The 72,089-nt window shown below is 38.3% G+C and overlaps 2 protein-coding genes and 1 pseudogene across 3 annotated transcripts; 1 reads left to right on the top strand and 2 right to left on the bottom strand.

Annotated features, from left to right (window-relative positions):
* Window positions 1–13,502: 13,502 nt before the first annotated feature.
* On the bottom strand, window positions 13,503–19,139 carry LOC143625749 (prefoldin subunit 3-like). Its single transcript, XM_077096003.1, has 6 exons — window positions 18,990–19,139; window positions 18,861–18,918; window positions 15,636–15,704; window positions 14,912–15,031; window positions 13,984–14,085; window positions 13,503–13,747 (listed from the first exon to the last, which is right to left on the bottom strand). Exons 1-6 carry the CDS (start codon window positions 19,130–19,132, stop codon window positions 13,670–13,672), a joined length of 570 nt encoding a protein of 189 aa, XP_076952118.1. The 5' UTR covers window positions 19,133–19,139; the 3' UTR covers window positions 13,503–13,669.
* Window positions 19,140–21,388: 2,249 nt separating this feature from the next.
* LOC143625746 (uncharacterized) lies at window positions 21,389–35,872 on the top strand (annotated as a pseudogene). Its single transcript, XR_013152325.1, has 14 exons — window positions 21,389–21,409; window positions 22,384–22,524; window positions 22,794–22,866; window positions 23,486–23,633; window positions 23,764–23,873; window positions 23,983–24,123; window positions 24,833–24,974; window positions 25,046–25,189; window positions 25,268–25,425; window positions 28,620–28,694; window positions 29,269–29,407; window positions 29,530–29,793; window positions 29,864–29,911; window positions 35,864–35,872. The product of XR_013152325.1 is annotated as an uncharacterized LOC143625746 (transcript).
* Window positions 35,873–36,172: 300 nt separating this feature from the next.
* LOC143625734 (GATA transcription factor 17-like) lies at window positions 36,173–37,330 on the bottom strand. The gene is made up of 2 exons (XM_077095991.1): window positions 37,182–37,330; window positions 36,173–36,643 (listed from the first exon to the last, which is right to left on the bottom strand). The coding sequence occupies exons 1-2, from the start codon at window positions 37,311–37,313 to the stop codon at window positions 36,326–36,328; spliced, it is 450 nt and encodes a 149-aa protein (XP_076952106.1). The 5' UTR covers window positions 37,314–37,330; the 3' UTR covers window positions 36,173–36,325.
* Between the last annotated feature and the right edge of the window lie 34,759 nt (window positions 37,331–72,089).

Below are 72,089 nucleotides of genomic sequence, written 5' to 3'. Positions count from 1 at the left end.
TTGCATGCAAGAACACCAATTTAGCATATTAACAACATTAAGGTCTTTCAAACTATTACATGTCATTTATTCAGGAAAGAAAAAAGAAATAATAATTTTATTGTTTAGCTTTAACCAAAGCACTTAATTTTCTAGAATCAGAACACAAGGGTCAGGGTCGTCTCCGAGAATTTAAATACCTCGATCGAGCCAAAATAAAAAGGCTCATATGCCTTAACGAAATTTTTTTATTCGTTAATGTACATGGTTAAAACTTTTATCGACCGATTTGTTATAATCAGAAACCATTCTGAGCTTATAAATTATCTCACAAACCATTGCAAATAACTTTTATTTTTAACACCAAAAAACATATATATGTAATATGTATAAAAAAGTTGGCCCCCGAAACTTATGTGCCCCGGCCGATGGTGCGGCTCGCATACCCTCCGAGCCTACCATGACAAGGGTGAATTATGAAGAATACGTATAACGATAGGTTCTACAACTACGATAGGTTCTACAACGCTCCGTACACTTGCTATGTAGTTTTACAAGGAAATACATAGGTAACAAATTTGACTAGGCTAGTTAGACTACACAATCACATTATTTATATAAACTAGTATTAACACCCCCGCGTTGCGGTGGGGGTGTTAAACTTGTATTTACAAAACCACTCAACTCTGAAGCATGAAGTTATCACCATCACCGCCACTGCCTTTGGTCGCCTCCCTTCACAAGCGGCGAGTAAGTTTCATTAACCATTATGAAAACCGAACAAAAAGTATAAGTAAAAAATGTTGAAGCGCACACGCTCGTTGTGTCATGTTAACGAACAAAAATTAGACTGAAGCGTAATATATTAAAAAAGATAACCAAGTCAACTTAACATCTACGTGTTGCGACGGGACCGTTAAACGGGAAAATTGAACATAAAAACGATAAACCACACACACGTTGCAGCGTGTTAATTCTTTAAATTTAGACCGAAATGTTAACAAAAAAATTGTAAAAGATGAAAGGTATATGAGACTAAAGTTGAAAGTGGAAAAATGTTGAGGTTTAAAACAAAAAAAAAATATTTTGTAACATATTTTTAAACTATGAAAAGTGTTGGCGGCAAAAGTATAAAAAGAAAAAAAGAAGAAAATTAGATCAAATGAAGTGCAATCTAAGGTGTTGTTTGTTTTTAAAGACAAAAATTGTCTGCAATCTGATTTCATCTGATTTAACAACTGAAGATGTGGTCTGAAGGTCTGCAATCTGAAAATATAATACTGTTTGTTTTATAAATTGGAAATCGTCTGCATAAGCTAAAAATTAGTTACCTATCATATATATTACAGTAGATAAAAGTCATTTAACGTTTGTAGATTGCTAAAATAATTGGTAGCGGTGTACGAACTATGGAAGTGGGTGGTGGTAGTGTGGTAGGCGGTGAACGGTGGGTGGTGGTGGGTGGTGGACGGTGATGGTGGCCGACAATGGGTGGTGGTGGTGATGAACGGTGGTGGTGGGTGGTGGACTATGGTGGTGGTGGATGGTTGTGGGGGGTGGTGGTGGTGGTGGCGGGATGGTGGTGGCGGCGGACGGTGGGTGGTGGTGGTGATGGACAGTGAATAGTGGTGGTAGTGGACGGTGGTTGTGGCCGACGGGGGAGGTGGTGGTGATGGACGGTGGTGGTGGTGGGTAGTTAACAGTGGTGGTTGCGGACGGTTGGGTGGACGGTGGTGGCGGCGGACGGTGGATGGTGGTGGTGGTGGCGGACGGTGGGTGGTGGTGGTGGTGGCGGACGGTGGACGGTGGTGGTGGGTGGTGGTGGTGGCAGACGGTGGGTGGTGGTGGCGCAGACGGTGGGTGGTGGTGGCGGCGGAAGGTGGTGGTAGGTGGTGGTGGCGGGTGGTGGTGGTGGCGGACGATGGGTGGTGGTGGTGTTGGACATTGGGTGTTGATACTTGGTATGATGTTAAGAAGTGTGAAGATGAAAAAAATTTATTTTTTAATACCATAAAAGCAGTTTTTAGATCTTTTTTTTTTAAAACAAATAGTCTTCAAGAGTTTATGTCTGCGCGCCCGCAGACATAGGCTCCTTGCAGACCTTATAAACAAAAACAAACACAACCTAAGAGGCTCAATCTACAACGTTCAATGCCAATTCTCCCCAATTTGTAATTATATAAATATAATAACTTTAATTTATGTATATTTAAATGCTATATATTATACTTAAAATTTGAATAAAAATAACTAAATAAAATAATAAATAGTCTGTGCTTTGGCTTGAAAACTTATAAACGAGCCCCGCTATAGCACGATCGAGCTCTTGTTATCTAAATTAGGGATGGGCAAAATCAGTACCGACTAACCGAATATTTCGGTACCGGTACCAAAAATTTGCGATTTTCGGGACCAGGACTGGTCAGTACCGGTACGGTCCCGATCTCATTCCTGATCTAAATGAGGCATGCTCAAGCTTGATTCTTTTATCTCTTACAAATACATGAATGAGGATAAAAGATATAAACTGAAAAAATAAAAATAAGACACGGTCGGGATGTTACAAGTTTATTAGGTTTGTATAAAAATGCAAATTACATTAAAGATAAGTTTTAAAACTGTTCACTAGACGCCATACACTTTGAATGGTGTAGAGATCCAAGTCAGTGTTTGAAACAAAAAATGCTTCGTTTGAATCAGTCAGCTACTATATGATAATGTTATTTTTTCTTTTCTTTAAAAAAAGTAGTCTAATACAACAAATCAAGTCAAACTTGTCAAACAAACATGATATCTATATTCCATCTCTATGGTTGACTTTGTATTTATTTTGTTAGTATTCGTATAAAACAACAAAATTCATAATGGTGTAGACCGTAGAATTACAAAACCTTCCACATAATTGCCATAAAAGTATAAATAATAATAAAAAAAGCAATTGTTTCTGATTAACCTGAGTCGTAAAATCCGAGAGAGGTTATGTTGGTTTAGTATTTGGTTAACGCGTGAAGATGATTATAATAATTTAATTTTAGCAACGTACTTTTGTTTTTAATTTTTCTAGTTTTCTCTGTCGTAAACTCGAAACATGATTAACCTGACCCAATACAACCCGAATAACCCAAACCAAAGTGGGTCCCTTGTTTTTGACAGGAAGAGTTTCAACCTTTGTTGTTTGTCTACTTAGTAAACTGGCAGTACTGAAAACCATATCTTTCGAACCAAACGCAATGCCCATCTTGCAAATAAAAAGACAACTCGCTAACTATTATTGGAGGATTATGCCCCCTCGATACTACCAATAGCTTCAGTTCCGAAACCACCAGCCACCCCGACCTAATTCATGATCAGACTACCAACTTTCAGGCAAAATGCCCTATGATGGAAACTATCACGCTAGGTCTTTGCTGGACGGGAAGAACTTCCCACCACGCGAAATAAAAACCGAGAGATTTATGGTTGGATTACGGTTCCAGGTTTAAAGTTTTCAAACTTGAAGAACACCCATAGATGTAGTTTGTTCAAATGCTTACAATCATTTCATTTATGAGAAATTATCTTTTCTAGTTTCTTTAATAATATTTAACAAGTTAACTATATACAAACTCCAAGTGGATAAAAAAGATGTTGGCTGGTCAACAGGGCCCTCATATAAAAGTTAAAACAGTTTTGACTTACAACCTCAAAGAAGTTAATTGAAGAAATAAAGATTTTGAGTTTTCTATGGTTGGAAGCACGGTGCTGTTCAAAAAAAAAATTTGGGTAAATCAGTGTAAGTTTGATATAAGGAATATGCAAGTAACTTTACAATTGTTTTTGTTTTGTTTTTTGGTAACTAGCTTTTGCTTGCTACTTGGGCTTTATACAACACCGTCTTTCAAAAGTAAAACAGTTTTGACTTGCTGAAGAAACACTAACCGAACCCCGGACAGATTACTAGTAACCTGGGGGTTGGAGAGACGTTTCCCACGAGGGGTTAGACCCTTGGAAGATGGTTCTTCTGATAACCTGCAAAACAGACACCGTGAGCTCGTCACTGAGAAGGGGGGGGGGTTCCTCCTTGTGACCACCCTCCGGCGTGAGAATCAGACTAGATTGTTCTTTAAATATAAATGTATATTAAGAGATTGCTAGAGCAGATATCAGGTATATTATGATGATATAAGATAAGATATGATGAGATCAGATGGTCATACCATTTGTGGTATTTATAGCCGAAGGTAGGTTTCCAAGGAGGTATGGCCGGCTGCAACAGTGTTCCTGTTCCACCAACAGTAGCCTACGCACGTGTCCTGCTGGTAGTTGGTGGGTAGGTAGCGGCTGATAGTGACCAGACCTGCTGTATACTATTCCTTTTCCACCAACTGCCGGCTACGCACGTGGTATGACAAGAGTTGGTGAGTAGGCAGCGGCTAATAGTGACATACAGTGTAGGAGCATGCTGCTCGCCATACTGTTGTCCATAAGCTGTCGTATCTTTAGTCAGATCTTTTTCCCATACCTCGTCAGGTACAGTACAGAAGATCTTCCTGTATCGTACGGACTGGCTTATTTGGGCGGGAGTATTCCCCCTCCCGCCCTTGTGCGGGATAGTTCCCGGCTTCGCTCATTCCTTCAGGTGACACTGAGTGATTGAGAGCTAAGTGCCTTGTGCGTGTAGCCTTGCTGTGCGGGTGGCCTTCCCTGATGGCTTGTATCCGAGGCTGCGGGGACAGGCGGAGTCCTTCACCATCGGGAGGCATTTCCTGCGGGACCAGCTTGCGTACTGCGCGTAAGGACGTCACGTCTCTGAGCATGGTTGGTCCTGCGGATCCAGTTGGTTTCTGCGCAGATGTCCCTCTTCAAGGTGAGTCTTGTGGGTCCAACTGGGCTCTGCTGGGACCTACCTCTTCAAGTCCCCCCAGTCCAATGTTCTTCTCATGCGTGTTTAATAAAGTGAGGTGAACTTTTGGACTTAAGCAAAGGGTTTTGAAAAAGGTTTTTTAAGGTTTTCCATGGGGATTCTTCCCGCGGAAGTCCTTGTCACTTGCAGAAATTCCCGAGTTTCCTGCTTGGTCTTTGGGTATGATGCGGGTAGGTCTGTAACCTCCTCGCAAGTCAGGAGCGTTGAGTCCCACTTGTGTGGATTCTCCATGAGGTTTTGGTAGTTTTGAACATAGTGATCAATTATGTTAAAACCACCAATTCCATCCTGGAGCTTCAAACAACGTAGTTCTCGACGTTCCCGCTATGCGGGGATGTTATTTCCGTTTCCGCAAGCATTGCCCAGAAGATCCTTCTTGGTTTCAATTCCCAGCGGAGCGCTAGGTATGTGAAGGGTTTTGCCTTAACACTGTACATGCGCTCGTCTTACGGTTACTTTACTTCCAAGGTATTCCTGGCGTCAATTCCCTGCGGGTGCTAGGTATGTGAAGGGTTTTGCCTTTACACTGTACCCGCACCCGTCTTATAGTTGGTTGCCGAGGTACTTGGCTTCAATTCCCTGCGGGTGCTAGGTATGTGAAGGGTTTTGCCTTAACACTGTACCCGCATCCGTCTTACGGTTACTTGTTCGCCAAGGTTTTCTTGGCTTCAATTCCCTGCGGGTGCTAGGTATGTGAAGGGTTTTGCCTTAACACCGTACCCGCATCCGTCTTACGGTTACTTGTTTGCCAAGGTTTTCTTGGCTTCAATTCCCTGCGGGTGCTAGGTATGTGAAGGGTTTTGCCTTAACACCGTACCCGCATCCGTCTTACGGTTACTTGTTTGCCAAGGTAAGGGGGTATTTTCCCGCTTACTTTTTAATATTTTTAAATTTTGAATTTTGAAATTCGAAAGGTTGGTGGAAAGATAGGAACAGTCCAAACCTCTGAAACGTCGTGCGACAGTTTCTTCTGACTGTGTCAGGACGTGCAGGAAGTTATGGTGACGTGACATTATATGGTCATTCCAGACGCTTTTTACGGCGCGTGGGCGCGATTTTTCGGGCGCGTGGCCGCGAAATTACTGGCACACGTCCTGTCAACAGCTGTTGCCAGCCTGCTTTTTGCCACGTGTCATAGTTTCATTGCACCTTCGATTTCTCTCTCCTCCGCATTAAATTCACCGCATTAATTGCGATTAGTATATAAAGGGGGAGAGGCCTCTTTGTAATCCACATTTTCACCTCTCTTCTTCTTCTTAGTGATTTCCGGCAAATACTCCCCTTTTCAGGCAAGCATTTTCCCGAAATCACTTTTTTCTTTCTGCAAAATGTCTTCCCATGATGCTGAAGCTGTAGCCGACGATAGGAGTACTGCTGGCGAGTGCCAGTGTGCTCTACCTGTCGATCAGTACCAGTATATCGTCAGGAAATTCATGCTTGAGTCTCTTGAGCCTGAGTTTCCTGAATCCCACCAGACTGTGTACGATGCCCCCAGTGGCAAGATCGGGGTATATGCTGCATTCTTTGTTTATGGGAACCTTAGGTTCCCATTGACAAAGTTTGTGTACCGTGTCCTGGAGAGGCACGGTGTGCACCTGACCGAGGTGCATCCGATGGCGATTGCCAAGGTCCGGCACTTCGAGTGGGTGTGCCGGATTCTGGGTATTGAGCCCTACGTGGACCGCCTGATGACCTTCTATACTTGGAGGTGCGTCCAGGGGTGGTACACCCTGACAACCCGTATTAAGGGTTTGAAGATCTGCGTGACCGAGCGCAGTCTCCGATCGTGGAAGCGGGAGTTCTTCTACATTTCTGCCCGCGCCATTCCCATTGCCATGAAGTTTAAGAAGGGGCAAGCGCTTCCGAGCCTTCACGCTTCCAGCTACCAGGAGGCGGAGTGGTTCGCGAAGATATCCCGGGTCCAATCTCCGGTTTACCGGTTTGCGGAGTCCGGGATGGTGATGCTGGGGATGAGCCGGGTATGGAAGGAGGCGTCTCGGTTTCCCATCCTTCTTGAATACGGTTTGAACTCTATTCCTTATGGTATGTCTTGTCTTTTTTGCTGATATTAGTTTGTCTTCTAACTGTTTCTTTTTTTTTTTCAGAAGGGAATGATTTGGAGTCGCTCCTGTACCCGCGGGAAGCTGACGGTCCCGTGCGGGTGGGCACTCGTGCTCTAGACGAGAATGAGTTGCCCATCCTGGAGCAAACGGCGAATCGGTTTGTGGAGGTCTATCCGCCGGGCCAAGAGATCCTGAGCCACCGGCGGCCAGGTAAGGCGATATTCTATCCTCAACCACTCAATGCTGTACCCGCTGCTGGAATTCCTTACATCCTGTCTTCTTCTGAGGAATCCGCAGATGGTCCTCCGCTTGTGCGGAAGAAGAAGGCTGCCGGCGGGAAAGGGAAGGAGAAGGTGGCCTCCACAGCTGAACCGGTGCTTCTATCTGACACCGAGTCAGATAGTGAAGAGGTGGCGGGGAACCCCGGTGGTGAGAAGACCACTGTTCCGGAGGCTACGACTGTTACCTCCGGAGAACCAACGACGACGACGGTGACCGGCATCAAGAGACCGGCCCCATCGGGCTTGTCCCCGCCCGTCCGTACGTTCAGGCTCAAGAAAACCCGTAAGTACAAACATCCTTATCTTTTTGTAGATTTCACTAAATTTATTTAAACACTTATCTTCTTGTGCAGGCGTGGATGTTGACGCATTCCAGGGTGAAGTACCGAGTAGTACCTCTCCGCCGATGACGGTAGGCTTGGTCAGCCTACCTGAGGCGTCGACCCAGGCGCCTGCGCCTGCTCCCGCTGGTTCAGTTGCTCACTCTGAGCCGACTGTTCCAGCCGAGTTGACGTCATCGCCGGCCGTGAGTGCGATTTTTACAGCATCCTTCACCGAGCCGGCGGTTACGATTGCTGCGGATTCTGCGGCAGCGACTGCGGCGGCTGCCACCATGCCCCCGCCACCGGCACCGATGGCCGGCCCATCAGGTACGCATGGGAGTACTCGCCAGTCTTTACCACCTTCCCATCTGCCTGACCTTTTGGATGGGTTTCCTTTGGGTTCAGGTGATGGGTTCGGCGGTTATCGGCCTGTTATAGACCCTACAGGTGCGTAGGGTTCCTTTGGCCCCCTTTTTACTATTATTTTTATCATCTTTTTCCTAACTGCTTTTTTGTTTTTTGCAGTGTCGGATTCCAATGAAGTGTATGTTCCGCGATGGAACATACGCCGAGGAACAACCCTTCGTACCCCTGTGGAGTGCGTGGACTGGGCTCGCCACGCTGCTCCTCATGGTGCGTTGGGGGAAGCCATGGCTAGCTACCAGGAGGGTAGGCTAACCAATGAGCTTCGGGTTCTCCAGGCCCGGATGCAGCCGCGCGTCGAGCTGCTTTGTCGTGAAAACGACAAGTTGAAAGCAGCTCGCGCCAAGGACGCATCTCAGGCGCGGGCTCTTCGGGAGGAGAACCAACGGTTGACCGCAGCTGCTGCGGAGAAGGAGAAGGCCTTCAAGGCCCTCGAGGTTGAAGTTCAAGCGCGACTCGAGGCCCGCTCCAAGGCTGCCCAAGCTGTTAACGAACAGCTTCGGCTGGCTAAGGAGACTGCGAGGAACGTGACTGAGAGGGCCACCAAGGCTGAAGCCGTTGCTGAGCCTTTACGCATGGAGAACGAGGAGCTCAAGGCCAAATTAGAGGCTCTCCAACGTGCTCATGATGCCTTGGCGATGGAAGATGCCAAGAAGCTCCAAGAGATCTTGGACCAGAGGGGCGTGCTTGACCATACCGAGCGGAAGCTTAAGGGCGTTGAAGAGGCTGCTGCAAAGGAAGTGCTTCTTGCCAATCTTAATAAGAGCGAAGCCGAACGCGCCTGCGCCTAAGCCCTGGTTGCCAAGGAATGGCTTCTTCGAGAAGCGTTGCCTCAGGTATTTTAGCTTTACGTCTTCACGCTTTCCTTTGTACATAGAAAAGGTGTTTGACACTTAATCTTTGTAGGTTGTGCATCGGGTCTTCTCAGAGACATCCTACGACGATGCTATGAGTGCAGCCCTCAATGCTTCTCACGAGGATGGGGAACGGGCCGGCTTCCTGCTTGGTCTAGGGTTCGTTGAGAAAGGCTTCCCGCCTTCCAACTTCCCTTTGTACAATGTTGATACTGAAGCCATATATGACCAAGCAGTAAATCAATACGCCGCCTTCCCGCATCCAGTGGTGGAGAAGGTGAACCAAGTAGCTGCTGCTGATGATGGGTTAGCTGTCCTTAAAGCCTTCCTCGAACCGCCCCGTTCTTCTGATGGAGCGGGTCCAAGTGGAGGCGGCCCTGAGGCTTGATCCCGAAGATCCCTTCCCATTGCTAGGGTAGTCTTGTATGGATGTATTTATTTTCTTTTCGTAGGCGGGTAGTTACCTGGCCATTCTTGTAATAATTCATTTGTGAAATATTAATCTTTTTGCGTATAAGATTGTTATTTCCTTCTTTGGGTTCCTTGCTTTATAAACTTATGACTTGCATATTTAGTTTAAATTAGCAATTTTCCAAGTGTTTAGAATAAGTTAACCTGTTGAACGTGGTTGATAATGGGTTAAAGTTTTGCTTCCTCTTTCGTGATTGTGCGGGTAGAACCGTCACTTGCACTTAGTAGGATGGCTAAACTTTAACCTTCATCTGACCTGCGTGTAGGTTTTCCTCATCCTTTTGAGGATAAGTTAACCTTTGAACGTGGTTGATAATAGGTGTGAAGTTTTGCTTCCTCTTTCGTGATTGTGCGGGTAGAACCGTCACTTGCACTTAGTAGGATGGCAAAACTTTACCCTTATCTGACCTGCGTGTAGGTTTTCCTCATCCTTTGAGGATAAGTTAACCTTTGAACGTGGTTGATAATAGGTGTGAAGTTTTGCTTCCTCTTTCGTGATTGTGCGGGTAGAACCGTCACTTGCACTTAGTAGGATGGCAAAACTTTACCCTTATCTGACCTGCGTGTAGGTTTTCCTCATCCTTTGAGGATAAGTTAACCTTTGAACGTGGTTGATAAGTGTGAAGTTTTGCTTCCTCTTTCGTGATTGTACGGGTAGAACCGTCACTTGCACTTAGTAGGATGGCAAAACTTTACCCTTATCTGACCTGCGTGTAGGTTTTCCTCATCCCTTTAAGAATTTTGTTTTGAGCCGTTCGACGCGCGGTTGTCAATAGGTTAGTGTTCAGTTTCCTTTAATGATTCATGCGGATAGACCGGCACTTTCATTTAATGGGATAATTGAACTCTTCCCCTTCAACTGACCTGCGTGAAGGTTTGCCACGTTATTGGGTTCGTGCGGGTAGGACCGCCTTCCCACGCAACGACTTCACGTAATGTGAATGTCGTCACCAGTGTTGCATAGTTTAACCGTTCGACGCGCGGTTGTTGATAGGTTATTATTCAGTTTCCTCGTTATGATTGGTGCGGATAGACCGGCACTTTCATTTTTGGGTGCTGAACTTTTTCCCCTTCAACTGACCTGCGTGAAGGTTTGTCACGTTATTGGGTTCGTGCGGGTAGGACCGCCTTCCCGCGCAATGACTTCACGTAATTATGCGGTGAAAACCGGCATATTAGTGTTCAGAAAATTATAAATGTAAAATCATCAGCTTCGATGTTCTTAGAGAATCATTTCCATTAGAAGTGGCTCTTGGCCTTTTCTTTACAAATTGGAATTGATTTACATGCAAACTGTGTAAATGAGCTCCCTTCCATGTTGTTGGGATGGGAGTGCCATCGAGCCGATACGCACCTGGTTCGGGATCTCGTTCTTTACGCAGCATGTAGTCTCGATATTGAAGCTGGAATTTTGATTCGTGTTTTCCCCAGCTGGGGTTCTACACGCACCCGCCTGCTCAGCCTTTATTGCGCCACGAGGTGCGCGAGCGTCCCATCTCTGACAAATGCTTCGACCATGTCTTTTACGTCTGTGCATTCTTCAGTGTTGTGGCCTTTTGTCTTGTGAAAGTCACAGTATTTGCTCCGATCAGCATCGTGACAATGTCGGATTATTGGAGGCTTTGGCCACGGGAGCTCTTCAGTGGCGAATATCTCAGTGACGCTTTTGCTGAGTGGCGTCCATCTGGAGTTCCGGTGCGGCTGTGCATTATCCCTTCCGCCCAATCGATGTTGCAAGCCGGATGAGGTGTCAAAGTTTACCCTTGACTGCCAAATGCCTTGCTTCCGCTTTTTATTTAGTCGGGCGGTGAGGACGTTGTCTTCTCTCGTCTTCTGAGTGTAGAGGTTTGTGCTCTGTGGGAGATATCTACCCAGTTGCTTCTCCGTTTCCGCATAGCGTTTTGCTGCTGTCATGATGGCATCCCATGTGGATGGCATGCCATCCTTACCCGTTAGGGTGCGGATGAGCTCTGGGTCATGCGCGCCCTGGATGAAGGCAGCGCGAACAAGATCTTCGCTGATATTGCCCAAACTTAGCTTCTTTGAGTTGAAGCGAGTGATGAAGTTTGGCAGAGATTCATCTTCTTCTCGTATGCATTTGAGGATTGTCCATTGCTCCTCGGTATACTTCCGTTGCTGGCTGAAGTGTTGGCTAAACTTCTGCTGGAAGTCTGCCCAGTCGTAGATGTGGTTGACCGGTAGACGATCAAACCAAGCTCTAGCAGCCCCAACAAGCTTCATTTGGAACATGTAACACCACGTGGGTTCCGTCCGATTGCTGACGGTTGCCCCCGCTATGAACCTGTTCAAATGATCGTCTGGATCAGATATACCGTCATATGTGCCTATGTTAGGCATCTGTTTGGCACTCCTTGGGGCGATTGCTTCCGCAATGTCCCGTGCAAATTTGGACGTTCCCGCATTTGCTACGTTTGGTCTGAACGTTTTGGAGAAGTCTCGTGGACTTCCACCTGTGCTTTTTGGTTTGAAGGCTTGTCCAAAATGCCTTTTCGGTTGGGATTCCATTTCCTTACGCTTCCCTTTTGCCTTATGGCGAGGGTTCGCGTCGGAGTCGGATTCCTCCGAGTCATCCTCCCAGTATTCGAGTTCGTCGGCCTGTTGTACGGAACGCAAGCGTTCGTCCAACTCAGCCTGGAATTCTTTTTGTCGTGCCTCCGCCCATGCCTTAACTTCATCGAGAGTTTGGCGGGGGAGTCTTCGTTTCTCAAGCTGGGTATCAGTGGATCCCAGTAGGCGATCATTTACTGCACTTGCCCCAGCTTGAGTAACTGGGGTAGTGTTCGTAAAATTTACTTCACTTGTCCCGGCTTGGGTAACCGGGGTAGTGTTTGTAAAAACTGTGTTACCGGTATTCACCCCAGTAGCTGGGGTTGTGGTTACCGGAATTTCTCTAACCATCTTTTGTAGAAAGTTTGAAAAAACTGGAGAAAAATAAAGTTCTAGCTTTATGCACGGATGGCGCCAATGAAGAAACACTAACCGAACCCCGGACAGATTACTAGTAACCTGGGGGTTGGAGAGACGTTTCCCACGAGGGGTTAGACCCTTGGAAGATGGTTCTTCTGATAACCTGCAAAACAGACACCGTGAGCTCGTCACTGAGAAGGGGGGGGGGTTCCTCCTTGTGACCACCCTCCGGCGTGAGAATCAGACTAGATTGCTCTTTAAATATAAATGTATATTAAGAGATTGCTAGAGCAGATATCAGGTATATTATGATGATATAAGATAAGATATGATGAGATCAGATGGTCATACCATTTGTGGTATTTATAGCCGAAGGTAGGTTTCCAAGGAGGTATGGCCGGCTGCAACAGTGTTCCTGTTCCACCAACAGTAGCCTACGCACGTGTCCTGCTGGTAGTTGGTGGGTAGGTAGCGGCTGATAGTGACCAGACCTGCTGTATACTATTCCTTTTCCACCAACTGCCGGCTACGCACATGGTATGACAAGAGTTGGTGAGTAGGCAGCGGCTAATAGTGACATACAGTGTAGGAGCATGCTGCTCGCCATACTGTTGTCCATAAGCTGTCGTATCTTTAGTCAGATCTTTTTCCCATACCTCGTCAGGTACAGTACAGAAGATCTTCCTGTATCGTACGGACTGGCTTATTTGGGCGGGAGTATTCCCCCTCCCGCCCTTGTGCGGGATAGTTCCCGGCTTCGCTCATTCCTTCAGGTGACACTGAGTGATTGAGAGCTAAGTGCATTGTGCGTGTAGCCTTGCTGTGCGGGTGGCCTTCCCTGATGGCTTGTATCCGAGGCTGCGGGGACAGGCGGAGTCCTTCACCATCGGGAGGCATTTCCTGCGGGACCAGCTTGCGTACTGCGCGTAAGGACGTCACGTCTCTGAGCATGGTTGGTCCTGCGGATCCAGTTGGTTTCTGCGCAGATGTCCCTCTTCAAGGTGAGTCTTGTGGGTCCAACTGGGCTCTGCTGGGACCTACCTCTTCACTTGCACAGTTGAACCCACTTTTGACCAGTCAGCTTAATGAATGAAAGGAAATAAAATATGTAAAATTGGTATTGTAAAACAGGAAATTTGACCATCTACAACAAAAGAATGGCTAAAAATACTTAAGTTTGAAAATAATAATAATAATAATAATAATAATAATAATAAAAACTTGAACCAGAAACAAGTTTAATTGAACAGATTATTAAAATAAAAGTACTCCCACTAAACATAAATGCAGCAAAAAAAAGATGATGAATTGGGTACTGTCACAATGTTGAACCTCACAAAACAATTCTTCAACGTAATCAAACATTAATGTTACACAATGCATGAAACCAAAATTGTTAAATATTCCTATGATGTGATGATGCAAGGAAAAAAAAGAAAGAAATTCATGGATCTTGGGGGGGAGAAGCTTGTTTAACTCTTTTTTGATGAACATCCCAGTTGTAGACCCGAGCAATCGTAACCTAATACAAAAGTAATTAAAGCAAACGCGCATTTGTGAGTCTCAACCGACATTGAAAAAGATAAATATTAAAGAAATGGTATGCATTTTTCTGTAAGTAACGTTTTCCAGTAATTTTACTCAACCTTTTTGTTACATATACAAACAATTGTTCTAGTAACCGATAAAAAGAAAATAAACATTTGTTTATCAAAACAAGAAATCTTTTATAAATGAAGTATATAATTTAAAGCCTACCTGGGTGATGTTTACTTGATCTCTTAAGAAGTGTAGATCAGTAACTAGTACTTGTAAACTGGCTTTTGCATTTTCCAAATTGTTTTGCAGCAGGGTAGTCGCCTGCATGTTTTCATGTTTAGAAGTTGCATATACATACATATTTAACGAAAGGACAAAAATTGGTGGTGGATCATGTGCATGAAAACGAAAAAACCGAAGTGTAACTGGAATAACCAACCTAACCAAACCGATATAACCGAACCCAATAAAAAACCGACAATCTGATTTTATGTTTTCTTGAAAAACCGAATAATCGGTTTGGTTTTGCTATCAACAAAAGCTGAAATAAAAACTGAACCAAACCGACTGGAACCGAACCGAACAAATCGATTTTAACTAATTTAGAAGAAATTAAGAAGTGGTGAAGCCCAAAAATTTGAGGTCCAAATGTGTAATAATCAATAAATCCTTTATTAAAAAAAAGTAGGCCCAAATTCATAATTTTTGGTCACCTTTTTTTGTCCACTTCAATGGTAAAACCGAACCGAATCATACTGTGAAAACCGAAACAGAACAGTTTCCAAAAACCCAAAAACCAAATTTACAATTTTGGTTCGGTTTGAGCCCCAAACCGACCCATGCACAGTCATGGGCGAAGCTTCTTTAGCCCCCCCCCCCTTTTGCGCAGCAGTGTAAATTGACCCTTTTCGCGAGAAAATTTGTATACGCAGTGTAAATTTACCCGTTTTTGGCCCAAATTTTGAGCGCCCCCCCTGTTTATGTTTTTAGTAAATACATTGAGTCCCCCCCCCCCCAACGAACTCGCCCAAGCTTAGCCACTGTGCATAGTCAGCATGGACCAGCCACTTGTGACACATTGCTCTTGCTCTATGTTGCTACCTCTAAAAGTTATCTTAGATGAAACATTTGACAATAAATCGCGCACCTCGTCACACGAGTACTCTAGCATTACATTTGCTCCCAACCATAAGCACACAGAATTTGCATTCTCGATGCGGGCCCGGGCATAGATGCCTTCAGATACTTCAAAATCTGTAAGCAGTGCCTGTATTAAAAAAGCAGGTGCCCATGTAGTCATAAAAAACAGAGGACTAATGTATGTATCGCCAAAACGAACTTTTATTTGCATGTCACAAGGTTCATAAATTTCTTAAGATATAATAATAATAATAATAATAATAATAATAATAATAATAATAATAATAATAATATGTTTTGACATGAAGAGACAAGTGCAACATGAATTGTTATGTGGGTTAGAAAGTCATACAGGTGAGTAATACATGAGTATGCACACGTATAAACAAAAAAAAAGTAAAAGAACTAAATCATCTCACGACTCGTAGATTTAAAGCGTAAGATGAATACATGGAAAAACACAAATTTTATCATGCTTTTGCTTGTATACGTAATTAGCGTATTCATGTCAGTTTAAACTATAAGAAAAGAAATGTCTTACTTGCATCTTCTCATTTGTTCTCTTACTTGCATACAAGTGTGGATCTTAATTTCCTACTTTGGTATATAAAGACCAAAATTTGAGGTGGAACCTACTTACAGGCGAGGCGAGGCGAGGCGTGGCATTATCTATGAAAGCTAAATTACTTGTATGATCATAAAAAAGGATGAATTAGAGAGCAGTAGGTAACCTCATCCTTATCCTTAGCTTGCAGAGTGGAGAGAACATCTAAACAGTTGTGGATATCCGGAATCTTGGCCTGGTAAGAAAACATACATGTAAATGCTTAGTATAAGTGTTTAGTTGATTAAATATTGTTAGGATTAAACGCACACACGAAACCGAACACAACACGAAAGCAATAAACGAACACGAGGATTTAACGTGGTTCGGTCTAAACTGACCTACGTCCACAGGTGGCAACTAGGTATATCTTTATTGGGTGACCAATATTACAAGTACATAATGTTGTTTATATAGAGACTGAACTAGGGTTAGTAAATTATTATGCAAGAAATCTAAACCGGGCCGGGCTTGGGCCCGACCGCCCACACCCGTCTCCTCTTTTGACTTCATATAATAAACCGGGCCAACAAGGCCTACGAACCCAACAATCTCCCACTCGGAGGCCTTGAGTACTCTCGTCTGCACTCCTGATTGTACTTCTGTAATCTGAACATTAAACTTCTTCTAGTTGCCACCGCCTTCTCATCAATTAACCTGAAGGCCCGTTGAAGCTCCCCGGAGCTCCAACACGTCAGTCACGGCTGAAACTGCCCCTGACCCATTCTCTGTCCCTACCGGTTCCCACTGTAACGAACTACCGGATCCTGAGATAACCTGAGAACAAACACTCTCCATATTCAGCAAGTAATTCATTGGAGAGACTTTTACAGCTGGAATACTGGTTTTCTTAATCCACTGTCGACCTGGAACTGTAACTGAAACACGACCTGTGCTCCCACTGTCACGATGTCCCCCAACTGATTTAACCTTCCTAGCTCGTTCATCCTGAATCTTCACTTTGGCTCTGGGTTTGTTACTTGCAAAACGAACCTTCTTCTGCCCACGAGATTCTGTGAACCGGATTTTGTCTTTCACCAAAACTGGATCCACTCCTTTCGATGACATATCGACCATATACAACGAACCCATTTTCTTGCCACGAGCAACAACGAGATTCCCTTTGACTACTTTCCACTGCCCATTCCCGAACTTAACATCGTGCCCTTGGTCATCCAACTGCCCAACTGAAATCAAACGTTTCTTCAAACTTGGAATAACCCTCACGTCTTTCAAAGTCCAAGAAGTACCGGCTGAAGTTATCAAATCAACGTCTCCCATACCCGTAACCTTTAAAATATCATCATTCGCTAGTCGAACCTTTCCAAAATCCCCAATTTTAAGATTCTTCATCGTTTCACTACAGTGAGTGGCATGAAACGATGCACCAGAATCCATCACCCAAGCATCAACGCTACTCTCAACACTACAAACCAAAGCCTCATCACTACTGACCCCGTCATCTGTGTCGTCTTCTGTAACGTTCACCTCTTTCTTACCATTCGGACACTGATTCCTGAAGTGTCCTTTCTCTTTACAACCCCAACATTCAATATCCTTACGAGTCTTAGACTGACTCCTCTTCCTGCTCCCACTGCCTCGCTGTTTTCCCCTACCTCTACCTTCTGTGACTAGCATATTGCCTGATGATTCACCTGAACTTCTGCGTCTTGAATCTTCTCCCAGAATCAGATCTCGAATCCCATCGAAAGTAATATTTGTAGACGAACTACAAACTGCAGTCACTGTTTGCGACCAACTGTCGGGCAAAGAGGATAATAACAAGAGACCTTGAACTTCATCATCAAACTTAATGTCAACTGACACTAAGCGGGACAAGATCGAATTAAGATTATTGATATGAGTTGTAACTGACCCACCCTCTTTCATTCGAGTTGTCACTAGCTCTCTGATAAGATAGACCTTATTCGCTGCCGAAGGCTTCTCATACATGTTGGATAGTGCGTCCATCATACCACGGGCTGTGGTTTCTTTCACGATGTTAAACGCCACATCTTCCGACAACGACAAAGTAATACAAGCCCTAGCTTTCTTGTCTAACTTCTTCCAATCTGCTTCTGACAACTTTTCTGGTTTTTCATCCTCAAACACTACATCCAAGTCTTTCTGACAAAGTAGTGCCTCAATCTGTATCTTCCACCAACCGAACTTCTGTCCGTCAAACTTCTGTATCGAAACCTTTCCGTCTTCTGCCATAGCAATGACTAAAACGAAAAAACTGGATAAAACAGAGACAGACACAGCAACACGAGCCTGAACTTAACAATTGTTCTACTGAACTCTGTTAAAAAATCAACCTATTTATACGCAGCGGAATATCGAACTGAAAATCAGAAACCGAAACTTTAAACTGAAACGATAAACCTGACAAACGCGGTTGGCACTGGTTCTCCGTTTCTTTAACGCTTCTTCTGACTTGACAACGATTCTTCAATGAAAAATAGAATCCCGATTCAACTTGTTCTTGGTTTGGTTAGGCTGATCAGCGATAACAGGTAATCAGGCCGGCTTCACTGCTCGGCTACCACACTTATACTTCGACCACAAACCCGTAACGGCAGCTGGTTACTCAGTTCTGTCGGCTAGACTGCCCGACACGACTTTTAGCGGTTGATGCTTCTTGAATGACGATCGAACAAATCGGTAATAGGGTGGCACTACTGCCGGCAAACCCTAATCGAACTGATGACCAACAAGACGAACCCGGTGACCGCTGGGTTAATTTGGCGGCTGCCAAAAAACGAAACCCTAGATCAACCCTATCTTCTGCAACTCAAAAAACAACAAGCGTTGGCTTACGGTGGTGTATGGCGGTGGACTGAACCCTAGTCGCGATCGTCGGGCTGGGTTTAGTGGCGGCGAAACAGCGGCGGCGTAAACCCTAACGACAATCGGAGAACCGTAGCGGCGGCGGAACCCTAGCGCAGTAGGGTGGCGGCGGCTGGATGGTTTGGCGGCGACTCGGCTGGTTCACGTGTTCTTCGTGTGATCCGAACCTAAGCTCTAGATACCACTTGTTAGGATTAAACGCACACACGAAACCGAACACAACACGAAAGCAATAAACGAACACGAGGATTTAACGTGGTTCGGTCTAAACTGACCTACGTCCACGGGTGGCAACTAGGTATATCTTTATTGAGTGACCAATATTACAAGTACATAATGTTGTTTATATAGAGACTGAACTAGGGTTAGTAAATTATTATGCAAGAAATCTAAACCGGGCCGGGCTTGGGCCCGACCGCCCACACCCGTCTCCTCTTTTGACTTCATATAATAAACCGGGCCAACAAGGCCTACGAACCCAACAAATATAGAGTGAGAGTACCTGAAGATCTCTCTGCTGAGCAAGCAGTTTCATCTCAACCACTTTGTACTGCTCAAGTCTGCACATACAAATAAGGATTTGTAAATGGAATAATTGATAAACCTTAATGCTAGTGAAAACCTCCTTTACCTTTGTTGGAGGAAAGCAAGAGTAGAGTTGACATCAAGGCCTAATTCATTCAAATAAGCTTTCACGTCTTTAACGAAACAACCCGCCGGGATTCCTCTTCGCTCTGCCACCACTCCACTGCCGGACTGCAACGGCGCACCCATTCTCTCACCCTACACAACACACTAATTTCTTTTTCCCTTTTAATTGTTTTGTTTTTTCTTTTTTTTAACGATCAACTAAGTAACGTCGGATACCCGTACGCGGTTCCAATTGACTAAAGATAGCCCGAGCCGGCCACGAGTCTGGACGGACGGATCCCCTATCGCTCCACCTATTCCCCGGATAAACCTGACCCCACGCCCGCCAAACGGCACGACAGCGAGGAGCTGGTAAAACCAAGTGAGATCAGGACTCGAACCCTAGCAAGTCAGGGTCATCTCTCATATAAATTGGTGATAATGAGTTTTGAACCCCCTACCTCTCACTAGTAAAGTGAGTGTTCTACCATTGAGCCATATCCCCTTTTTTAGGGTACTTCCGGGAACATATCCAGTGGAGCCTGTAGCTCAGAGGATTAGAGCACCTGGCTACGAACCACGGTGTCGGGGGTTCGAATCCCTCCTCGCCTACAACCAGCCCAAAAGGGAAGGGTATTTCCCTCTAGGGGTAGGAAACTCGTGATCGGGATAGCGTGCTATGGAACCTGGGTGTGGGTCTTTTGTCAAAATGGAATGGACTTTTTATTTATTATTTATCGTAAATGAGTTAAGCATTACACGTAGTATGCGTATGCCCGTCCCCCATCAGCGTATTTTTTTTGTTTTACGTGCCCGTAACTCTTCCTCAGCCAGGATGGGGCAGAATAGCAGAGCAAGTACAAGTATTAGTAGCATAACAAAAATGCGTTCCTCGTCATTAATATGTTTGCTCGCAGCAATTGTGGCCTCTCGGTAGAGTCGATGATTGCATCTTTGATGCACTGCTAGTACTAGTACATCTGAGAATTCTTAATTGGATAGTTGTAAATAGCCCCAGGGCTATGGAACAAATAGGGCTGTTCAAAAAGTTCATGGCTCGAAGCTCGCTCAAAAAAAGCTCGGAAAAAGCTTGCTCGAAATCAGCTCGATTGTAAACGAGCCGAGCCTAGCTCGACTCGATTTCTAAACGAGCCGAGCCTGAGCTAGCCCCGGCTCAACTCGAGCTCGCTCAACTGGCTCGAACTATTTTATTTTAATTTATTATATATATACATGCATGCATATAATTATCGATCCCAATTATTTTAACACATGGGCTTTCCTTTAATTCAGCCCAATTTCTTTTCTCACTCCATAGTCCATATTCATAATTTCATATACTGAATAACTGAGAGATGAGACTTCATAGTTCGCACACTCAATAATCAGTATACATTCCATTTTCCATCCTAACCCTAGACGCTCATATTCACCTCCGCCACCGCTCATATTCACCTCCGCCATCGGCTACCGCTCATCCTCCGCCATCGGCTGCCAATTCTATACTTAATTTTGTATTAGACGTATTTTTTTAGTTTGTATGTGGTTGGTGTTGATCTCAACGTCATATTTATTTAGTTTAACTTGATGGTTCCATATAATTGTTATTATTACAGGTAAACTCGAGCCAAATCGAGCCGAGCCGACTCGATTTAAAACCGAGCCGAGCTTGAGCTCATATTTTTAGCTCGATTAACAGTTCGAGCTCGGGCCGAGCCAACTCGATTGAATATCGAGCCGAGCTTGAGCTTGCCTTGGCTCGGGCTCAGCTCAGCTCGTGAACAGGCCTAGGAATAAAGGAGTATCCTGAACCTACACCACAAGCAAATAATTATTATTAAAAAAATCATTAAATTAAATAATGTATAAAAACAACTTTTGAACGCATTAATATGTTATTGTGGTGACAAACGGTTAGTTCGCAGGCAACCGTGTGATTTCTTTATAGAACGTACAAGTCAAACTCTAGAAATTAGCGTGTGTATAGTTAAACAAAATTAGGGCAACAATGCTCTTCAATCAGGGGATTGTGATGGTTTAACACACAAGAAAGACGTTGTTCCAAAAAAAAAACACACATTAGGTCTTTATGTATTTTAGATTTTCCTTTTTAGTTGTTTTGTTATAGCTACTGCTGGTATCATATTGATAATTATACCGGTATCAACCAAACTCCTACCATGTCGCCACCGCAATGTCCATGTTGAATACCGCTAACTAACCTGTTAATATTTCAAGAAAAAAATATACCATGTATTAAAGTAAACCTAAACTGCTACAGTAAAGTTTATTTTTTTGTAGTTTTAGTCTCTCAACTTATATGTTCTTTCAAATTAGTCTCTCAAAGCTTCAAACATTTTTTTTTTCAATGAGCTTATGGTGGAGTGGTAAAGAAGAGACATGGTGTTTTATGTGACTCATGTTCGATTCCTACCCCCAACATTTAGTGTTAGCGGCACCATGATGATGATGATAAGAGACTATGCGAGCAGGTGGTGTTTACAAGTTGGATTCTTGAACTGAATAGATTTTATCTCACCGCACCGTCGTGCCTCCGGGCGAGAGTTTTCACGGACATTGACCTTAAGTGAAAGTTTTTTTTGGATCCAAAAACCAAGCGGTGGCCCCGTTTAAAAAAACTGTGGTCGATTAAAAAAAATCTACATTTCTTTTTCCTATTTTCTTTTTAATATAAAATATAGTGTTTACATAAAGAATGAATTGACAAACGGGTAACCACTAGCGCCGCATGCCCTTTATTAATGCTAGAAATATCAAACTAGTTAACTTTTAAACGTAGGTTAGTATTATACACTCTTATGTGCAAAACATACAAGGCACTTTAACAACTAAACAAACGAAAATTAGTAGGGGGTCTTCGTTTTTGTTTTTGGGGTTTCTAAGGTCGGTACTTTGGGGTTCAAATTTTTAATTTTAGACCCAAAAAACCAACCCAAATTTCTCATTGTTTTTTCGGATTCGAGTTCTTTCGGGTTTGAGGTATCTAAGTAAACAAAACGAAAATAAAACCAGTAAAGAAAAGCTGCAACGCGAAAACTAAAACAACATAATCTTCTTTAGTCGTTACGTAAATAACAAAATCATATATAAAGATAGCCCGTTAAAAGCAACATATTCTTTGATTACCGTTGTTATTAGCCGTATACATAAAACATATATACATAATAAATAGTCGATCAACCATAATAGGTGGAATATGAACAAGTGAAATGGGTAAAATGTTTCGTATACGGTGTGCATACCAAATAATGATATCATGTTATTAAATAAATAGTTTATTCGGATTTTCCGGGTTAGAGTTATTCAAGCCGGGTTAACTTGGGTTTGGGTTCGGGCTTTCTTGGAAGTGATTCAAATTATTATATTCAAAGAAGAAAAGACCAGAATGTACTGACCGTCTGCAAAACAAGCATAAGAGAGTAAGGCTTCCCAACACGGTTACAATTGATTCCATTTATGACAAGAATTTCTTGTCGCTCTCGAGGTTCTTATAGTGGATGCTTTCCTTCTTCCAGGTATGTTTAATTGAATGTGTCTTGACAGCTTTATTTCTATTATTAACGGTGTTAATTTTACCAATTTGTTGGAAAGTCTTTGTTTTTAGCATAACTTAGATCAAATGATTAAGTTGTATTGCTACTTGATCGAACGTGAATTCAACTTGTTCTAGAACGCCAATTCAGGATATGAGATATTATACTTAGTTTGTGATACAAAAAAAATGCGCATGCTCAAGTATTTGAAAGATTGCTCTAAGTTATTCATTATAAGCGGCTTTCTGTAGGGACAAATTTTTACATGCTTACCTTGGGAGATTTTTGGAGCTCCAATACCATTGATCTTTATCTTCATCGCAGGTAACCTTGATATAGTGAATTGAAATTATAATTTGTGTCATAACTTTGCAACATATTTTTTCTCGATTTAAGATACTCCTTCCTATGAAACATCATTATAGTATTAATAATTTTGGGATGTCCTATTTGACAAAAATATAAGCTAAATATGACCTATTTGCCCTTTGCCATAAATACTACTTATTGATGTTTATTTATGTCGGTAAGCAAAACTCTTTAATGCATTATCACATAAAGGTTATGGTATTCAAGCATCCATGTCACATCATACCGTATGACATCCTATCATCTATGCACATCATGGCCAGTCGCATGATAGGGTGAAAAATGGTCAAAGGCTGTATAATTTGCCGCTCATATGACCATTTTCTCTCTGTCATACGGCTCATGTGACCGATTTCTTTGTGTCATACGGCTCGTAGTACACATCAATGTGCCTGGATAGTGTGTCAGTGGTGTTTTAGCTCTCATTTTAAATCTTAAAGATTGCGTTTGTGACGTTTGGTTAACAGTAAACCAATTTCCCAAACTTTGTTCAAGCTGTAAGTTTTGATTCAGGACCAATGCTTGTAATTCTTTTACTTCAGTATATAATATTCTATTAATAGCATTTGATCAGGTTTTATGACTTGGCTGATCTTAAAAATGGGATTTTGAAGAAAGGACGAGAGCTTTTGCTCACAGGGTGTTATCTTCGAACAACCACTCGTGGATCTGGTCACCTACGACTTCTACCAACAGAGTATTTACTGATAATATTAGATGAGGTAATAATGCATATGATCGTACTGTTTGCACTGCAACATTTTTTTGTAAGTGGCATCATGTGCACTACATGTGATGGGCTTTTTTTTTTGTCATTTTACTCCCGTTTTTGATGATTGTAATCAAACATAGGATGAAGATGATGATGCAATGCTGCTTGGAGCACAGTTTTGTTCTGATTCTTTGTCTTCCATTTCTGTTGATGATGTGAAACAAGGGGTCTTGTATTCTTTATATGCTAGGTAACTCAAACATCCCTTAATAACTTATATTGACCACACTGACTTATAAATACAAGTTTCTTTTGAAGAAGGGTTCATATTTAGTAACTAATAACTTAAACTTGTGCAGGATTGAATCTATTGGATCTTTAGAAATTCAGGGAAAGTTTGGTAGCCTGCAGAGGAAACAAATTACTCTTGTAGACAGCGATAATTTCAGGGTAAAGTTTTTCCTGTGGGGTGACCAGGTTGTGCTTGCCAATTGTTTCAGGTAAACCGGACACCATTTTGTTGTTATAATATAAGTATTTTTCAGATAAACAACTAAAATTTCTAAATGCATCATCTAAAAGTCTTTATATAGCAAATTGACACCACCACAAAGCTATCCACATGTAAAAGAAAACTGATCTAATCAAGTCCAAACTCAACACTACAAACATATTTTTTATGAAAATATATATATATATATATATATATATATATATATATATATATTTGCTAGTACGAGTGTGCATGGGTTTGTTTTGGGCTTAAACTGAAATTTCAGTTTTTGGGTTTTTGAAAAGCGTTCAGTTTTGGTTTTGCCAATTAGGCTTGAAGTTTTGGGGCTGACAAAAGTTGGTCCAAGTTAATGAATTTGGGTATAAAACTTTGGGTCTAATTTTTTTAGTTAATGATTAATTGATTATTCTACATTTGGGCCTAATTGGGCTACACCACTTATCAATTTCTTATAAATCACTAAATAATTATAAAAACTTATAATTCATTATTCAGTACCGTATTTTTAGTTCTTATGAGGTCAATATTTTGGTTTTTGGTACATGCAAAATCGAAACCGAATTATAAATTCGGTTTTCGAAAAAAAAACACAAGACCAAACCATATGTTTTGGATTGGATTCTGTTATGTTGGTTTATTTTGGTTTCATGCACATCTCTACTTGCAAGTATAGTCATTTACGCAGTTTCTTGCAGTGTAGGAAGTTGGCTAGCCCTAGACCGGCCATTTGTTTCAATGTGTACTGAAAGTACGATGGAATCAACTGAAGAGATATGTCTTGAATACGGGAGCGCCACACAGCTATATATAGTGCCTTTCATTCGCCGTGAGGAACAAGTAACCAATCTTATCTGTAACATAAAAGCAGAGATATTAAAATGTGACTTTGTTAACACCTAGTTCAACAGGTATCTGTTGCGTCAACTCAAAATCAGTATCAAGGATCAAAGCTGTTGACTACAGCTGACCCAACTCAAGGACCCAAAGTTTCTCAAGTGACATTGCCATGTGATTCTCGGGGAGCCATTGACTTCAGTAACTACCCTTTTAGAGTAAGTTTTACGCAATTTATTTACACATTTTAACTATTAGTGATCTTATAGATTTACTTTTATTCCAAACTTTTACAGCTGTTTGTGGCTGATCTTCATGAGAAGATGAGTAACATAAGCATCTATGGTGTAGTCACAGATATTAAGAAACCAAATCATCAAGAATCCATCTTTTCTTTTAGAATTGAAGATTCAACTGGAGGGATTTGGGCCAAGCTACATTTTGTCAAATCTTGGTATAGTTTCTTATAGTTTAATAGCAAGTAGTTTAACAAAAGATATATGGTTGTATTGTTAGGATTAAACGCACACACGAAACTGAACACGACACGAAAGCAATAAACGAACACGAGGATTTAACGTGGTTCGGTCTAAACTGACCTACGTCCACGGGTGGCAACTAGGTATATCTTTATTGAGTGACCAATATTACAAGTACATAATGTTGTTTATATAGAGACTGAACTAGGGTTAGTAAATTATTATGCAAGAAATCTAAACCGGGCCGGGCTTGGGCCCGACCGCCCACACCCGTCTCCTCTTTTGACTTCATATAATAACCCGGGCCAACAAGGCCTACGAACCCAACAATCTCCCACTCGGAGGCCTTGAGTACTCTCGTCTGCACTCCTGATTGTACTTCTGTAATCTGAACATTAAACTTCTTCTAGTTGCCACCGCCTTCTCATCAATTAACCTGAAGGCCCGTTGAAGCTCCCCAGAGCTCCAACACGTCAGTCACGGCTGAAACTGCCCCTGACCCATTCTCTGTCCCTACCGGCTCCCACTGTAACGAACTACCGGATCCTGAGATAACCTGAGAACAAACACTCTCCATATTCAGCAAGTAATTCATTGGAGAGACTTTTACAGCTGGAATACTGGTTTTCTTAATCCACTGTCGACCTGGAACTGTAACTGAAACACGACCTGTGCTCCCACTGTCACGATGTCCCCCAACTGATTTAACCTTCCTAGCTCGTTCATCCTGAATCTTCACTTTGGCTCTGGGTTTGTTACTTGCAAAACGAACCTTCTTCTGCTCACGAGATTCTGTGAACCGGACTTTGTCTTTCACCAAAACTGGATCCACTCCTTTCGGTGACATGCCGACCATATACAATGAACCCATTTTCTTTCCACGAGCAACGAGATTCCCTTTGACTACTTTCCACTGCCCATTCCCGAACTTAACATCGTGCCCTTGGTCGTCCAACTGCCCAACTGAAATCAAACGTTTCTTCAAACTTGGAATAACCCTCATGTCTTTCAAAGTCCAAGAAGTACCGGCTGAAGTTATCAAATCAACGTCTCCCATACCCGTAACCTCTAAAATATCATCATTTGCTAGTCGAACCTTTCCAAAATCCCCAATTTTAAGATTCTTCATCGTTTCACTACAGTGAGTGGCATGAAACGATGCACCAGAACCCATCACCCAAGCATCAACGCTACTCTCAACACTACAAACCAAAGCCTCATCACTACTGACCCCGTCATCTGTGTCGTCTTCTGTAACGTTCACCTCTTTCTTACCATTCGGACACTGATTCCTGAAGTGTCCTTTCTCTTTACAACCCCAACATTTAATATCCTTACGAGTCTTAGACTGACTCCTCTTCCTGCTCCCACTGCCTCGCTGTTTTCCCCTACCTCTACCTTCTGTGACTAGCATATTGCCTGATGATTCACCTGAACTTCTGCGTCTTGAATCTTCTCCCAGAATCAGATCTCGAATCCCATCGAAAGTAATATTTGTAGACGAACTACAAACTGCAGTCACTGTTTGCGACCAACTGTCGGGCAAAGAAGATAATAACAAGAGGCCTTGAACTTCATCATCAAACTTAATGTCAACTGACACTAAGCGGGACAAGATCGAATTTAGATTATTGATATGAGTTGTAACTGACCCACCCTCTTTCATTCTTGTTGTCACTAGCTCTCGGATAAGATAGACTTTATTCGCTGCCGAAGGCTTCTCATACATGTTGGATAGTGCGTCCATCATACCACGGGCTGTGGTTTCTTTCATGATGTTAAACGCCACATCTTCCGACAACGACAAAGTAATACAAGCCCTAGCTTTCTTGTCTAACTTCTTCCAATCTGCTTCTGACAACTTTTCTGGTTTTTCATCCTCAAACACTACATCCAAGTCTTTCTGACAAAGTAGTGCCTCAATCTGCATCTTCCACCAACCGAACTTCTGTCCGTCAAACTTCTGTATCGAAACCTTTCCGTCTTCTGCCATAACAATGACTAAAACGAAAAACTGGATAAAAAAACAGAGACAGACACAGCAACACGAGCCTGAACTTAACGACTGTTCTACTGAACTCTGTTAAAAAAAATCAACCTATTTTAAACGTGCAGCGGAATAACGAGCTGTAAATCAGAAACCGAAACTTTAAACTGAAACGATAAACCTGACAAACGCGGTTGGCACTGGTTCTCCGTTTCTTTAAACGACTTCAACTGTTCTTCAACAAAAATAGGATCTTGATTGGCTCGTTCTTGACTCGTTGAAACTGTTAAAAAATATCTTGTCCTTGTGCCTCGGCTAAACTGCCCGATAAAACTTTCGAACCTAAATAGAGAAAACTTGGCCCACACAAAAAATTGATCTTTTAAAACAAAAAAAAATCAAGAATTTTGGTCAAATCTGGCTATTGGTCAAAAGGTATGCTGCAACTTGAACAAATATAATTAACCATGGTCACGTCTCTCTCTACCAAGCACACGCTCTTAGTGAGAAAATATCGATTAAGCTTCTGCCTCAAAATCAATATCTTACAAAAAACTCCGGCGTCTGACCCACAACTAAACAACGGTACACGGTGGTTATGCGGTGGTAAAATGCTTTCGAAAAATAAAACCGAACCTGAACAACTCCGGCGACTGGGTATGGCGGAACCCTACCGGAGATCACCCCTTTCTTCCCTGCGGCTGAGTCGGTAAGACTCTAGCGGTGTTGCGACAGCAACAGCAAGGTTTTCTCGCGGCGAAAAAACGATGACGGCGGGACCCTAGCGCAGCAGGGTGGCGGCGGCGGAAGGTTGGTTCCCGTGTTCTTCGTGTGATCCGAACCTAAGCTCTAGATACCACTTGTTAGGATTAAACGCACACACGAAACTGAACACGACACGAAAGCAATAAACGAACACGAGGATTTAACGTGGTTCGGTCTAAACTGACCTACGTCCACGGGTGGCAACTAGGCATATCTTTATTGAGTGACCAATATTACAAGTACATAATGTTGTTTATATAGAGACTGAACTAGGGTTAGTAAATTATTATGCAAGAAATCTAAACCGGGCCGGGCTTGGGCCCGACCGCCCACACCCGTCTCCTCTTTTGACTTCATATAATAAACCGGGCCAACAAGGCCTACGAACCCAACATGTATGACGCCTTATATTATTAGGTCATTGGGGAAAATAAGCGTCGGTCACACGGTATACATCGCTGGTTTGATATGCTCTATGACCAAATGCAAGAGGTATGTATATAAGTCATTTTGATAAAGGATTCAACTTTTGAATTCTGTTTAGGTTTATTATAGATTACTTTGTGACAAAAATATAAATAAATATATTAAACTGTGTTGAGAGTTTCAGCATGAAACCATTTTTTAAGTTAAAAGAAAAAAAACTTATGACATCCCTGCAAAGTCTGAGTCTGGCAAGGGCTACATTCGAACGATAAAATATGTAGCTTGTGTGCTATTGTTAAGCAAACACTCTTTAACCCTCATTTTGAGTTCATTATGAGTTTATTTCTCTATACTCACTCTTCCTTTTTTCTCTCTCGTGATTTTTCGTAGAAGTATAACAATGTCTACATGTGCATGTATGTATATGCAGTCAATATTTAGACAAAATGCTATCAATATGTTTTATTAAAAATATATCTCAAACATACTGAAATACACGTTCATTGTCTAGTAAACATATGTTACTTCATGTTAAAATCTTTAAGATCACACGCGGGCTTTCTTTTATTTGGAAAGGAGTAGATATCTTATATACTGTGTTACACTGTTACCTCACTTAAAACTAAGTTGTTGGTATCAGCATTGAAGTTTCATGGGACGAGAAAGAAGGCGGATGTTTGTTTGTTAACCTAAGTTGCTTACCAGCTTTGCTAAACTCTTCATGCCTCCACAAATCATCTACACTTTCAGATCTGTCAGCCAATAATATCAACACGCATGTATGTTCTCTTTCATCTTGTTCTTCAATATATCTGATCTAATAACAATAAGCATGTTTATATTGATCTTCTTCAGAATCAGTATAAAAATTATTAATAAAACTTGTTATTACCCTTTTCAGGTGTGTCGAATTTGGCTGGACCAAGTTGAACACTATCATATAAGTTTGAGATATTTTCACACATCATGTGGGCATATTGCTACAAAGAATATTGGGTTCGAATGCAACTTTTGTGGTTGTCATTGTGATGATGACATTATTCCTAGTTTCCATTTGAAAATCACCATTGCAGACGATACAGGCAAACTTTTAGCATGGTGCACAGCTCATACGGCTACTGAGCTGCTGCAAATATCTCCTGATGAGTTTTTTAATTTGCCTGAGGTACGTATGGGCATACTTGCAGATACATTTGTACAACTTATAATATATAATTAACGCGTGTTAATGACAGGAAGAGCAAATAATGTACCCGTCTTCTTTAGAACATGAGAGGTTCATGGTCAGTGGCGGACCCAGGATTTTTTGTCAATGGGGTCCCAATTTTTTCGGTTTACAAAATTTTTCGGGTCGGGTCGAGGCGAGGAACATAATAAAACACGGAACTATGGTGTCATTGGAAACGAGTAAGTAGAAAGAATCTAAATTACAAACTAGATGAAACATACGCTTTTAATTCATACCCGAAAAACATGAACGTAATCTATATATATGGTCTTACATAATTGACCAAAACATGAAAAAATAACTCTAACACAAATAAATGATTAATTATAATATACATACACAAGGTAAATAATAAAAGAATATGCAAAATCCATGTTAACATTATATATGTTGCATGGTGATAATGACTATATGAGAGAAACTAACAAAAAGCACAAATACCCTAACTGAATAACTAAGACTAGGATATTAAAAAAACAACAAAAGAGGAGTATGATGGGGCTTGAACCTACAACCTCTCACAAGTAAAACAAGGGACTTTCCACTGTACCAGTTCAATGTTAATAGTATGGGTTCCAAGTATTAATTTTTATGGGGTCCTTACAAAATTTAATATACCGTCTCTAAGTAATTTTTAAAAAACATCGGTGTCCCGGGACCCCGATCGGACCTATGTGGGTCCGCCCCTGTTCATGGTTGCACTTGTTAATAGCAAACGAGGAACAGACAAAGGAGCATTGGCGGAAGATGATGATGTATCGGTTTGGGAAATCACTCAGGCGTTAAAGGCTGACTAAAATATGAATATCTTTTTGGTTTGTAATAACAAAGTTATAATTATAATTGTTGTTAGTACATTTCATGTTGTCTTTTGGCCCTGAAAGGTGAGAGTTTCATTAATCTGCTCACAAAATGTGACTAATTAATTCTTATTATATATACCAGATAATAAGAATAAATACATCTACTTTCTTTCATAAATATTAATAATATTCCTCCTATCCAAGAAAATAGATATCCCTTTAAAACTCTAGTATCCCATCCGAAATTCTAATGCTATAGATCCAAAACTGAACAAAATATGAAGGAAGCAATATATGAACAACAGAGAGTGGCGCATGCTCGATGTAGGTTTAAAGCAAATGGTCATGTTGACTTTATGGTCGGTGGCACTATTCATGTCACATTGCTACGCAAGATGAAACATTACATAGTCGTCTCACTTAATGTGAGTGTTTGCATACAGCAAGTTTAACAAACATTCGCGCTCTTAATTGATATAATGTTTTGAGCGTGCAGGAGCTTGATTAAAATGTTGAATGTGAGAAGCTTTAATAATCAAGAAGAAAGGGAAGATAAAGATTCTCTGGCGAGTGAGATGCTTGAACAAAACTTATTACAAAAATCCAAGTTACTAAAAAATGAAAACCAATTACTTAAATTTACAATTTTCAAAACATAATGACTTTAACCTTTTATTTTAACATGCCTATTGTGTATTTTGTATTATTATAAAGTTTTTGACTTCTTGTTTACTTTTGTTATATCTAAATTATCACCTTTTTAAAAGGAATATAGCCTGTGTTGTGTGTATTATCAAATTATTATATACATATCAAACATATATGTAATAAATCACTTTTTAGCCTTTGAGCATGAAACAAAATAATGGTCGGGAACCATTGAGTGAAAAAGACACAAGGGACTATTTCAACTATCTATTAAAGTATGATCTAACGACAACACACACTTTTTAAGATATCATCATAGAAGCAAACAATAAGTCGTTTTAAGTAACCAATCATTCACATATTATTGTTGTAGCTACTAATTTGTTGGGTGGATGTATAGAATCTGGTTTTCAAAACAAAATAAACAAAATGTATAGAATCTATTTAATAGACTCAAAAAGGGAATTTATAACAGCATTTCCCACTTCCCATTATTTTGTTATCACCTTTGCAAACATAAATTACCCCAAAAGGAAAGAGGTCACATAGATTATCAATGTTACAAGTACCTAGTGTACTTGATTTTAGTGTCATCAGGTTGTTCGGATAATCAGGATTTACTCGTAAATCAAATTGGATTTCACAATATATATTGGTATAAGTTAGGTGCTGTGGAGGACACACTTGTCACAACTATTGTGACAAGTGTACTCGGTAGTGAAGAACCTCTACGGCTTTAATATCTTGGTGGTTTTCAAGGTTGCCTTGGTAGGTCGGGTGAAGGCGATGAACCCTAGAGGAGTCCAATGAGCAATGCTTCCGGCAGGTGTCATCATGGCTACACCCCAACTGTCATAATTGTTTATGTAAATTTCTTATATCAGAAATTCTCGTTCTTTTATAGGAAGTTTATGTCCAATCCGATTATTGGTTTTTGTGTATAAGCAAATTACGTTAATTTGAAAGTAATCATACGATTCAAAAATATATCCATCCTATAGAAAATCTACAATTCCTTTACTTACAAATCTAAAAGTTTGTTTAATCTTTTAAAGCTAACCATTTAATTTAAATTAAATCCCTTTTCGTACTTACACAACTATGATTTTAGGAGTAAACTATATAAACATCTATATCACGTATACAAAATTATGAAAATGTATTTAATTAAATTAAAAGAATAAGTGGTCATTTCAATTCCAATATTTGATAACTAGTATTTAGGAAACCCCCCCCCCCCCCCCCCCACCTTCAAAAAAAAAAAATAAAAAATATTTCTTTGCAGCATGATTGTTGAACAAAAAGTAGACATAAAAACGTTGAACCATGAACGCGCATTGTGTCGTATTTACTCGCAAAAAAATACACCGACCTGTAAAATATTACCGTAAAAAAGAATAACTAAGTAGAAATGATAGGAAAACCCATGTAAAGAAGGAAGTAAAAGAACTTTAAGGGTCATATTGATTTTTTACTAATTACTAATACTTTAAAGGAAAAAAAGAAAATGTTAGTAAAGTGTGAGAAAAGAAATTGAAAAGTATAAGATGCGATAGAAATAGGAATGCAAATGGTACTACAATTGGCATAAAATGAATTGTCACTAACAATGCGTGACAAAGCACTTCTTAGCAACATGAGATCTTATAAGTTCTTTTACATTAAGGTATTTTCATAATTAAAGTCAACACATGTTGTAGCGTTTTTACCATTGAGCAAAGTAGCAAGAGTGGTTTGATCAAAAGATGGATGTTTTGTTCATACTAGTGTCTACAAAGATCTTTTGTTTTTCCTCGTGTTCTAAAACTAGAAAAATAGGTAACAAGTATCGATACAACGACTTTGAATATGTGCCTCAAACATGCAAATCCGGATGTACATTGTAATGTGTGAGATTCATTGTTATATACATGTCAGCGTAAAAACTAATTATATATTTGAATTAAACATAAGATGTTGGCACCCCATCATGAAGTGTGTATACATCATTATACACACGTGCATCAAAACTTATTACAACATCGTATCAAACCTCATAAATTAGGTGCATTTTTTACAATGGCATATACGCACAATTGTAATAAATTAGACATCCCATTATGTGTATACACGCGTATGCGTGTCTAAGCTTTTCAATAATGTCTCAAATCTCAAAAGTTGAGCGTACCATTAATTATAAATAGTTTGGCATGGGCCCATATTAGGATTTAAACATAACCCCTTCGACCTTGCCTTTTAGGGGGGATGAGGGGGTAACCCGTTTGTGAACTACACAATTTTGCTCAATAAATACTCAAATTGAATCATGCTTAAACAAACTTGCGTCTAAATTGAGCTCATTTATAACGAGCTTGAGATTTTGTATCGAGATTTGGATATAAAGCAGGAAACAAGGTGAGCTAAAGTTCTATTAGGCTGAGGGGTGTGGAGCGCGACAGGGGGCGCGTGAGCCCATCCCCTCGCGCCCCGGGGCGCGAGCACCACACCACCGAGGCGCGAGAGGGGCGCGAGAGGGGCGCGAGCGCGGAAAAAGAGGCAGGCGCAAGAGGGGTAGCGGCTGGGAATAGGCGTGAAGGAGTCTTGGGTTGCGTAAATAGAGCCGTTGGGCTCTTTGTTTATTAAAAAAAAAAAAAAAATTTCTCTATAAAACCAATATCACATACCAATATCACATACCAATATCACATACCATCAACCCATTTTAACCATATCAAACACAACTTCAATCTCCAAACTCATATATAATATCCCAAACTCCTTTATAAAACCCAAATTTTTTTTCCTATATATAACCCATTTCATATAAAAATCCAAAAACAACCCATCGTCCCAATTTTTTTTTTAAAATAATGTTGTCGTACTCGTCTGATTCCGACTCCTCCGAAGAGGATGATTTGCTTCTTCATGTAGGGGGAGTTTTGACCGCAACCGTGGTCAATCTCTTGCAAAATCAAGCCCATCAACCCCGACTCCCGAGGGTTAGAGCACCACCTCGTGATCGTGATCGATCGGGTGCTAACGATACTTTGATGAGGCATTATTTTAGCCCTCAACCGGTATACGCGGAGTCGGATTTTCGAACTCGTTTTCGAATGAGCAGGCAATTGTTCACGCGTATAGCGAGTGATTTAGAGGCACGGTATCCCTTTTTTCAACAAAGGGAGGATGCTAGGGGTCTTCCCGGTTTTACCCCTCTTCAAAAATGCACGGCTGCTATCCGTCAATTAGCGTACGGCATCTCGTCGGACGCTTTGGATGAGTATTTACAGATGTCGAAAAGGGTTGCACGTGAATCCCTTCATTTTTTCTGCCAAGGTAAAAAACATTAATTTTACTTTTTATTAAATATTTATTACATTTTGTAATATATATTGTACGTAGGAGTCATATCGACTTACGCTCGGAGATATCTGCGTAAACCTACAACGTATGACATCCAACGCATATATGAGGTGCACGCAGAAAAACATGGTTTTCCTGGGATGCTAGGTAGCATCGATTGTACGCATGTTGGATGGGCTATGTGTCCAACGGCCTGGCGAGGTCAGTTCCACCGTGGTGATCATGAAGGGCCGACCCTCATACTTGAGGCGGCGGTGTCACAGGATCTTTGGTTTTGGCATGCTTTTTTTGGTGTTGCTGGGTCAAATGACGACCTTAATGTTATCGATCAGTCACATTTGATCAACGACCTTATCGACGGGGTTGAACCACCTCAATCTTTTCTTGCAAATGGAGAACTCTTCAAGTACGGGTACTATCTGGTCGATGGTATTTACAACGAATGGGCTGTGTTAGTTCAAGCTTTTACAGATTCAATCGCCGACAAACGGAAGTATTTTACGAAGAAGCAAGAGTCTGCTAGAAAAGATATTGAAAGAGCTTTTGGAGCTATAAAAAAACAATATTATGTTCTGGCGAACCCGATACGTTATTGGACTCGGGAGAGGATAATGGACGTCGTCTACACGTGTCTTATCCTACACAACATGACGTTAGAAGACGAGGGCAAAGCTATATGCCAAAACTACCAAGGTGACATTCCGCCACAACCGTCCACAATCAGTGATCAACAAAAACTTCATAACATAGCAAATATCAAGAGCCGTGAGATACACGGGGATCTTCGACATGAGTTGGTTGAACATTTGTGGGCGAGGCGACCAGATGATCTTGTATTAGATTAGTTTTATTATTAAATATTATTGTTTGTTTAATTTTTAGTATGTTTTTCTTTATTATGAATTTTCAAAAAAATGTGTATGTTTTTAAATAATTTCTTGTTTTTTTAATAATACGTTTTTTTAATACATTTATAAAAAAATAAAAAAAAAAACCGCTCGCGCCCCTCCACACCAGGGCCCGGGGCGCGAGCACCACAACCAACACCCATCTTATCAAGTTTCTCTCTCTGCCACACGTCACAATATTATTGGCTGGAGCCCCCACTCGCGCCCCCCACACCCCTCAGCCTTAAATTAACTAATTAACTGAGCCAAGTTTCTTGTGTAGTTTCTATTACTTACTGTTTTCATTTTATTTTGTTGCTAACACAGGCTTTATAGTTAGATGTACCATGATAGTTAGGATTTGTAATAACGATTATTTATTTTTCTTTTTTATATACAAGAGGTATAATAGTATATTTTATAAAAGACGAGATACCACAAAAAGAATCGGGACCTAAACTAAAATCTCACTTTTACCACATAAAGCATTTATTCCATACTCAAATTTAAAAACAAAAAGAACAATTGACTATGAAAGATTAAAAAGCAAACGATGCTTGAAGCTTGAAACATTAATAATGAATCACCATACCATAACTCAAAAAACTAGAATAAAATACTATCATCCATAAAACATCACCAAAATAGATCTCTCTTAATTAAGAATCAAAGAAAACAACCTAAAAGAACAACTTTGCTCTTCAACAAAATGCTCATAAATTAACTACTTTGATTTTTCTCGAATTAGAATCTTCAAACCGACCGAAAATAACGATATTCATTTACGACTTAGGCGTAAATCGACCCACACGATATAGCCATAAGTAAAAGTGCAGCTTGTTCTACTTCACTTATCTTCCTCCTTTGCTTTCCAATAGCGGATCTTGGTCTCTGTAACACAACTTCCGTTCCGAGTGGCTTTAACTTCCTCTTTAAGCAAAAGGCACCCATGTTGTTGGTGGTCAACGCACTTGTTTGACTATCTCCACCGGACGTAGAGGTAGCAGCCGCGGTGGCGGTTTTCTTTTGTTTCTTCTCTTCTTTTGATAGACCCAAAAGTGCTCCTCTCCTTTTTCTACTTCTGATTCCACAAGCATTGCATAAAGACTGTAGAGAATATAGCATCACATAATTAAAAGTCAATCTTAAAAGTTACTATAAAATCATGTTTGAGGCAAATAGGCATAAAACAATTTTAGTAAATTAACTTTAATCAGCATGCTTGTACAATATGCCATAAAAAACTGAAATCATTTTCATAGTAAAAAATAGTGTGGCTTCTTTCTATGCTGCAGACATAAATTATATACTAATAATAACAACAATCTATGACTATGAAAGTTTTAAAAATCACATTGAAAGTGAAAGAATCAAGACAATTGATAAATAAAAAAATCCAACAAAAATCTTGATAACAGAGACAGAAGTCATCATATTACTCAGTATATCCCACCAATAGCAAAGCTATGGTAGGGTATGAGGAGGGTAAGATGTAGGCAGCCTTACTTCTACGCCATAGGGATAGAGATGACCCCCGGCTCGATAACAGAGACAGAAGTAATTAATACAAATGTTGTTTCAAGTTTCAAACCCATACGACACCATAAACATAAAAATAAAAAAATGTAGAATTGAAAAAGAATACCTTAGGGCCAGCGGGCCCCCCTCTCCAGAGAGGGGTTTTGATGGTCCCGCAATCAGCACATGTTTTGATGGAGTGACTACCACCGTCCGATGATAATGATCCGCATCTATCTGGACTCCTCATCTTCATCATATCTTCTTCACAATCCGATCCCTGCACCATTCAAATTATTTTATATACTTAACCTAATCATAATCATAATCATAATCACCATTACCAAATCAAATCAATCACAACTCACTAACATCCACCATTATCTTATCCAATCAATCAATATCACCGCGATCGAGCTCTAACTCACACAATCACTGAGATCATAAAGCTGTTGGAGAGAGTAACTATAACTATTTGAAGTAGTGTGATCAGCTGATTAACGAACTAATATGCAATGAATGAAGCTGTACGTGATCAAAGAGTACCGACAGACATACAGAGAGACAATAAATAAAAGCAAGAGTAAGAGATAGAGAAAGCCGAACAAGTAGTAGTAGCGGCAAATATATATATAAATATCAATAACTATGAAAACCCTAGGGCGGGCTACTTCAAATGACTCAAATGCCCTCTGTCTAAATTTTGTCTGTACCGCCAAAACAGGCGCTTCTGAGGTTTTGCCATCAAGGGGTAGTTTGGGGAATGTGGAAATAGAAAAAGATTGTGCGGCTGGCTACACGTTATTATGTTTTTAAAGTTTAGGGTTTTTCTTTTTGTGTTTTTCGTGGTGTCAAATCTCAGCCGTTTGATGCATATTTATATTTTTTTTTATTTAATGTCGTAAAATAGGATTCAAGTTTCGTTCAATCAAAATCACCCGTCTTTTTTTTATTTCATGTTTTCCAAAACTAAAATACACTTTGTCATTCTCTATTTTTTTCTTCTTTTTTCTAAAGAGAGAATGAATATACACGTCAGAAGAGTTATAAGTTCCTATGGTAACAGGAACCCTCAAAACACTTGCGCTATACGTTATGGTTTAATTAAAACTATAAAAAGCAATATCACGAGTATAATAAGCTTTAACTAACTTACTTTTTAATAATCATGTGAACAACTAGACGCCACATGTTTTTTTAAAGGGCACCAAGAGGTGAACCCCTCTACTCTAGGGATGAGATCGAGATGTACTTGTACCTGTACCCGTACCCGAAAGTACTCATACCGAAAATCAGTAAATTTGGGTACCCACACCCATACCCGAATTTTATAGTACGTGTACAGGTACATGTACTTTAGGTACGGTACTCGCTTTGGTACCATTTTTTTTAAATATCTCCACTAAACTTAGTATCGATAGTATGATACCAACAATCAATTATCTATAACTAGTTTTAGAGCCAGTGTCACACACGCGATAATTCAAATTATAAAATTACAAGTAAAACAGATAATTACATGGCGTATATGAAAATTGTATTACATCTGTGTTTGTATCTATAGTATGTGTACATAAATTGATTTTACTTATATCAAAAAAATGATTTTTTTAAATTAACTTAATAAAAAAAATGCACGTGCAAAAACATACCCAAGAATGCTTTTTTTTATATTGAAAATTTCATTCTCAGTGTCATATATGTATAATTGAAAGAATTTTGGTTATGAACCAATTTCGAAAATAAGACTTCTCATATGATAGTAGTTCTAATCACTTAGCCTAAATAGAGAAGGAGCGTTACCTTTAATGATATATTTATCAATTTACCACCCATTGAAGGAAATACAAATCGTTTGTTTATATAAAATATAACTGTAACTACGGATGTTTTTCAAGAACATTAAATTGTAACTACGGATGTTTTTCAAGAACTATTATTTTCTGAGCTACACCATGAAAAATATTTTGATAAGTTTCAGGGGGCTTCTCGACTTTGTCTTAATGACAGCATAAAAAATAACATGTTAACCCATTCAATTTTGTGAATATTTTATTTCATTTGAGCATAGTTTGGCATGACGTGCTTCCCATACAATCAACTGATCACCATTGAAGGAAAAGCTAATGCTGACATAAATGATTTAAATTTGATAAAAGTTAGAAGCATTGATAGGCATGGGGGTGACATGTCGAAAGTGTTCACAATCTTTTCTTATATTTTAATAGTCGAGGGAAAAATAGTAAATTTGTCAATTCCCGAACCTTATGATAAAGTATGAAAGTATATATGTATGGATGTATGTCTGAAAGTATATATATAAATATATAACGAAATGTGCGTATGGATGTATGGTTGTATGGAAAGAAGGGACCGGACCCTACTAATATTTGAGATAGGAAAGATAGTTATGCATGTATTATGAAAGTATGCAAGTATGAAAGAATGTATGTATGTAAGAGGGAATGTATGAATGTATGTATGTACGAAAGAAAAGGTAAACAGGTTAAGTAGATAGCATGTATCTTTGGATGCATATATGTAAGTATGTGTATGAAATGTATGTTACTTGATTAACTAGAACTCACTCAGCGTAGCTGACTTTTAGTATGTACACGAGTAAATAGGTTAAAGGAGCTGACTTGCTGATGCCATCATCATAATAAATTGTAATAATATATTCTAGTACATGTAATAATATATTCCAGCACATCTAAAGAAGGAAGACATGATGCTTTATTTTTATGTTTTATGTTGAGACAATTTGTGATGTTTAAAGACAAGTATCGTATGGTTTGTAAGAAATTGTTGACTATTATTATTCCGCAAAAAGGTTTTAATTCACTATGATATTTAAAACTGTGTTTATGAGTAAATCCAACACTAAAGTAGGGCACCGGGACCAGGGTCTTAAATCCAGAAAACTGTTGGAAATATGTATCGATCCGCTTAAGTCAACGCGGTCGACCGGGTTGTGACCCGTAAGATTTACACCTAGGTCGACGAACCAAAACCAACTTAAATAGTTTAATCGGTAAATGACGAATAATTAACGAGATCAATTATTTATACTAAATATAAATAATTAGTAATACTTATAGTTTATTTAAATAATAATAAACAAGAATGGTGAAGCTTTCATCCAAGTGTGCTTAAGGGGCCGGTTTTGTTTTAGGTTTGTTATTTTTTTATGATTATTATATAATGATTGTTTCAATCATTATGAACGTGTGAATATAATAAGAGAACAAAAACAAAACTTGGAGATTACTCCAAAAAGGCCGCCACCCTATCGCTTTGCGCCGCCCCACTGCCGCAAAGACACCTCCGCAACCCAGCCAACTTTAGGCCACAACCGTTGGTCCGCGTAGCCTCGCTGATAAGCACCGTTGTAGTCGCTTGTTCGCTGCTGTCCGACCTGTCAATAGCCACCACCGTCGCTACCGTAGTGCACCGCAGCTTCTCGTTTGTTCAGTTCGTCACCTAGCGTTGTTCGTTGTATCTCGGTGTCTCAAACGGTTAATCATTAACCGAGGTAAACTTAAATATTTTCGTTGTTGATTTATATTTAACTTGGTTGTTTTGACTCGTACTCGTATTGTTTGTAACCGGATCCTGTACGGTTCCTAAAAGTGATGATTATTGGTTTTAATATTCCGCTGCATAATCTCTTATTAATATGATTAATATCTATGAAACCTTTATAATTAAAACCGGGTTTAATTGTTAAACCGTTGACTGATCACCACTGGAACCCAACAGTGGTATCAGAGCCTTGGTTACAACATACGAGTCGAATCCGGTCTTTTCACCGGATCTACATCATAAACTTCAAGCTAATTGAAGTTTTTGATCTAGATAAGTTTTTTAAAGCAATCTTGGTTTGATCAATTTTTATTTATTTTATTTGACCAAAATATTGCTCAATTTTATTTTTATTGAATATGTAATTCTGGCCCGACCTTGTGTGATTGGTTGCTTGGTTTTGATTTTGGCCATATGGATGGTTCAAAGTTGTATTTATTTTTCGGTTTTATTTTATGGTTTTTGGCCACCTTGATGGTTCAAAATTGTAATAGATAGGGTTTGGTTTTTCATTATATGTATTTTTAATATTGTAATGAAGAAGACCCGAAGGAAAACCGATGACGAGCTCACGGAGTTCTTGAAGTCAGTGGGAGTTAGCAAAGACGACGGGATGCACCAAGAGTCCATCATTGTGGTTGTTTTGTGTTGTGACCCCTTGACCAGATTGGTCTTGCTAATAGGCTCTAGCAAGACCAATCACCTTTTTAGCCATTTAAGATTTACATGTTCTTGTTTGCTATTGTGGTTGCTTGATTGATTATAATAGGTTATAATTCCACCAACCTAATACCAATTATATTAAAATAAATTTTAATCAACCAATTGAGTTTTTGCAAAATATAAACTAAATTTGATTTTCCAAAACTTTATAACTTAATAGTTTAACTATTAACTTAAAATTGGTTAGTCATATCGCGACAAACTTAGTTTTAATAGGTTATTTAAAACTAAGTGTCTTGAGAGATGAAAGGTTTCATCATGTTGTCCGATTAATACAGTAAAACTAGACTTTTACTCTATTCGGTAAATTCTAAAATTAATCCCAATTTTAAAATCAATAGTCTATGCCATCCTACTATAAGCCACACTTGAGGCATACTGCTAAATTTCAAGTGTTTGGAGCTACAGCACCGCACTTGTTTTCTAGCCTATCCATTCAAGGTGAAAGGGTTTCGTTGACATATCCGGCCCTTTCACATGTGTCTGTACTAGGGCGACTATTACTTTACTCTTCTGTTAAGTGCTACAGCTGTCTGGAGACTAAAGTGGGCATAGATGAGGCTAAACGTATCTACTTAGGCAATTGTTGTCTTAACAGGCCTCATAACAGGGAGTTGTGCTTTATTCACAATTGGCAATCGTTGTCAGTCTGCCTAACCACTTACTAATGGTGTGTGCTACAGCTGCCATTACTAACTGGAAGCCAGATTCTCAAATCCCTATTTTATTAATGTTAATTGGGTCATTAATAATAGGTTTATAACATCGAAAATACTAATTAAATTACTTTTGCCTATTTAAACATATGTCAACTGATAATAACTCATCTTTCACCCTCAATACTATTCTTGAGAAAGAAAAGCTGAATGACACTAATTTTCTTGAATGGCACCGCAACTTGAGACTTGTTCTCGAGATGGCAAAGAAACTCTATGTTATCGATGGACCGGTTCCATTAGAGCCTGAAAACAATACAACTACTTCCAGAAAGGTTCTTGAGAAGCATAATGACGACTCTGCTGAAGTCGCATGCATTATGTTAGCCACCATGTCTTACGAGCTTGCTAAAGGCTTGGAAGATTTTGGTGCCTATGAGATGCTTGAGCAACTCAAGGGTATGTTCTAGAAACAAGCCCGTCAAGAACGCTATGACACCATGAAACAACTTATTAGCTGCAAAATGGAACATGGATCCCCTGTTAGTGCGCATGTCGTCAAGATGAAAGGGTACATCGACCAACTGAAGAAACTTGATTATCCCCTGTCAGATGACATGGCAGCGGACTTCATCTTGAACTCTCTCCCCAGCTCTTACGACCAGTTCGTAATGAATTTTAATATGAATGCCTGGGTGAAGACAGTGCCGGAGCTTCATGGTATGCTCAAGACGGCTGAGATGAACATTCCTACTAAAACTAATCAAGTTCTGTTGGTTCGATCTGCTGGTGTCAAGAAGCCTAAACCCAAGAACTGGGGTTATAACGGTAAAGGCAAGAAGAAGGTTACTGTTGCTGCCAAGCATGCCACCAACACTAACATGAATGTTGCAAAGGCACCGCCGCCGCCTCCTGAGGAGCACCGGTGCTACAAGTGCAACAAGATGGGGCACTAGATGCGCAACTGCCCCGAGCATCTAGCTGAGCTAGCAAAGAGGAGGGCCAATGGTGAAGGCTCCTCTAAAGGTATTTCCATATACGTTATTGAACTTTTCACTGTTTCTAGCAACACGTGGGTATTTGATACCGGATGTGGTTACCACATCGTTAATGTCTTGTAGGAACCTGAGAACTGGAAGAAACTGAAACAAGGCAGCATGGAGCTCATCGTTGGTGATGGGAAGAGAGTCCCAGTTCTTGCAACTGGCACATATCATTTTGCTTGTCCGTCTGGCCTTGTAGTTACTTTGAATAACTGTCTATTTGCACCTGGTTTGACCAGGAACATTATTTCGGTTTCTTTACGTTTTGAACAAGGATTTAAGTACGCTTTTAATGGTATTGCTATTTCTGCCTACTTGAATGATATATTTTATTTTGAGGCTAAACCTCTAAATGGTATTTATGAGATTGATGTTAAAATTAACAATAACGTATTTAATCTTTCTAAACGTATTAGATCTGGCATCAATGATACGTTTCTATGGCATTGCCGACTTGGCCACATAATCAAGGCACGAGTTAAAAGACTCAAATCCGAAGGGATTTTTGAATCCATAGGACCAGACTCTTTTGACGACTGTAAGTCTTGTTTAGCTGGCAAACTCGACAAGGACTCCTTCACTCATAAAAGTGAACGGGCAAAGGATCTGTTAGGACTTATACATACTGATGTATGCGGCCCTTTTAGAACCATGTCTAGAAACCATGAAAGATACTTCGTTTCTTTTATTGACGATTATAGTCGATTTGCTTATGTGTATCTTATGAAACACAAACATGAAAATTTTGAAAAGTACAAAGAGTTTCAAAACAAAGTGGAAAACCAACTCGGAAAAACCATTAAAATGTTTCGATCAGATCGAGGTGGAGAGTATCTCAGCTTAGAGTTCATCAACCATCTAAAAGAGCGTGAAATGGTTTCACAGCTCACTCCACCTGACACACCCCAACATAATGGCGTGAGCGACAGGAGAAATCGAACCTTGCTTAACATGGTCTGATCGGTGATGTGTAGAACTAACTTGCCTCACTCCTTTTGGAGCTTTGCCCTTATGACCGCCGCCCGCATTGTTAATCTGGCTCCAACTAAAAAGGTAAACAAAACCCCATATGAGATATGGCATGGGCGTAAACCCAGTTTTTGTTTCCTTAGAGTATGGGGATGTGATGCATATGTCACCAGTGATTCTGATGACAAACTCGATCCCACGCCGTAAAAGTTGTTTTCCTCGGATACTATAATCAAAGCGGATATTATTTCTTCCACCATGATACAAATTTGATTTCTATCAAAAGGAAGGGGCACTTCCTCGAGAAAGAAATTCTCGATCGAGGAACTGGGAATAATATTGTCGATCTTGAAGAAATTTGAGAACCAAAAACAACCGCTGAGGAAGTTGGAGAGTCTGATCAACAAGGCGTTGTTGCTGATACATCAGACATAAACACGAGTGTTCGCAGAAGTATTAGGACTCCCATACCAAATCCTAGATACCTATGGCATCTGGATGGTCCTAAAGTCCTATTAGTAGCCGAGTCAAATGACGAACCTACTAACTACAAATCTGCTATCTTAGATCCGAAATCTGAGAAATGGCAAGAAGCCATGAACGCCGAGATGTAATCTATGTATGACAATCAAGTCTGGAACTTGGTTGAGCTACCCCCCGGTGGTCGGGCAGTAAGGAGCAAGTGGATTTTCAAAAGAAAAACCGACATGCATGGAAATGTACAGACCTATAAAGCACGGCTAGTAGCGAAAGGCTTTACTCAAACTCAAGGAGTTGACTATGATGAAACCTTCTCGCCCGTTTCTATGACTAAGTCAATAAGGATATTACTTGCCATAGCCGCGTATTATAACTACGAGATATGGCAAATGGATGTCAAAATTGCTTTTCTTAATGGACACCTTTCAGAAGATGTCTATATGGTTCAGCCTGAAGGTTTTGTCCATCCTAAATATCCTAATAGGGTGTGAAAACTGAATAAGTCCATTTATGGACTCAAACAAGCATCTCGCAGCTGGAATCTACATTTTGATGAGAAAATTAAAGAGTTTGGTTTTATCAAAAATGAAGATGAGCCTTGTGTTTACAGAAAGGCTAGTGGGAGCACTATATCATTCCTCATCCTGTATGTGGATGATATACTGATAATTGGAAACAACATTCCTATGCTTAAGGAAGTTAAGCACTGGTTGGGATCTTGTTTCGCAATGAAAGATCTTGGCGAAGCTGCTTATATTCTCGGAATCAAGATCTACCGAGATAGGTCTAAGCGGCTTCTAGGACTAAGTCAAAGTACATACATAGACAAGGTCATGGCACGCTTCTCAATGGATAACTCCAAGAAAGGAGCTGTTCCCATTGCTAAAGGAACCGTGCTAAGTAAATCGCAATATCCGGCAACGGACATTGAGACAAAGCACATGCAAGCAATTCCATATGCTTCAGCGATTGGCTCTATCATGTACGCTATGTTATGCACTAGACCTGACGTCTCGTATGCTTTAAGCATGACTAGACGTTTTCAGCAGAGTCCTGGCGTTGCCCATTGGACTGCAGTAAAGAACAGCTTGAGGTACCTGAAAAAGGACCAAAGACATGTTGTTGGTGTTTGGAGGAGTGTAAGAGGAGCTCATTGTAAGGTGTTACACTGATGCTTGCTTCCAGACTGACCGAGATGATTCTCGCTCACAAGCAGGATTTGTATTCACACTCAATGGAGGAGCTATTTACTGGAAGAGCTCCAAGCAGAGTGTGGTGGCAGATTCCACCACTGAGTCTGAATACATAGCTGCATCAGATGCTGCTAAGGAAGTTTCTTGGATGAAGAAGTTCATTACTGACCTCGATGTGGTTCCGAGTATTCATAAACCAATCGAGGTGTTCTGTGATAACGCAGATGCTATTTCTCAGGCCAAAGAGCCCAGATCTCATCACAGAGACAAGCACATTCTAAGGAAGTTCCACCTTATACGGGAAATACTGGAACGAGGTGACATCATAATAAGCAAGGTAGACACAGATCAAAACCTAGCAGACCCGTTCACTAAGCCGATGACTCAGGACAAGCACGACCAACACAGGGATGCTATCGGTCTTATATTAGCTAGTAATTTGTTTTGATTTAGTATTTGGATGTATGAACATTTAAACAGTTATACTTGTGAGTTCACTTTTGATTTAATGGTTAAATGCAAATGTTTAATATTATAACTGTGTTCATTTTAATATGTTTAATCCATGAATATTGTATTCTAAATTATCCGTAGTCGGTCAAACTCGTGGGAACGATTCTAAATTAAGACTATTCTGACTTTGGACTCAAGGAGTTGACTTCCAAACTCACAAACCTCATTATGAATGACGTTGGATGTAACTCGCGTCAAATCATCTTCATGGATCTTAATCATAAGATGCATTTGATATTGGTATGCTCATTTAGTATCCTTATACATGAGATACATATTGGAACTCTCGTTTACCCAAGGAATTCTTTGATCAGTGTCAACCGCTATCGCGTAACACCCAGTCAAAAAAGCATTGGTTGGGAATATTCTGAAGTTCAGTGGGAGTTGCATGTAATCAAGATAGGATTCTGTACTCTTACATGATATGTAATAGTAAGACATCTTGGCGCCTTCGTTGATTCAAACTGGTAAGGTGTGAGGCCTCACCCAAACTTACTGTGTGTTTGATTGGACCACTTTGACTCGAGAACGAAAATGATAATGATTGAAAACGATATGAGATTGATCTGATCCATGCCTCATTGTTCAATTGGTGTCTTATACGGAAAGGATAGATGACAACGATTACTATAATTTCATTATCTTGCAATAGTGTATTCCAATATCTTTTGGTTAATGAATTTAAAATGTCATAACCTGTTGGGGGCAGCCATGTGTAGCTAGAGCACCGCTGGTTGTCAGCGTTGAGAAACTTAACGGAAATCCATCCAAGTGGGAGACTGTTGGAAATATGGATCGATCCGCTTAAGTCAACGCGGCCGACCGGGTTGTGACCCGTAAGAGTTACACCTAGGTCAACGAACCAAAACCCGCTTAAATAATTTAATCGGTAAATGACGAATAATTAACGAGATTAATTATTTATACTAAAGATAAATAAGTAGTAATACTTATAGTTTATTTAAATAATAATAAACAAGAATGGTGAAGCTTTCATCCAAGTGGGCTTAAGGGGCCGGTTTTGTTTTAGGTTTGTTATTTTTTTATGATTATTATATAATGATTGTTTCAATCATTATGAACGTGTGAATATAACCAGAGAACAAAAACAAAACTTGGAGATTACTCCAAAAAGGCCGCCACCCTATCGCTTTGCGCCGCCCCACTGCCGCAAAGACACCTCTGCAACCCAGCCAACTTTAGGCCACAACCGTTGCTCCGCAAAGCCTCGCTAATAAGCACCGTTGTAATCGCTTGTTCGCTGCTGTCCGACGTGTCAATAGCCACCACCGTCGCTGCCGTAGTGCACCGCAGCTTCTCGTTTGTTCAGTTCGTCACCTAGCGTTGTTCGTTGTACCTCGGTGTCTCAACCGGTTAATCATTAACCGAGGTAAACTTAAATATTGTCGTTGTTGATTTATATTTAACTTGGTTGTTTTGACTCGTACTCGTATTGTTTGTAACCGGATCCTGTACGGTTCCTAAAAGTGATGATTATTGGTTTTAATATTCCGCTGCGTAATCTCTTACTAATATGATTAATATCTATGAAACCTTTATAATTAAAACCGGGTTTAATTGTTAAACCGTTGACTGATCAACACTTTAGGTACGGTACATGTACTTTAGGTACGGTACTCGCTTTGGTACCATTTTTTTTTAAATATCTCCATTAAACTTGGTATCGATAGTATGGTACCAACAATCAATTATCTATAACTAGTTTTAGAGCCAGTGTCACACACGGGATAATTCAAATTATAAAATTACAAGTAAACAGATAATTACATGGCATATATGAAAATTGTATTACATCTGTTTTTATATCTATAGTATGTGTACATAAATTGATTTTACTTATATCAAAAAAATGATTTTTTAAAATTAACTTGATAAAAAAAAAAATGCACGTGCAAAAACATACCCGAGAATGCTTTTTTTATATTGAAAATTTCATTCTCAATGTCATATATGTATAATTGAAAGAATTTTGGTTATGAACCAATTTCTAAAATAAGACTTCTCATATGATAGTAGTTCTAATCACTTAGCCTAAATAGAGAAGGAGCGTTACCTTTAATGATATATTTATCAATTTGCCATCCATTGAAGGAAATGAGAACATTAAATTGTAACTACGGATGTTTTTCAAGAACTATGATTTTCTGAGCTACACCATAAAAAATATTTTGATAAGTTTCCGGGGGCTTCTCGACTTTTTCATAATGATAGCATAATAAATAACATGTTAACCCATTCAATTTTGTGAATATTTTGTTTCATTTGAGCATAGTTTGGCATGACGTGCTTCCCATACAATCAACTGATCACCATTGAAGGAAAAGCTAATGCTGACATAAATGATTTAAATTTGATAAAAGTTAGAAGCAATGATAGGCATGGGGGTGACATGTTGAAAGTGTTCATAATCTTTTTTTATATTTTAATAGTCGAGGGAAAAATAGTAAATTTGTCAATTCCCGAACCTTGTGATAAGTATGAAAGTATATATGTATGGATGTATGTCTGAAAGTATATATATAAATATATAACGAAATGTGCGTATGGATGTATGGTTGTATGGAAAGAAGGGACCAGACCCTAGTAATATTTGAGATTGGAAAGATAGTTATGCATGTATTATGAAAGTATGCAAGTATGAAAGAATGTATGTATGTAAGAGGGAATGTATGAATGTATGTATGTACGAAAGAAATGGTAAACAGGTTAAGTACATAGTATGTATCTTTGGATGCATATATGTAAGTATGTGTATGAAATGTATGTTACTTGATTAACTAGAACTCACTCAGCGTAGCTGACTTTTAGTATGTACACGAGTAAATAGGTTAAAGGAGCTGACTTGATGATGCCATCATCATAATGAATTGTAATAATATATTCCAGTACATGTAATAATATATTCCAGCACATCTAAAGAAGGAAGACATGATGCTTTATTTTTATGTTTTATGTTGAGACAATTTGTGATGTTTAAAGACAAGTATCATATGGTTTGTAAGAAATTGTTGACTATTATTATTCTGCAAAAAGGTTTTAATTCACTATGATATTTAAAACTGTGTTTATGAGTAAATCTAACACTAAAGTAGGGCACCGGGACCAGGGTCTTAAATCCAGAAAACTGTTGGAAATATGTATCGATCCGCTTAAGTCAACGCGGCCGACCGGGTTGTGACCCGTAAGATTTACACCTAGGTCGACGAACCAAAACCAGCTTAAATAGTTTAATCGGTAAATGACGAATAATTAACGAGATCAACTATTTATACTAAATATAAATAATTAGTAATACTTATAGTTTACTTAAATAATAATAAACAAGAATGGTGAAGCTTTCATCCAAGTGGGCTTAAGGGGCCGGTTTTGTTTTAGGTTTGTTATTTTTTTATGATTATTATATAATGATTGTTTCAATCATTATGAACGTGTGAATATAATCAGAGAACAAAAAAAAACTTGGAGATTACTCCAAAAAGGCCGCCACCCTATCGCTTTGCGCCGCCCCACTGCCGCAAAGACACCTCTGCAACCCAGCCAACTTTAGGCCACAACCGTTGCTCCGCAAAGCCTCGCTAATAGGCACCAATCGCTTGTTCGCTGCTGTCCGACGTGTCAATAGCCACCACCGTCGCTGCCGTAGTGCACCGCAGCTTCTCGTTTGTTCAGTTCGTCACCTAGCGTTGTTCGTTGTACCTCGGTGTCTCAACCGGTTAATCATTAACCGAGGTAAACTTAAATATTGTCGTTGTTGATTTATATTTAACTTGGTTGTTTTGACTCGTACTCGTATTGTTTATAATCGGATCCTGTACGGTTCCTAAAAGTGATGATTATTGGTTTTAATATTCCGCTGCATAATCTATTATTAATATGATTAATATCTATGAAACCTTTATAATTAAAACCGGGTTTAATTGTTAAATCGTTGACTGATCACCCTCAAAATCCATTAATGGAGTTTTACTGTTAGAGGGTGTGAACTATCAGGATTAGAATCATTAGTTATATCAAACACCATAATTAAAGTTTTCAATAACAACCAAGACATATAAGTCTTAAGTAAAAATGCGGAAGCGTAAACTGTAAAGAAAATAGTTGCGCCACATAGGACGACTTAAAGTAACAGTTATCATGATAAAATTTAAAAGAAGTTTAAAGCAATAGAGTTCAGTGAATGCATGTCCTATACCGCTCGCCCGCCTCGGCTATCTGTGATAAACACATTAAAAGTGTCAACACAGGGTTGGTGAGTTCACAGGTTTAAGTAAATTTAAGCGTTGCGTTTTAGCGTTACCAGATAGTGTTATGTCAATATATATCAATAGGTAGCTAACCTATCAAGAATGTATTACTAAGTGTTCGACACCGAAGCTGACTGTTTATACGATTTCCTTGTCACCATGTCAACCACGACCATGGTAATGTGTTAGCCAAAATTACTCCCACTCGACCTACAGTCGAGTTTAGAGTTGGGTGGGGTTTGTCAAACCCAGTAGTACTACTCAACAGTGACTCGCTATTATCCAATATTAACCAGTTCGATTGTTTAGAAGGACTTAGTTGGTTTGTTGCCACTTAGTCTTACAAGTGATATATAAAGTATAAACAAAATCTAAAGCGTTAGAGTATGTTATCTCCTCCTAATAAAAACGTTAAAGAGTAAAAGGGGCCGTGAAACTCACTGTTTGCGAAGTTATCAAAAATCTAAGAAAAGCGTGCGTAATAGAAATCCTCACTAGTGCTCTAAAAACAAAAATGAGATTTCTAAGTGTTTGAACTACGATTGAGTCTCAAGACTCGACACATAAAAGTTATGCATGAGATGTGTTCGTGTTACGTTTGTGGAACAAGTGCGACTCGACAAACACGTTGGTGATAAGTTACATGTGTGAACAAGTATAGTGTTAAGTGTTACTACGATACATCATCAGTAAAATATCTACCACAAGGGCAAATATGTCAAACACATAGCAAACATCGGTCAAATAATCAGTTTTCATGTTAAATCAAAGAATTCAGCAGCTAAGTTACCGAGACATATTTTAACACGTCAAGATTACTCTATTTCACTAACCATACATGTATATAAAATCACCAAAAATTCATCACAGAAGCAAACATGAGTTAGGTTTCTAAAAATGTTTTTATTATATTTTTATTACATACGGTTTTCTCACAAGGATCAAAACAACACAGTAAGCACACATCAGTCATTATCATGCGCAACAAAACGTTCTTTACTATTCCCGTTATATGGTTAATCCAATTAATGCAAGGCCAATTGGGTTAGATTCCACACTCAAATCATTAACTTCCAGAAGTGTAATCAACTCAATTGGTCTTGTCGTTTATGATATATACTATTTACAAAATAGCCTACAAGAAGGCTTCCCGAGTCAGACTTGCGCAACTGATTTGTAAAATAATAAAAACTAACTTCCACACGTCCAAAAGTAACAAACTCAGACTCTTTAGAACTAGACTCGACCTACTACATCATAGAATCAATAATCACTTTGAAACACATTATTAACATCAAGTTACAATCATTTTAACATGAAATTATGATTCTGTCCAGCATCAGTTTTCACCAAAAACTCAACAACTACAAATCTATGAACCAAAAATCATGCATACAACCCTAACTTATTAATAATCAATATATTTAGCATTTAGGGTTTATGATCATCATGTTTAATCATGCAAACACATCAATGGAATGGATTAAGGGAGTGTTTAGTTACCTAGTTAATACTTTAACCCTTCAATCAAGCTTGTAGATGTAGTGTATGTGTGTGTGTGTTGTTTGTTCGGCCGATCCAAGGAGATGGGGGGGGGGCTGCAGATCGCAAGAGGGATATGGAGAAGGAGAGATTTAAGGTTTTGTGTTAATAATATGTTTATATATTATTACTTATAATACATGTTACACTTTGCACCCTCAACTACTAATTAGTTTAATTTTAGCACAACTAGTTTATTTTCTTCATGAAATAATGTTACACAATGCAAGCACATAGTCATATATAATCATAACACGTATTTATACCAAGTACTTGTTTATATTATTTATTTTTTGTTCACCAACAGTTTGAGTCGACTCGTGTGTGATTCGGTGAAACTCCGAGAGACTACTTGTGTAATGATTGTCATGTGTCATTTAACTCTAATTAAATGCAATTTGAAATGCGTTAACTGGAATGACATAGTTCGTGTGCTCTTGCATTTGAATTAACGGAGTTCGGATTAACGGAGTTAACCTGAAATTGACGAGTGTCACATCTTCAGAACCATACACGACCTGATGTTTACTTGGTAGATGGAAAGGTAGTCTCATAACCGCGGGTACCCTATAATGGATGTCATATGAAAAAAATACGCCATGAAGCCTCAAATGCCGATAGATATCGACAGTCATAGAACTGTTTGATCCCGTCAATGTTTTCTTTGTCTTTATTTTGACCATCCCCGCAATTAGCAAAATACATAATAGCACGATCAGGACCTTTGCTTATGTACCTTAAAAGGTATTTGATTATGTGTTCTTTAATTACACCATTCAACATTTATGTGACACTGATATCTTTTCAAAAGTGTTTTGTTGTAGGGTACAATACTTCTTTTATCAATTTTAACATCTGACTTTTGAAAAAATTTACCATTGTTACGTCTTCTATATAATGGAAGCCATTTGTGTCTACAGAAGTTTTATCCTGGAAATTCTTTGGAAAACCTTTTGAACATTTGTTATCTATAACACATGAGCAATATTTGTTATAATATGCACAAGGGTCGTGCATCATGAACTCAGACACAAGACTATATAGTTCTGGATCTTCTACTTTATCATGTATCTCGACACTAACATAAGGATCACCTTGTTTTGCGTTTGGATTTTATCTTCTTTTTGTGTGACAAATTTAAATAGGTGTGGGGTAATCCATGCTTTTGAAACTCTACTAAAACATCTGAACAACCCTTTTCTTTTAGAGATTTTAAGTTCTCATATGACACTGATCTTAGTTGTTTTTGTTTGCTTCTTACAAAGCACAACATTTCACTTTCAATCATTGTATAACCATCAACCAATAGCTGTTGTAATAACCTTCTTGCGTTTAAAGGAATTGAGAGCTGATCAACTATATCTTGAATTAGAAACGCTAACCACTCGCTCATTGTAGTATATGGACGTTTTTTTACCATCATCATCTTCAACACCTCTACATTTGATGTTAATTCGGTAACCATCCTCACCATTAATAAGTATCATCAGATACTGTAGAGGCATGTATGAAGGGTGTAACTCGCTGATATATTCTAAGTTTCCACATATCTTGGTCACATTAATATCACGTGGTTCATAAGATTCTTCAATATGCTACAACTTCTGAATTTGTTGGGAGATTATATGTTCTTCCATCTTTCTCTCTATTATATATTTAACATCCTAGGAAAATCCCACATCGGGCATGGACAAAAGAGATCCTTGGTTCATAAGTAAATGCTCCGCCTCTTAAATCACCAACACGTTTTAACGGTAGTGGACTAGAGAAGAGCTCCACAGTTAAGCGTGCTCAGGTAGGAGTAGTAGCATGATGGGTGACCTTATGGGAAGTCTCTACCTGGGCAACCAAGAACAAATCCGTGAGCTCTTCGTGGGCAAAGTGAACAATATTGGTGATGCGAAGGGCCGGATGTTAAAAGTGGTATCAAAGCCACTCTTGTGCCGTTCGGGATGAAGGGCAAACCTCATCAGAGACGGTGAGTCCCAGGGGGTGTCGCGAGGTACACCGTAGGCAAATCTCACATCCTGGATTGGATGGTAAGTCGAACCTCATCGAGAACGATGAGTCCATAGGGGGGATGTTTGGAACATCCTAGGAAAATTCCTCATCGGTCATGGATAAAAGATATCATTGGTTTATAAGTAAATGCCCCGCCTCTTAAATCACCAATGCGTTTTGGTTTTAACGGTAGTGGACGAGAGGAAAGCTCCACAGTTAAGCGTGCTCATGTGGGAGTAGTAGAAGGATGGGTGACCTCCTAGGAAGTCTCTTCCTAGGCAATTAAAAACAAATCTGCGAGCTCTTCGTGGACAAAGCGGACAATATTGGTGATGTGAGGGACCAGATGTAACAATATATTAGATGTAACTTCAGTTATGTACAAGGTTTTTCATTACAAACATCGCTTGCCATTCTATAAGTTTTCACTATCATATTTTGCCGATCAAGCACCTCTTTCAACCAATTAATAATCTCCGTATCCCTTTTTCTTTCTTCGTCTAATATATTATCTTTTTTGTCACTGAAATAATGATAAGTATAATAATTAGTTATTCTTTCGTAAATAAATAGAAAATAAAAGATGTATTTACCAGAAAACATTTTGTATGTTTTCTATTTCATTTTCCGTATCATATATGTATAGCTGTGAGAACTTCGGCCTGATGCCATCTTTTGGTAGTAGACTTCCAATGACATGATAGTTCTGCCCACTCATTTTGAAGATATATGGGCATTTCCCTCTATTAACAGATGAGTCAATCTTGCCTCCCCTTGATGTAAATGAAAACATTGAGTTATAACGACGAATGTTTTTAAGAAAGAATTTGCTTATAGCATCATTAGATTTAAACAGTTTTTCATACCGGGGTTTGCATTTGTTGATGGTGGTAACTTCACAACACCATAATGACAACATAAATTAAAGCTTATTCTTGATTTTCTTTTTTGACCTCTTTTAGCCTCATCGACCCATAGTTTTGCATGACATATTTTACATACAACTATCTGGTCTTGATGATCTAAATAATTTATAATTAATAAATAATAATGTGAATAAATATTTTGAATCAAATTTAAAAATATGAATATATATATACGAAAATTATTTAATTTTACGTACATTTAGAAATTTCTATGTAATTTTTATTCTCATTGTTAGGACGAACACATGTTCGTTTAGTATTGATCTTCATTTTTCTACTCATACAATTTTCTTTAGATAAAGGTGAAACCTTTACCGATCAAGTTCGTTCTTTATTGGTTCGTTTAAATAAAGGTCAAACCTTTACCGACCCCTAAGACCCGGTTTAGCTAGATATAAGATTTATTAACGAGTCTAGCCCAAACGAACTAACTTTTGCTATAAAACGTACCTCAAACTTTCGAGCTTTGAACCGAACTAGATCTCGAACGTTCCTACTTACTTGATTGCTTGACACGTTATTTATCTTGTGTACTTGATCTTGAATATGAAGAGGCGGGTGTGTTCTTAAGTGTGTGTTTTCTAAAGGTGTAAATGATATCAAGGAAATGAGCATCTAGGGTTTACGGAAGGGTTTAAAAGATTATCTTACCTATAGCCTATGGGCTCTAAAAGCCCACCGATATGCCTAAAATATACATATTATTATATAAATATTTGCTACATTTTTTGAGCTAGATTGTATTTATTATTAACTTAGGTGACTCTTATTTAAAATTTAAAGATTTTAAGAGACTATGGGCTAAATGAGTAAAGCGACACCACAAAAATACTATTGACTAATTTATATCTATTCAAATTTGAGTGGTGCTCTTATTACTCGGCTTATTAAATTTCCGAGCATGTTATAATATATATTCTTGTATTTTATGATAAATTTAAATTAAAAACAAAACCTTATAATTAAAGCTAGCGTAAGCTAAATAATAATGAATGGTTAATGTTTGTTTTTTAATTTATGATTTCATGATGTAAACGTAATAGGATTCGGATTGAAGTCAACCATCGCTTTGGGCTTATAATTAAAGGAAAAGAAGTATTGGCCCACCGAACGAACGCACAATAGGTCATGAGTGGGAATAAAAGGAATTAATAGGCCGAAACAAAGATGATTATTGGGAGGGGTAACCCTACGGCCCAAAAAGAGTAGGAGCCAAGCAGGTCACGGCAGTAGGAGGCTTCAAAAGGAGTAGGAAGGCAACACAAAGAACGAGAAAGAAGAGAGAGCAAGCTTTGGTTTGAGCAGAGAACGTCTTGGTTCAACACATACTCATCCAAACATTATTATTATTCGGTTTGATTTTATTGTTTTCTTTATGAATTCAGTTTTTGAGCATTACTTATTTGGTTTGTTCTTGAGTACGGTTGTTGGCTAAACCTATAGACCACCTAGGCTTGTGATGAACTTTTGTTGATTTTGGATTTTGATTTGGATTTTGTTTTTTGTCTATGGTTTATGATTAAGTAAAAGGTTTCGTGAATTTCATTCGATGCATATGTGTGCTTAGGATTGTTTGATGAATTTTATTGTTTCACCATTTCCTTGGTGATTGTCTGTCATATAATAGGATTCTGTTAGATCATTTTGTAAGGCCCCGTTACCGGTAGCCCTACTTTACGTCGGATTTACTCATAAACGCAGTTCTTACAAATCATAGTTAATTAAAACTTTTCGTTGAATATAAAACATCATCCTTCTTTACAAAACATTAAATCTTTTCTTTGATATTATAACCCAAAACATTATATTTAAAACATCTTCTCTTCTGTCTTCGGATGCCAGCCGTTCAATCAATGCCATGTGCCATCCTCATGCTAACTCTATAATCAGCTCACCTGCGTGCATACTAAAAGTCAGCTACGCTGAGTGAGTTCTAGTTAATCAAGCAACTTATCATACAACCACTACATGCAATTATATACGTATCCGAAGACACATAGCCCACTATCTAACCTGCTCACATTACCACTTAGCCTCTTATTTACCCCTACAGCTTAGTCACTTTAATAACGAATAACGTTATGCCACTTTGCCACTTTAATAGCGTACAACGTTATGCCACTTTGCCACTTTAATAATGAAGTCACGTATTGGCTTACCCTACCACGTACCATCGTCATGCCACTAACACTCTTACTAGACCCTTGCCACTTCTAACACACTCTACCTCTACTTGTCTACATCACACTTCGTATCAGTTCATCATTTACATAATAAGCAAGTCACGTCATAGCATTCATACACACTAACAATCACTTGGCAATCACTATCCTTGGCGATACGTGCAATATCCGAAGATCGTTCACGTATCGACAAGCATTATATAATAGCTACCTCGTATAACATCTATAGCAGACACTTACCACTTAAGGTAAGTGTATTCACACTTCACATCGAGTATGCACACAGCCCCGAGAACATAACAAGGAAATGGGGCTAGAAACTCACCTGATCTCAGCTACTTCTTCTACTAATGGCTACTCCTTCTCGAGCTGTGCGCGTCTAATTGTTTAATATTTACTTGTATCAATTAACTATTTCTATCCATATCGTATTTTCTAGTTCAACTACAACCCACAATGAACGGGGGTCCGGGGGCAGCGCCCCTGGCAGCGGGGTCTAGGGGCGGCAGCCCCTAGCAGGGTCCAAGGGGCAGAGCCCCTGGCTGGGGTCGAGCTGCCAGGTCACATTCTGATTACACTCTAATTCGCTATCCAGATCACATTCTGATTCGTTATCCTTCCTAGCCGATTCGTTAATCTAGTTCGTCATCTTCCATATTGGACCTTGTTAACGAACTGGTCCTTTAACGAACTGAACCCTTAACGAACTGGGGTTTCATTCGTCATCCTTGACTTAACGAATTGACACAACGAATTAAGGCTAATTCGTTATCTTCCCCTAGCGAACTGGCATAACGAACTAAGGCTAGTTCGTCTCCCTTCCGCTAAGGAATTAGGTTTAGGTCAGAGAATGTCAGAACATTCTCTGACATTTACCTTATCCTCGTACCAGCCAACTCCGGCGCCGCCTTCGCCGGAAAACCGTGCGGTGGCCTGAAAAACGCATTCCAGCACCGTTTTCACCGTTTTTCGTCCCGTTCGATCCAGATCTGAGCAAGGGTGACCCTTAAGGTCATCTTAGGTTCGGTTTATACTCGAATCCACCCGGATCTCGTGGCTCTAATGGTTTAACGGTGTCGGCTCATCGTTTTGTTACTAAACCTAACGGGTTTGGGTTCATACAACAACATACTAATCTTACCTCGGGTTGAAAACCGATTCTCCTTCTTCTTCCTCTTGGTTTCGGCTAGAGAGATAGAGAGTAGGATGAGAGAGAGCTAAGTGTGTGTTTTGGTGGTGTATGGAATATGTGTAAATGAAGGGATTTGGGCATAATGGAGGTACTTAATATGATGGGTCATGGGCTTGAGCCCATGGTCTATCTTCCTTTCATTTTAACCCAAGTCCATTACCCATATTACCTAACCCAACACAAGCCCGACTCGTATTAACTCCTACTTCATTTAATTATTTCTCCGCTAACCCGAGTAAGCTTTCTCACCAAAAATAATTAATATAAATAATATTATTTTAGAAATTTCGGATGTTACACATTTACTGTGTGTTTTTGACTAGTTTATGGTTGATTTGCAATAATACCATAGGAACAATATTAATAAATCAAGTAGACCTAAGTGTGCGGCTAATCTAAATAGCTGTAAGGTGATAGATTATGTGATAGGTATTGGTTGGTTAAGTTGCTCGATTTAGTTCTATGTAAGGAGTCTGTCTAGGTTTGATTTATCAGCTTTGTCTATCTAGTCGAGTGATTTCATTAAACTACCTTTGATTTCCGCTCTGTAAGGTAGGATTTCTTATAGAGGTACTTGTCATAAAAATAAATTAGCGATCGTAAGTGAGTGTAATTAAAACCGGTAATTTTAATAGCTTATTAGGATTCCATAGGTGTCTTCTTGAGAAAGGTCAAGGGTCCTGTTCGGTTTCACATTAAGTGAACAATTTAAGATCCCGGTTCCATAACTTAGCATTTTCCAACCATTTGATAATTGATGCATTAGGGATTCTAGCCTAGGTGGTTGTTCGTCATCATCTGATTTAAGTCCAGGTTTAAGTCGTCTTAAGTTTTATTAATTAGTTTTAATATTAATTTAATATTAATTTTTAGTATACCCCCCTAATAATAATAAATAAATAGTCGTGTTTGTAGTTGAGTCTAGTCTAGTTAGTTTACGTAATTAAAAGAGTCTCGTGGGTTTGATATCCGGACTTACTTAGCTGTACTAGAGTCGACCGGTACACTTGTCGGTTAGTAGTTTAAGTTAAGTTTAAGAGTCTAGAGTATTACTTAGTGTCTAGATTAGCGTAATTTAGTTAATAAATATTAGACTACTTTTAGCACATTAAGTTTTTGGTGCCATTGCTGGGGACTCTTGGCGATTGCGTTATTAGCTTTGATTAGACGTGGTTGCTACATACGTGCTATTTTTTGTTTTTAGTCGTAAGAGTCTAAGTAGTTTTCTTTTTATTTTTAATTTTTTTATAGTTTTTTTTGAGTCGTAGGAGTTAGGTTAATATAGTTTAGTTTAATTTCTTTTAATTAATTTAGTTTTCTTTGATATATTTTTTATTTTACTACTATTTGGTGCTCGTGATCTTTTTCTGTTTAAGTTTATCTTTGTAGTGATTTTCATGGATTATTACTACGGGACCAGAGTTGAAGCAAATCCTCATAAAGATCAAAGAGGTTTAACTATATGGGAGTCAGAAATATAGGCAATTATGGACCACCTAGATAAAAACAGCTACCGGCCCAGATTCTGCGTGGTGTATGATAAGATGGGGAAAATATTATCGGTTGTAAAGACTCATATGGCGCAATGATAGATCACATACCACATCCAGAAGAGATATTATACGATGTTTTACGTGTCAGCCATAACATTAATCCAAAAGCACCACTTTTAGATATCGTGGATGATTTCCGGCGAGGCTTAAAGATTCAAATACAAATTAATGAGCCGATGATCGAGGTTGAGGATGTTGGGTTGCAGGATAAGTCAGAGGAGCGTATTCCCTCTTGGGAGGACGAGTTTAAGGATGAATATGGTGATGATTTGGTTGGTTTAGCTGCTATGGATGAGAGAGATTTTAACCCCGAAAGAGATATTGAGGAGCTTGAAGTTTTGTTATTCGGGGAGCCGGTTAAAAAATTAATTGTCAAAGAGGAATCACAAGAGATATCTGAAGAACTGAAGAGTAAAGAATTGCATCTCATTGTGAAAGATCATTCACGTCTACACGGTAAAACGGATATGTTTTTAGAAATAGTTGTTCGTGGATCGCCACGTAAATCAAGAGCAAGAAGGAAGATATTTGGGCTAAGGAATCAAAGTGTGCCGAATTGGTCATATTCTCAGAATTTTAACAATGGGTGGATCGAGCTGAATACGTATTTTTGGGCCTACATATGTTTGGAAATTAGTTTCTCTCCAACTGATTGTAAGAGGAGAGTGTTGAGGAGCACTGATGGGAAGAGGATCAAGGAGAAGCCTCCTGATTGAGGTTTCGGGAGTAAGTCTAGCTGAATACTTTTAGTAAACTTAGTGCTTCCAGGGAGGCAACCCAGTACTATTTTTTTCTATTTTTATTTCTATTTTGTTTTTACTTTTTTGCTCTGCCGGGTGTTTCTTCTCTTACTTGCAGGTTGTTCAAAGGTTGCTTATGAGATAGTTGATGAGCTATGGTTTTAAACAAGTGTGGGGATGCCACTTGTTTCAGGATTGCTGCTTTTGTTCGTGAAAGATAGCGTTATTCGAAGATAGTTTGCAGATCGCATTAGAATTGGAGGGCATAGAACATGACTCACGAGGCATATCGTCTATTTACCAAGGGAGTCTGTTCCAATTCATTAATCTATTTTTATTTTTTGCATAATTTTATTTGTAATTTCCCTTTTCTCACATTGAGGACAATGTGAAATATTTAAGTGTGGGGATGGGAAATTAATCTTTTCGGCAGAAATAAAATTTTTTGATAAAAAAACTAAAAAAGGGTTGAAAAAAAAGAGCATAAAAATTGAAAAAACGTCCCAAAATTTAAAATTTAATTTTTGCTAAAAATGGAAGATGATAGTAGAATCGGAAATTGGTTTTTCAAACTATTAATAATATGAGATAATACAAAAGAAAGCGTACTAAGCTGGGATGTATCGATAGGCCCAACTAGTCTTGAAAGGTTTCCCATTGCATATACTTAATAAATTTAATTAATCATATATTTTGTGGGTTTCTATCCTAAGGGGGGACAGTGAAACTGAAATTTGATAAGGCATAATGAGTATTACCATAAGCTGATTACCCTAAGGTGGTGAGAATTGAATGCACTTTAAAATTAGCACGCCACTCCGTTTTATGAAAATAAATAAAGAGTGGTGGCGCCTCGCAGTGTCCATTTTTTTACGAGCTTTAATCTTAGTTATATATTTATAAGTTAAAGATGCTTAAGTGCACAAAAAAAAGAAAAAGAAAAGAAAAAAAAAGTTATGTTTTGAAAGTTAAGTATTCCAAAAAGTTGGTCCGAAAAGCAAAAAAGTGAGAAAATTTATGTATCGAAAAATGCCAAAGAAGCATTCACAAAAATAGAAAAAGAGGCCAAAGATGCACATACTAGACGAGACTGAGAGTTTACGTGTTACCAAGTGGATGGTGACTCTGAGGATACACTATTAGGGCTCGAATGTTTTTAGTCGATAAATATTTTTTTTAGGGAATACATAGGACAAAGTCCAATAATATTTAGGGCATGCTCGTACATCATACTTTGTCCATGTATATTAACAATCCACTACCCATCTTATTTATTGTTTAATTTAAATAACACACGTAAATATAATAACATTTTCTTTATTTATTATTTTATAAAAGATGGATGTTACAAGTCTACCCTCCTTAAAAGAGGTTTCATCCTCGAAACCTCTTCAATCTATGCAAAAGAATTGCTTCATGTATTTGCCTATTTGCACAATCAGTGTCATCCTTTCTTGAATCATCTTAGCTCCTGGGTTATTCTTCTTACTCCCGACCTCGCAGTCACCAAGTGGTGTTCATGAGTTTTAGCTATTCAAGGCAGCTTGTCCATGAAGTCCTTGATGTACAGCTTCTCGTTCTGATTTATCAAGTCTCGCTCGTCTGTCTAAGACACATGACATCATACTATCCTAACACCATTGCTTAATACGACACTTAGATCATGGCACACATAATCATCATTCATAACCAAATCCATTCATGAAAAATGCAATATCTTACACACCATATATAATCACAAGTCTTAAAATTTAGCATATAATAGCACGGAATAAGTCCTTAAGCAGTCATACACAAAATGAAATAAAATTATTATATAATCAATTATTCTCTCGTCAAATGTTTCTCTTTGTCGTTCTCTTAGAAAGCTGGACCTAGGCCTTCACTCCTTTCGCGCCACCCACTTCTGTTTCCTTGCAATTCCTTTCCATGTGATCAGTTTTACCACATTTGAAGCATTTCGGGCGATCAGGGCATTCTCGAGAGTAGTGCCCACTCGTTCCACACCGATAGCACCTGTCCGATTGTAACATCCCAAAATTTCTAAAAATAATAGTAAATATATTATTTATATATGGTAGGAAAGTTTACTTGGATTAGTAGATAAATTATTAAAGAGATGTGGGTAATGGACTTGGGTTAGAAAGGAAGGAAGATAGACCATGGGCTCAAGCCCATGACCCATAGTATATAAACCATAATCACCCATTAATCCATTCATTTTCACATATTCCATACACCACCTAAAACACACACTTAAGCTCTCTCTCATACTTCTCTCTTTCTCTAACTAAAACCAAGAAGGAAAACAGAGCATCGACCCGAGTTAGTCGCACACAACTAAGGAAAGGAATAACCATTAACGGTGAATGTAACCTCATTCAGGTGAGTTTCTAGCCCCATTTCCTTGTTATGTTTTCGGGGCTGTGTGGATACTCGATGTGAAGTGCGAATACACTTACCTTAAGTGGTAAGTGTATGCTATAAATGATATACGAGTTAGTTATTATATTAAGGTTGTCGGTGCGTGAACGATCTTCGGATATTGAACGTATCGCCAAGGAGAATGATTGTCAGGTGATTATTAGTGTGTATGATGCCATGATGTGACTTGCTTATTATGTAAATGATGAACTGATAGGAAGTGTGTTATATACAAGTAGAAGTAGAGTGTGATAGAAGTGGAGAGGGGTCTAGTAAGGGTGCTAGAGGCATGACGATAGTACGTGGTAGGGTAAGTCTACACGTGCCTTCGTCATTAAAGTGGCATAACGAGAGTGCGTGGTAGGGTAAGCCTATACGTGCCTCCATTATTAAGTGGCATGACGATAGTACGTGGTGGGAAAAGCCTATACGTGCCTTCGTTAAATAAGTGGCATAACGTGAGTGCGTGGGAGGGCAAGCCTCCATGTGTTTTGGTAAACAAGTGGCTAAGATGTAGGTGACAGTTTAGTGGTTAAGTGGTAAGGTGAGCAGGATAGAGAGCGGACTAGGTGTCCTCTGATACATATATAATACATGTAATGGTTGTATGGTAAGTTGCTTGAGTAACTATAACTCACTCAGTGTAGCTGACTTTTAGTATGCACGTAGCTGAGCAGGCTAAAGAGCTAGCATGAGGATGGAACATGTCATGGATTGAATGGCTGACATCTGATGATGGAAGAAATTATGTTTTAAATATGATGTTTTACGTTATGGTTTTAAAGAAAAGATTAGATGTTTTGTAACGAATGATTGAAGTTAACGTTTCCGCGAAAGTTTTAATTATCTCGGATTGTTAGAACTGTGTTTATGAGTAAATCCGACGTTAAAGTAGGGCTATAGGGTTCGGGGCCTTACACCGATCCTGTCTTGCATTCTCCCTGATGCACTTGCCCACATATCTTACATGCATATTTGTTTCCAACCTTAAACTTCTTCTCATCAGTTATTGCCACCATATCGCCATACCGTTTAGCAGGAGTAAACCATTTCTTCTCCTTCTTTTCTTCCACCACCGAATCATCCACAGCCAGTTCGTTGTAAACAATTTTTGCGAGTTCAACAATAGAATCATAAGTGGAAGGCTTACTAGCCCAGATTAATCTACGAACATTCTGTGGAAGTCACCTTTAGTAGCACTTGATTCGCTTCGCTTCAGTGTTCACCATATCGGGCACTAACCTGGACTTGCAGTTGAATTCAGTAGTGTACTCGCGGTGTGTCATTTTACCCGCCTTCGGATTTAGAAACTTCATCTCAGCCCGCTCAACTTCAGCATTAGCACAAAACCGATTCATAACCATCTCATTCAAATCATTCCACCTTGTCACACCCCTTCCTATGGCGGTAATGCCGGGGTGTGAATTGATTGTCACAGCTCTCAAGGTTACTATCATGCACAATATAAGTTTAAATATCTATTTAATAATTTCAAATAAAACAAGTATTCATTACAATATACCAAAAGCAAATAAGACATCAAACAATTATAAAATCTTATTTAATATTGTCTCAATTAAATTTCTTCTAGCATAAATCCTTAAGTGATCTTCTAACTTCAATTACTTCACATCAAAGGATAACCTGCATATGCGTTGAAAATAAAGTAGTTTTGACAACACAAGGTTGAGTGAGCAACACACCGGTTTAAATGTACATATAGTATAGTATAGAAATAAGTAGTGCAACAAGTCATATAAGAATAACAAATTAACCAAATGAGCAAGTATAACTGAGATGTCGAGAAGCACAAAGGCTATAACGACTGGCGTATGATCATACTAGAATGAGATTATGTTGGACCTCTCCGAATGCGGAATCATACAAAGCAAATAAGCACATAAACAAGTAAAGTATAAGTTGTTAACACATAAGACAAAGTTGCAGTTTTGAGCATAAGTATATATGAAAATTAAATTTACACATATGTCCCCAAAACGTGAGAAAACGAATAAAATAGGGGAATGTGGTACTCACCTTAGCAATAGGCGAGAACTAAACGAATGCGGTAAGAACGGTAGTAAACAAGAGTTACGCTCTTCGGAAGTTACAACGAGAGATCCTAACTAACAATAGTTGCGGAATGAATACGAATTGAATAAAGAGTTTAACACTAAATAGAGATATATTTGATGATCGGGTGCCTTTTGAGAAAGCTATTTATTTCATTAATTTATTATCGAAGTTTTATCGTAAGTAATATGATTTAATGGTGAAAATATTTGAATAAATATTTATAAAGGTTCTATAGTTTACAATAAGAGGTTTATTTTCTTTTATAAAAATGCACTTAATATATATTATTTATAAAAAAATATCTTTTAAATAGGTATTGTAAACAATAGATAATAGACGGTAATTAAATAATATTTATATAAACTATGATACTTAAACTATACTTTTAAATACGTAAATTAACGTGATATATTTTAATATATATATATATATATATATTTCAAATTAAAAACTCCTTAACAATTTTTAATAACTAAAATATATATACATATATATTGTTTTAACCAAAGTTCGGAAAAAGTAACTAGTTTTTTTTGTTTTTTTTATATAAAAATTTCACATATCAAGCAAAGCGATTATAATAAAGTGGCAGGTAAACGGGCAACAAGCTGCGCCGCAACCCCTTTTTGAAAAACACGATAAAAACACAAACAGATAAAAATACCAAATCAATCATAAACCCTAAACTTTCAATCGTTTAATCGAAATCAATCATAAACCCTAAACTTTCAAAGCGATTACAATGGGTATCCAGTGAAAGGGTTATGGATCTGGGCATTAAAATATATTAATATATAATATTTACATGTTAGTCCATGGGGATTTAAGGTGGAAACAATTTGGGGTTAAAGTTTGAGTCTGGGTAAAAATTTAAATTAATTTATATAATAATAATAATAATAATAATAATAATAATGATAAACAATATAATAATTAAGAGAAAAAATATATTTTTATATTGATTTAAATTTCCCGAAAACGAAAACGTGTTGGGTAATTTGATTAACAAAAATAATAGATGAACAGTCCGAGTTGTTACACACCTCATAGCCTTGATCTCTGCAGGGGTCTTTCTCTGCTCCACGGTAGCCCACCAGAACATGGCCTCATCACAAAGCGACTGTGTAGCATAACCCACCGCTTGATCGGGACAACACTCGCTAATTCGGATAACTTTGTCCATAGTGATTACCCACCGGAGAGTAACGATTGCATCCTTTAAACTAGTTAGCTTCGGTGGGTCACAACCCTTAAAGGACTTGTAATTGCACCTACCTCGGCCCCTCTTCCCTTCACCAACTTCTACAACCGAACTTCACTAGATTCTTCTTTCTCAGTCTCACAACCTTTCTTGGAGTTCTCTTCGGTATTCCTAGTGGTTTTAACTTGGCTTCCCATAGATTGATCCGGTTGCAGATTCTTCACTGCGGAAGCTACCATTTGAGCAATGGTGGCTTAAACAGCAGGATCAAGTTGATACCCTTCATTGCTATTATGATGTCACACCGTTGCGCTTCCTTCCTCTCTTGAGTTAGTAAGGTTCTTCAGAAGGTATCAGGTTAACAAGTGGCCTACCACGGCGTCCCGTGAAACCTCCTAGTCCAAGAGCTTTCTATAGGAAAACACAAACTTCGTCACTCTAAGGACTATTTAGTACAACGATAATAAGACAAACAGTTAATGGCAGTGGCCAATTGTGATTAACTAATCACGTTACTTTCCGTGTCTAAACACTCCTCATTGTGATTCCACTTGTGCTAGGTTCTACTTTTAACCAGTTAGACAATCAATCAACAATTCATATAATCACATATCCTATCTCTAGCAATTAAGCTAACTGTCTTACACATTCTTTCCTTATATATGAAATTAAGTATGTACCTTACCATTACCGAGCTTTCTTGAGCGACACACGGCTATTCATATTGGCTCCATTCGTCGGTCCCATTCTCTGTTTGAATCTAAGCACTAAGGATGCTTAAATCTATCAAACTCATGATCTGATACCAACTTGTAACATCCGGACCCTCACACCAACAATATTGTCCGCTCTGCCCACGAAGAGCTCACGGATTTGTTTTTGGTTGCCCAGGTGGAGACTTCCCAGGAGGTCACCATCCTGCTACTATTTCCATCTAAGCACGCTTAACTTGGAGCTCTCCTCTCGTCCACTACCATTAAACGCAAAAGGCGTTGGTGATTTAAGAAGCAAGACATTTACTTATGAACCAATGATCTCTCTTGTCCATGACCGATGTGGGATTTGCCTAGGATGTTACAGTTTTTTGTTGTTGCTGTTGTTGTTGTTGTTTATTTTTGTTAGTTGTTTACTTCGTTAATTTAAATTGTTGTTAATCTAAACTAATAATTGATGTAAATAACTATAATCATCACATATCTACAAGTTTAAATTTCTGTAATTTTACTAACATAAAGCAGATTATGAATATTTAAGCTAAATATGTAATCGAACATGACCAGTGGAATACATTCGGTTCAAAAATAGCTAAAAAAATCATTATATAAATATTTGATTGTTTTTGCTTTTTGTATATTAAAGTAGTATGCTTGAAAACTTATACTTGGTTGTAATACTTGTGATTAGCTTCTCGAGTAACCTTATATTTTCGAGTATACTACTTTCATTATTTTCACTCAGTTTATTTCTAAAGCCATTAATTAGAGCGAGTGCACTTTTTTCTCGAGTATACTTGATAACGAGAAAACCCGGTTCAATAGCTTGCTTGAGCAGACTTTGTGTTTAAATTTGAAAAGGTTTTTGGCAGTATTCTTTTCTAATTTATGGTATATATAGGTCGATGACAACAAAAAATTACAAGCTACTTGATGATATAAATGAAGCTACTGAGAAGTCGGTTGTGTTAGTAAAAGTAGTCACAAAGTGGATTAACCATATTATTGACAAACATCTAGCCATTCTGTCAACGGATTTAACCTTAGAAGACAAAGAGGTAAACAATGATTTATACTACATTATTATTTGAACATATATTTATAAATATTATTTAATGTTTATCTATATATTGTGGGGTAACATAATTCATGCTTCAAAATCGAAGCAGCTGATCAACAGTGTTGATAAGAAGATAGATGAGTATGGTTGCTACGAAATTTCGGAAGCAATGTTTTCAACTTATGTTGATAGATTTAAGTATGTTGAAAACTCAAAGAAACTAATATTCTCAAGAAGCACCGAAGTAAAGGCCTATGACAATTTTAGCAAAAGTGGTCATGGCTTTAAGTTTACAACAATTCACGATACACTTACGGAATCAATCGCAATTGATACTGCTATGGATCTTAGAAGAAGTTGGTCGAGGTAAACATTATATATATATATATGTATATATATATTGTTTAATTTTTTTTAAAAGTTTTGTATTTATAAGTTTATTAATAAATTAATGGTTTAATTTGTGTTCAGAATGATGAAGTTACTGATATAATTCCTAAAGAATTGGAGTATATTGGAGGTCAAAATGTTACTTTGAAGATCAATGTTAAAGAATACAATTTAAGTGATCCAGATGCTTCATATAATATCTTTAGAATTACAAAGAATCCAAATATAATAAGTGGGTTACAAGAAATACCAGCTAGATCCGGTAAGAATTAAGTTGTCTGTTTATATATATAATATACATTTACATTTTATATAGTTTAATATATTGTTCGTTTGTTTATGTGTTAGGAATAACCTTTTAATTCAAATGACAACTATATTGAACCTCCATTTGAATATGTTTCTAAAATGGTATATATGAAAGATAAAACCAATAAGAAAATTATTATTATACTGTAATGCTTATTTATTTAATTTTTTAACCGTTTTCAGGATTCTAATGATGTTGTGTATAAGAATGTTACACCATCCAAGCAAAATGCTGCAAAAACTTCAGCTACAAACAAGAACAACAAAATGAAGGAAGCTTCAAATCGAAAAATCAAAGATGGTTATGATGTTGACAACCTACCGCAACTTTCAAAGGGAAAAGAATTGCATAAATTACTGGTTAAGATCATGGCAAGGACAAGCTTTTAACACAGAAGAAAGAAAAATGATTTACAACTATATGTTTTGTTAATTTGAACACCATTCAAGGTAATAAATATATCATTCAACACGTTTTTATCAACCAAATAAAAGCTCTTAGATTTTATTTGTAATATGTAATCAACTAACACGAATATATAATTATTTATAATATGATTATGTTTCTTTATATTAAAAGTTAAAATTTAGTTGTTAATAAATAAATTTCAGATTTATGTTATTTTGTAATGTCTTGCTACAATAATGATTTTTAATAGATTATACATTGAGTGGCAACTAATTTTTGTAATGATTAGATGATAGTTTTGTGCTGCAATCATAATTAAGCTGAAATTTCAAAACAGTTTTTAGTCATGTTCTGCTGCAATGAAAATCAAATTGTAACTGCACTATAACTCAATTGATGAAAGTTTATTGCAGTATAAGTGAGAAGATGGAATAATGCTTTCTCTTCAGCAAACAATTTGAGTAAATAGCTGACTTATGAATGGTCAAAGCTTTGGTCTTTAATAATGCGGTTGATTTGAAGGCGCGTCTGTCGAGCTATTTATGTAGGGCGATATAACGCGGTGGATGATTTTGAGTAGCTTCTTTGAAGTTTGCACTATAATGCAGTTGATGAATGTTTATTGCAGTATAAGTGACAAGATGGAAGATTAAAACTTCAATTTCCAAAATAGTTTATCATAGTTTTCTGCAACAATCATAATTAAATGACAAAATTAACCTCATTGAAGGTTAATTAACTTATAAATATTAAATTGTATTTAGTCATCTTCTAATACAATGATAAATAAAAAGTAATTGCACTGCAACTGGGTTGATATAAGTTTATTAGAGTATAAGTAACATGATGGAAGATTATAACATGATTTTGCAGCAGCGTTGTAAAATATTATAGAGTCAATTAACCAAATAGAAAACAAATATCAAATTCGAAGATTTTAACAGTCAGTCTAATCAATTTAAGAGCCTGGAATCGATGAATGAAATTCGAAAACGAATATCAGCGTTTTGAGAATTCGTGGACTTCCTCTCCGTTTTCAGATAGATTAGTACTTGTAGAGTTATGGTTTGAGGGTGAGAGCACGAAGAATTGGAGCATATGAACAGAGGAGTGAAGGAGAGGTTATAACCCGGATTATATCCCATTTTCTTAAAACGGTACCCATACCCATAGACACAACCCATGACCCGCGAAAATAAAAGGATGGATTGAATGAGAAGCCAGAATTCACGAATGAAGCAATTTGGTGGCACGAGATGGGGGGTGGGGTAAGGCCTCCAAATGTACGTGTTACACGGGTTATTTAGATTTTTTTTATATTATTGTTATTTTATTTTGGTTGATTTTAATTTAATTTTTTGCAGGGAATTTTGTTTAGATTTCACACATACATATTACCAATTAGATTGTGTTGTTAATATTATTGTTGTTTATTTTGGTTGATTTTGATTTTTTTTTATAGAAGTTTGTTTAAATTTAATACATATATATTTGTTTGTTTGTCATTTCTACAACAATTTTTTGTTTGTATGAAAAGAATTGTCAATTCTTTATTTAGGATTTTAGGTTTTTGTAATTTTATTATTTGTACAAACTTTGTTTGACTAAACTAAATAAAAACAATTTTTCTTTTGTCATTTCTACAGTGATGTTATTATTTGTACATATTGAACGATAAACTATCGGAATGAATATTCTACTAGGATAACATGATTAAATTGTAATTAGATTGTAATTTTTTTCAATGAAGTTAGTTGTACCTTTATCAAATATAAAGAGTATCTACTTTTAGTATTGGTTCATTTGTTTGTTTTTTTCGCTATAAAAAGCCTTTGAAAAACTCAAAACAGAATATTATCAGCACATTGTCCTTTCGACGTTTAACATCTAAAGGTTCTTCGATTTTTCAAGCTATGCGATACGTGAATTAAAGATGTCTACTTTGTTTACGTAAAATACCAAATTTATTTCAAAAGGGAAATAAGATATAATGTTTATTTGATATAATTATAATGCACAGTTAGTGTAGCTGCAAACTTAATGAGCGACCTTTAACTCACCTATAATACATGCCCAAGTTACAAATTACATTTTTTTAAATGAATTATTATGTATAAAAATGGTTTAATTAAAACATGTACATGTCAAACAGTTTCTGACTAAAATATATATAAGTGAAAACATGCTTTAAAAAAAAGTATTAGATGAATAAAATTATAATCTTGTTTTCTTATTTTTCAACCTTGCTCCGTTCTCTCCATTTCCATTTTCTTCGACGATTGACGCCATTCTTGGTCAAACATTTGTCAAAACATTTCATCAGCATGTTTCTTAATTGCATATATTTTTTTACTTCAAATCATTAACCCCATGGTCAAAACATGCATTAATCAAATTAGTTAAGAGTAATCGATTTAAAGAATTATGTAGAAATTAAATAAAAAAAGCTTGCTTGTGTCATGCTTGATGCTTCCTTGGATAGCATCTCAATCACTTGGTGTCTACGTTATTTGCCCCCAAATGCCTCCAATGATGTTGATTATATATCGGAGTAAATTGATTTAACGAATTGTGAAATAAGATACACTCATTATCATACAACTTGATAATTTAATCCTTAGAAGAAGTTAAAGCCCAATTACCATTTTGATTCCATTTGAGTATTTGACACAAAGAACGGTACTTGTGGCCATGACTACAAATGGAAGTATTCCATGGTTATAACTCCAAAAGAAATAGATATTATATAACATTAAATACCAATTACACTAACAATGAAGATAGTTCTTGCCCTGATTTAGCATCCCATATCTTGACAATATTGTCTTTCCTGCCTAATACAAAATATAAGTATTAATGTATTACATCGAAAAAAATTTATAAAAATAA

The sequence above is a fragment of the Bidens hawaiensis genome, unplaced genomic scaffold (genome assembly GCF_021521415.1).
Source record: "Bidens hawaiensis isolate Kalapana, Puna unplaced genomic scaffold, B.hawaiensis_p1.1 tig00004234_1, whole genome shotgun sequence".
Classification (NCBI taxonomy): Eukaryota; Viridiplantae; Streptophyta; class Magnoliopsida; order Asterales; family Asteraceae; genus Bidens; species Bidens hawaiensis.
The sequence above is the reverse complement of the archived record's forward strand: the minus strand, read 5'-3'. Positions and strand labels throughout refer to the sequence as shown.

Bases quoted from the DNA above. Each gene is read 5' to 3' on its own strand.
- LOC143625749 (XM_077096003.1), bottom strand. From the start codon at position 19,132: ATGGGTGCGCCGTTGCAGTCCGGCAGTGGAGTGGTGGCAGAGCGAAGA. The intron at 14,086-14,911 runs GTGCGCGATTTA...GAAAACATGCAG, and splicing joins TAGAGTACTCGTGTGACGAG to GCGACTACCCTGCTGCAAAA. The intron at 13,748-13,983 runs GTAGGCTTTAAA...CTTTTGTATTAG, and splicing joins ATCAAGTAAACATCACCCAG to GTTACGATTGCTCGGGTCTA.
- LOC143625734 (XM_077095991.1), bottom strand. From the start codon at position 37,313: ATGATGAAGATGAGGAGTCCAGATAGATGCGGATCATTATCATCGGAC. The intron at 36,644-37,181 runs GTATTCTTTTTC...TATTCTCTACAG, and splicing joins GGGGGCCCGCTGGCCCTAAG to TCTTTATGCAATGCTTGTGG.